At 43.4% G+C, this 72,089-nt stretch overlaps 1 protein-coding gene across 5 annotated transcripts; it reads left to right on the top strand.

The window, feature by feature from the left end:
- Window positions 1-14,002: 14,002 nt before the first annotated feature.
- On the top strand, window positions 14,003-39,603 carry Znf169 (zinc finger protein 169). 5 transcript variants are annotated; one of them, XM_021180124.3, is made up of 5 exons: window positions 14,003-14,061; window positions 20,472-20,558; window positions 28,028-28,154; window positions 28,514-28,609; window positions 36,420-39,603. In XM_021180124.3, the coding sequence occupies exons 2-5, from the start codon at window positions 20,526-20,528 to the stop codon at window positions 38,360-38,362; spliced, it is 2,199 nt and encodes a 732-aa protein (XP_021035783.1). In that variant the 5' UTR covers window positions 14,003-14,061; window positions 20,472-20,525; the 3' UTR covers window positions 38,363-39,603. The 5 variants fall into 5 exon arrangements, with proteins under 5 accessions (XP_021035783.1, XP_029324386.1, XP_029324385.1 ...); XM_029468526.2 differs by having other exon boundaries at window positions 36,423-39,603; XM_029468525.2 differs by having other exon boundaries at window positions 14,025-14,266.
- The last annotated feature ends 32,486 nt before the right edge of the window (window positions 39,604-72,089 follow it).

Here is a 72,089-nt window from a genome sequence, read left to right on the forward strand (position 1 = left end):
CCTTTTTTCCCCTTTTTTTCCTCCCTTTTCCTTTTTTTCTCCCTTTTCTTCCCTCCTTTTCTCCCCTCCTTTTGTCCTCCCCTTTTCTCCCCTTTTTTCTCCCCCTTCTTTTTATCCCCCTTTTTTCTCCTCCCTTCTTTTTTTATCCCCCCTTTTCTCCCCCTTCTTCTTTTTCTCCCCCTTCTTCTTTTTTCCCCTTCTTCTTTTTCCCCTTCTTCTTTTTTCTCTTTCTTCTTTTTCCCCCTTCTTCATTTCCCCCCCTTTCCCCCTTCCTCCTCCTTTCCCCCTTTTTTCCCTTTCCCCCCTTTTCCCCCTCCCCTTTTCCCCCTTTCCTTTTTCCCCCTTTCCCCTTCCCCCTTTTCCCCTTTTCCCCTCTCTTTCCCCCTCTTTTTTCCCTTCCCCCTTTTCCCCTTTTCCCCCTTCTCTTTCCCCTTTCTCTCTCTCTCTCCCCCCCTCTCTCTCTCCCTTCGCTCTCTCTTCCCCTTCTCTCTCCCCTTTCTCTCTCTCTCCCCTTCTCTCTCTCCCTTCTCTTTTCTCCCTTCCTTTCCCTCTTCCTTCCCCCTTTCCCCCTTCCTTCCCCCTCCTTCCCCCTTTTCCCCTCCTTCCCCCCTTTCCCCCTTCCCTTCTCCCTCCCTCCCTTCCTTCCTCCCTCCCTCCCTCCCTTCCTTCCTTCCTTCCTTCCTTCCTTCCTTCCTTCCTTCCTTCCTTCCTTTTTTTCTTCTCTTTCTTTTTGTTGAGCCAGGGTCTCAGCTCTGTAGCCCTGGCTGGCATGGCACTCACTTGGTGTACCAGGCTGGCTTCAAACTTCCAGAGATTGGTTGCTCTGCCTCTTGAGTGCTGGGGTTAAAGGTGTGCACTACCCTGCTCAGCAGATCTTTACTAGTTATGTGAGTGGGAACATCTCCTGGACAGGGGATTCTGGGTTGTGTACTAAATGGAGAAATAAAGTCAGCCCTAGTCTTGTATTCATCTTTCTTCATTTCTAATTGTATATGTAATGTGAGCAGCTGATTTGAGATTCCTGATCTTGACTTCCTACCATGGCAGCCTGTCCTTTGAATTGTGAGCTGACACAAATGCTTCCTCGCTTCAGTTGCTTTTGTCAGGGAAGGTTATCACAGGAAGAGGAAAGAAGTGAAGATGGAACCTCAGGACAGTAGCGGATTATCAGGGAAGCTCTGGAGGCAGGGTTGGGCATAGATGGCACCGAGAGGGATTTCAGAATTTATTAACCAGGGGTGGAACAGATTGTGACGTTCTTATCTTTAGAACATACGAGTTTTAGTGACGTTTTGTTCTGTTTGTGGTCTTAGAACTTGTGGTGGTTCAAATGAAAATGGCCCGTAGGGAGCAGCACTGTTAGGAGGTGTGGCCTTGTTGGAGGAAGTGTGTCACTAGTGGGTGGGCTTTGAGGTTTCAAATATTCCAGTCAGGCCCAGTATCACTCTTTCCCTGTGCCAGAGGATCAGGATGTAGACTTCTCAGCTACTTCTCTCCAGCACATCTTCCTGTGTGGTGCCATGCTTCCCATCAGGACAGTGAAATAAATCTCTGAACTGTAAACTAGCCCTGATTAGATGTTTTCTTTTATAAGAGTTACTATGGTCATGGTGTCTCTTCACAGCAGTAAACCCTAAGACAGAACTGTTGAGTAAAACATATATGACAGCCATTGGATTGGACTGAACCCCTGCATTCATCTTCAGTAAGCCAACCCCGAATGTATCCACTCATGCTAAAGTTCCTGTTCAAAACCAAGTCATTTGACCTTTTGAGAACTCAGGAGAGACTTTGTTGCAGACTCTTTCTGGAGAGACCAAGGAGAGTGGAAGAGATGTCACTGGTGGAAAGAAGCCAGGACAGAAGCCAGGACACTCCTGAAAGGCTCCAGTCTTGGGTCCAGTTTGCATATTCAGTTTATACTCTAAAACCACAGGGTGGGGCGGTCAAGCAAGTGAGATGTGTTAGAGTTGACAGAGGTCAGCGTTTGTGGTAAGTTGATGAGGGCAATGGTCATTGTGTTTTAGCTGTTTCTCCAGGTTTTAGTAGCAAAGTGAAATCCTGTTTGGAAATGGGAAGAGCTTTAAGTAAATCCAACAATTAGTCTCTTCTGTCTTATCCTGCTTCTACATGGCAGCCACCTCTACCCCAAGCTGGTTAGATCAGGCTTGAGGAAGTCCCTTCTGCTCTAACACTCAGAAGGAAAGTTACTGACATTCATCAACTACTTTTTGTGTTATTATGATTCCTTGTTCCTGTTAATGCAGCTTAATAAAAAAAAATGACAGTTCTGTTATGCCCAGCTCAACATGTCTCTATTTCTAGATGAAATGCTACCTGGTTCATGAATTGCAAATAAAGGCAAATTAGGTTATTTGACTGAACTTACTTTGAAAATTTGTCTTTTAAAAGAATATATGGTCTATCTATCTGAACAAATTTATGTTGAGCTTTTTGCCATTGGCTGTTGGGTTTTGCTTTTTTGGCTACGAGGCATGGTTTTAATTTGATTGCAGTTATCTATTTTATAAATCAGGTTATATTTTACAAGTGGTTTCATTTTTTTTTAACCTTTTATGTTACTCCTGTGAATTTGGTACAGAAATTGCAGTGTGATAAGTTAATATAGCTGTCCTAAGAGGCATGGTGGAAAGATCACAGGTTCAAGGCCAGCCTGAGCTATTTAGCATAAACATGTCTCAAAAACCAAGTGAGCAGTAACTAACAAATGGGGTAGCATGGTGAACATTGGAAAGGGCTATGAAGGGCTAAACCAGGAATGGAGGCTGCGTTTGCTGTAATGCTGCCTTTCATTTGGGCTTGATGCATATCTAAGAGCAGGGCAAAAGCCTGGCACCTTAGCTTCCCATCTTTCCTTTTTGTCATAGAGTTTGGGTCAGGTTCCTGCTCAGCTGTCCTTGAGGACATGCTAGTCATTTAAGGAGTATTCAGCTAGGACCCAGTGCGCCTTCCTTTAAGGCTAGGATACCAGGACAGGAGTAAGGTTCTTTCCAAGGATTGCCAACTGACAGCTCTTAAGACACCCTGTTCCAAACCCTTGAAACGGCACAGAGAGAAGCCTTTACTCATCCCCTACCTTTGTAGGAACAACGGAGGCTCGCGGCAGATAAGTCCATGACAGATGGACTGTCCCTTCCTCCCGCATGAATAAGTACTCACTGATTCCAAGCCAATGCCACCTTCCTGTGGCCAAGGTGTGTGGAGCCACTGCTAATGATCAGTCAGATCTTATTTGATGGAGACTGCTTGACTATACGTCCTCCTCGACCCCTTCTGAATGAAATTCTGGAGCCTATGTTAATACCCCAAAGACATCTTTCCAATACAGATATATTGATTATATTCCTTTCTTCTCTTTCATATTTACCTTTTCCATTTATTTTCTGGGATCCTGGCCAGATCTGATGTCTTGGGATCGGAGTTGAGACAAGAGCTGGTCTAAGATTGTTAGTAATTTACACATGGTGGTGCATGTCATAATCCTAGCCCTTGAGAGGCGGGTTCCAGGCCAGTCTGTTCAGAATAGTAAAACCTCTACAAAATAACAACAACAAACAAAAACAAAAGCATACAAAAAACAGAAAAGAAAAAATCTACTGGGAAAGGTGGAAGTTGGATGTTTATTTAGAAAGTAATGTTTTTGCATCTTTACCCTATTTATGATTCTACCATATAAGATAAACTAGAAATAATATATAAATATGCAAACTGGATCCAGGAACACCTCAAAAAGATCATCCATCATGATCAAGTAGGCTTCATCCCAGAGATGCAGGGATGGCTCAATATATGAAATTCAGTCAGTATAATTCACCATATAAACAAACGGAAAGAAAACAACACACATGATCATCTTATTAGATGCGGAAAAAACCTTTGACAAAATTCAACATGTCTCTGTGATAAAAGTCCTAGAGAGATTAGGGAGACAAGGGACATACATCAACATAACAAAGGCAATTCACAGCAAGCCTACATCAAATTAAATGGAGAGAAACTTAAATTCCACTAAAATCAGGAACAAGACATAGTTGTCCACTCTCTCCACATCTACTTGATATAGTACTTGAAGTCTTAGCTAGAGCAATAAGGGGACTGAAGGAGATCAAAAGGATACAAATTGGAAAGAAAGTCGTAAAAGTATCACTATTTGCAGATGATATGATACTGTACATAAGCTACTCTAAAAATTGCAGTAAGGAACTCCCACAGCTGAGTAACACTTACAGCAAAGTACCTGAATACATGATTAACTTAAAAACAATCTCTAGCCCTCCTATATACATATCACAAAAAGACTGAGAAAAAAAATCAGGGAAACGATACCCTTCACAATAGCCACAAATGATATAACTATATTGGTGTAACTCTAAGCAAGCAAGTAGAGAACTTGTATGATAAAAATGTCAAGTCTAGGCTGGGCAGTGCTGGCACACACCTTTAATCCCAGCACTTGGGAGGCAGAGGCAGGTGGATTTCTGAGTTCGAAGCCAGTCTGGTTCACAGAGTGAGTTCCAGGACAGCTAGGGCTATACAGAGAAACCCTGTCTCAAAAAACCAAAAAAGAAAAAAAAAGTCTCTGAAGAAGATATCAGAAGATGAAAATATCTCCCATGGTCATAGATCAGTAGGATTAACGTAGCAAAATTGGCCATTTTATCAAAAGCAATCTACAGATTAAATGCAATCACTATAAAAATTTCAACACAGTTCTTGACAATTCATAACTTTATATGGAAAAACAAAAACACAAGATAACTAAAAGAATCCTGTACAATAAAAGAACTTCTGGAGGTATCACCATCTCTGATTCCAAGCTGTACTACAGAGCAATAGTAAGAAAAACTGCATGATATTGGCATAAAAACAGATTGCTTGGTCAATGGGATCAAATAAAAGACCCAGCTATATATCTATAAACTTGTGGTAGATCTAAAATAGACCCATATTTATGGCCATGCATAACCTCCAGTCCAAGTGAACCACAGACCTCAACATAAAGCCAGACACAGAGAACCTGATAGAAAGTGGGGACTAGCCTTGAACCCATTGACACAGGACACAACTTCCTGAACAGAACACCAATAGCTCAGGCAGTAAGATCAATAATTGGTAAATGGGACCTCATGAAGCTGAAAAGCTTCTGTAAGGCAAAGGACTCCGTCAATCAGACAATGCAGCAGCCTATAGAATGGGAAAAAATTTTTACCACCTCCACATCCAATAGAAGATTAATAACCAAGATGTATAAAGAACTCAAGAAACTAGATATAAAAAAACCACAAATAATTCAATTTTAAAAAGAGGGTACAGAGCTAAACAGAGAACTCTTAAAAGTGGAATCTCAAGTGGCTGAGAAACACTTAAACACGTGTTCAACATCCTTAGCCATCAGGGAAATGCAAATCAAAGTTACCTTGAGATTCTATCTTATACCTGTCAGACTGGCTAAGATCAATCACACAAGTGACAGCTCATGCTGACAAGGCTGTGGAGCAAAGGGAGCACTCTGGTTCTGGTGGGAGTGCAAACTTTATAGCTACAATGGAAATCAGTATGGTATTTCCTCAGAAAGTTAGGAATTTATCTACCTCAAGACCCAGTTGTACCACTCTTGGGCAGATACTCAGAGGATGATCCAGCCTACCACCAGGATATTTGCTCAACCACGTTCACTGCAGCGTTATTATTCATTCATATATTTCATTATCTTATCATAGCCAGGAACAGAAAACAACCTCGATGACAGAAGAATGGATAAATAAAATGTGGTACATTTATTTACACAATGGAGTATTTATTACCTATCTGTTAAAAAAATGACATCATGAAATTTGCAGACGAATGGATGGAACTAGAAAAAAGTCACCCAGAGTGAGGTAACCCAAACCCAGAAAGGTAAATATGGCATGCAGTCACTTATAAGCAGATCTTACCTGTTAAGTAAGTGATGACCAAGCTACAATCCATAGACCTAGGGAGTTGGGTGAAGAGGAAGGATCTAGGGGAGATACATGCATCTCCCTGGAAGGGGGGGGGACACAGAGTAGATTTTACAGGTGAGGAGAGGAGGGAGAATCAGGTGAGGGGTGATGGGTAGAGGGAGGTAGTATGGGGGAAGGATGGGTAGAATTGGGTGGTCCTTGGAGGAATCTGTGGGAACCTACTGCAGTGGAAACATCCTGGAATCTATGAAGGTGATCCTGATGAGGACTCCCAGGCAGAGGAGAGATGGAGTCTCAACTGTCCATCACCTTGTTGCCAGGCAAGGCTTCCAGAGGCAGGAATAGGTTGAGTTCAATTGATCTGTTGGCTAAGGGGGCCCCATGGAAATCCCTAGATAACCAAGGCTGTTGCTAAGACAAATGGTTACTCTCTGCAAATGACAGCAGAGCTCCAGTTGCCAAGAACAACACCTACCCAACTCACTGAACATGGAGAGCGTGAGCTGGTTGACTACACGGAGCCTTCATCCCATGTTGTTTAAGTCTCTGTGTCGAGGAAAGGTACTCTGTAGGCTACTGAAAAAAGAAACTTGGAAAGCAACCCAGCCACAAACCCTTTGACATAAAATCTGTTCTGCCTGCAAAATATGCCACCCATGGGAGCACAGAATTTACAGGAGTAGCCAAGCAATGACTGATTTGACTTAAGGCCATTCTATAAGAAGGAACCGGTACCTGATATTTCTTGGGTAATCAAGAACCAGAAATTAGATAGCTCAGAGATCTAGGGTAAAACTAAACACTACTTGTCTAAAAAAATGTATCAATAAATTGATTCTTAATGATATGCTGCTATATAGATCAGCGCTTTATCCAGTCTTCACCAGAAGGCTTCCTCTGGCAGCAGATGGGATCAGATGCTAAGATCCACAGCCAGAGTCTAAATAGGAGATCTCCATCAAATCCTTCCTCTTAGAGCTCGGGGAATCCCGAGGAAGAGGAGATGGAAAGATGTTAGGAGTCAGACTGTGGAGAATACCATGAGAATAAGGCTGCCCTGACTCAAATAAGCAAGGCACATATGGATTCACAGAGACAGAAGCAGAGAGCAAACGGCCTGCATGGGTCTGCACCAGGTCCTCTGCATGTCTGTTATATCTACTGGCTTAGTATGTTTATGGGACTGTTAGAAGAAGGAGGTCTCCGACTCTTGTTCCTGCTCTTGGGAGTCTTTTCCTCCTGTCAGGTCACCAGCTTCAACTATGATAGTTTTTTTGCTTATTGTTGTTATATTTTATTTTGTCATGTTTGGTTGGTTCAAGGGTCTTGGAAGCCTGTCTCTTTCTAATGAGAGACAGAAAGGGAGTGGATCTGGGGGGGGGGGCAGAAGAGGAGGAGGGACTTGCAGGAGGGAAAACTATAACTAGGATCTATTGCATGAGGAAAGAATCTATTTTAAATAAAATGAAAAAACAAAAAAGCAAAAGATGTTGTACTGGCTGGATTTGTGTCAACTTGATACAGGCTGGAGTTATCACAGAGAAAGGAGCTTCAGTTGGGGAAATGACTCCATGAGATCCAGCTGTGGGGCATTTTCTTGGTTGGTGATCAAGGGGGAAAAGGCCCCTTGTGGGTGGTGTCATCTCTGGGCTGGTAGTCTTGGGTTCTATAAGAGAACAGGCTGAGCAAGTCAGGAGAAGCAAGCCAGTAAGAAACATCCCTCCATGGCCTCTGCATCAGCTCCTGCTTCCTGACCTGCTTGAGTTCCAGTCCTGACTTCTTTGGTGATGAACAGCAGTGTGGAAGTGTAAGCTGAATAAACCCTTTCCTCCCCAACTTGCTTCTTGGTCATGCTGTTTGTGCAGAAATAGAAACCCTGACTAAGACAGATGTCTAACTTGTATATAGCGATGAAGAAACCAGACAGGGCTTTGTACAATGTAGCTTAGTGTTTGAGTGCATGCTAAATATTCATGACGCCTAGGATAAAGAGCTCAGTATCACAACAGTCTCTCTCTCTCTCTCTCTCTCTCTCTCTCTCTCTCTCTCTCTCTCTCTCTCTCTCCCTCCCTCTCCCTCTCCCCTCCACCCCCTCTCTCTCACACACACCAGAGGAGGAAAAAAAAGAGAACAAAGAAACAAGACAAACAAATCAGAAGATGTTCTATAAAATGCTCAGTGGGTCATCCTCACCAGTGTGGAGGCCATGAATGTACAGAATTCAGGCATCACGGCACGTATCCAGCTCTTGGAGGTTAAGATAGTAAGTTCATGGCTCCCATGGGCAACATAGCAAGATCTTTTCTCAAAAACAAACCAACAAAAGCAGAACAATCTGATGTGGACTAAAGGGATGTGGCTAACGACGGCCCATGAATATAACTTTAATCAGATGTTAATAAAGGATCTTATTGGTACATTTTGTGAAACTTGAATAGAATGTGAAAATGTGTTAGAAATCGAAATTTATTGGTTTTGATGATTATGATGGTGTCTTAGAGTTCTACTTTTGTGAAGAGACACCATGACCAAGGCAACTGGCAACAACATTTAATTGGGGCTGGCTTGCAAGTTCAGAGGTGTAGTCCATTCTCATCAAGGCGGGAACATGGCAACATCCAAACAGACCTGGGGAAGGAGGAGCTGAAAGTTTTACATCTTCATCCGAAGGCTCCTATGAGACTACTGGCTTCCAAGCAGCTAGGATGAGGGTCTTAAAGCCCACACCCACAGTGACACACCCACTCCAACAAGGCCACACCTACTCCAGCAGGGCCACACCTTCTAATAGTGCCACTCCCTGGTTTAAGCATATACAAACCATAACAGATGGTTACCTTTGCTTGTGGAAAACTTGTGGGTAAAGTATTTCAATGTGATGTAAAGCCAGGTCTTTTTTTCCCCCTGAAAATTTACTATTTTTTTTGAGATGGGTATACACTTTATGGTACCCAGGCTGGTCTTGAACTTGTAGGTTCTATGATCCTCCTGCGTTGGCCTCCCAAGTAGCTTGAGATATCTCTGCCATAAATCGTCAGTTTGGCTTTTTTTTTTTTATGCACATAAACTTTTTCTTCAAGCATTTGATTGTTTAAAAATGTACAAAACATAGGAAAACATTTTAATACTTATTTTTTTAAATTATGAGTGTGTTTATGTCTTCATGTGAATGTATGTGAATACAGATATCCGCAGAAGTCAGAAGAACACATTGAAACTCCTTAGCTGCCATGAGATGCCGTTTTTGGACCCAAACTCCAGTCCTCTTGAAGAGTAAGCAGTCCATGCACTTAGCATCTGAGTCACCTCTCTAGCCCTACCTCCATTTCCCCACTGAAAACTGACTTTTAGAAACCAATGTATGGTCCTGGAGAGATGGCTTAGCAGTTAAGAGCACTGGTTGCTTTTCAGAGAACCTCGGTTCGAATCTCAGCACCCATATAGTGGCTTAAACCTAATATGACTCCACTTCTAAGGGGATCTAACACCCTCTTCTGGGCTCCAAGAGCACCATTAACACATGGTTTACAGACGTACATGCAGGTAAAACATTCATACACATAATATCAAATGAAAAAAATACCTCTGCAAATGCAGAAAAATACGTGAAAAGAGCTTTTTTGGTTTTGAGATAAGATCTTTAAAAAAAATTAGTTAGAGTTTATTCAGGGGAGGGGAGTTGAGAGGGTAGGAGAGAGAGAGAGAGAGAGAGAGAGAAGAGTATAGGTCATGAGCACGTGGAGAGAGATGGGGGACAAGAGTAAGAGAGCAAGAGTGTTATTTGGCATTCTTTCACTTAGGAGATTTGCATGTTTTCTCACATTCTTTGTTCATCTAATAATTTACACTAATATGGACTCGCTGGATATTTATACTGTGGGTTATGACCCAATGCTTTTTTAAAAAACAAATTGTGATGAACTTAGCCGTTGTGAGATTTTTTTCTGTTGGTTCCTGGATCTTTTTGAACAATATTATCGGTTTGTTTTTGAACACTGTGCTGGTTTGAGTATGCTTGGTTTAGGGAGTGGCACTATTAGAAAGTGTGGTCTTGTTGGAAGACGTGTATCATTGTGGGGGTAGGCAATGAGACCCTCCTCCTAACCACATGGGAGCTAGTCTTCTCCTAGAGGCCTTCAGATGAAGATGTAGAACTCTCAGTTCCTCCTGCACCATGCCTGCCTGGACACTGCCATGTTCCCACCTTGATGATAATGGACTGAACCTCTGAACCTGTAAGCCAGCCCCAATTAAATGTTGTCCTTATAAGAGTTGCCTTGGTCATGGTGTCTCTTCACACCAATGCAAACCCTAACTAAGACAAACACTTTTGGTAATATGAGATAATCTATATTATATAGATTCACAATGTATATTCTCTGTATATCCCATATAGGAAACTCTGATTCCTACATTATTACAGAGTGGTCTAGGAAGTAAATGTGGGAAGATGTGCTCACTACTATGGGGCTGTAATTGTTTCTGGATTCCTTCAGGTGACAGGGCTAGGAATCACCTGTGCGAGCATCTAAGCCATGCACACTAGATGGCTGTGTCTCAGTGTCTGAGTCAGGGCTTCTATTCCTGCACAAACATCATGACCAAGAAGCAAGTTGGGGAGGAAAGGGTTTATTCAGCTTACACTTCCATACTGCTGTTCATCACCAAGGAAGTCAGGACTGGAACTCAAGCAGGTCAGGAAGCAGGAGCTGATGCAGAGGCCATGGAGGGATGTTCTTTACTGGCTTGCTTCCCCTGGCTTGCTCAGCCTGCTCTCTTATAGAACCAAGACTACCATCCCAGAGATGGCACCACCCACAAGGGGACCTCCCCCCTTGATCACTAATTGAGAAAATGCCTTGCAGCTGGATCTCAGGGAGGCACTTCCCCAACTGAAGCTCCTTTATCTGTGATAACTCCAGCCTGTGTCAATTTGACACAAAACTAGCCAGTATACGCAGTATCCACCTGCATCTTTATTAGAATATACTGGGATGCATGATGATGTATCTCATCCTACTCTGGTACCACATCCTGACTGCATCTCCCCCCTCGCTTATAATGACCTTCTCTTTAACAGTGAAAAAGATCTCGTCTCTACCATGTGTCATACTGTCAGAACAAGGTCCAAGAATGGAGCAGTGTGAGAATTCTGAATGTTTGTGAGAAAACTAAAAACAAAACAAACCCCGAGAGTCTTGTGACCTGTTTCTTCAAAACACGAAACTACACCCAAGAACAAATTTCCTGTTTTGAATGCAGTTTCTTGTTCCACCCAGGTGGAGCAAATAGCAGAGCGCTTTCTTCAGGTGACTCATTATTACTCGTTATTGCTTGCTGGTGTTAGTCAATTAAATGTTTAACTTCTGTGAAAAAAACACGTTTGTCCTACATCTGGCTCCTCCTTGTGGTTGTTAACAGCTTGAACTCACAAGGACTTTGAGTTTTCTTAACTCTCAGTTATAAACTGGCTGATGCTCTGAATGAAGTTGGCTATTGCATAAGACGTTCTAGTCTGCTTCATTTATTGACTCCGTTCTCCCAGGTCTCACCTCCTCTAGAGCAGTAGACATCACGTTTTCATTTTTTTTTTCTGACCCAGTGTGCATACTCTTGTGAGAAAAAAAAAAATTGAACTGAAGGGCATTATAGGAATTTTGAGACAGAAAGTTCTCAGTGTCTGAGGAGATGGATTTAAGAAGACCTTAGAAACCTAGCTTATCTTAGATAACGGCTTTTGGAAGTGTTTCGGATTTATGAGCAGGGTTTGCTCCTGAGCTGGGTCCCAACTGCTGAGGTCTGTTCTGGGCCCAGTCCCTTTATCTCTCTCTATCTTTTTACACTCGAGGATGCTGATGAGTGTGTGTGTGTGTGTGTGTGTGTGGTGTGGGTACATATATGTTTGCACATGTGCATGTGTGTGGAGGTTAGAGGCTGACATCAGGTGTCTTTTTCTGCCACTCTAGTCATACAAATTGCATGGTGGCACACGCCTTTAATCACAGGACTTGGTAGGTAGGGGCAGATGAACCTTTGTGAGTTTGAGGCCAGCAGGGGCTACAAAGTGATTTATAGAGAGACCCTATCTCAAAATGCAAAACAACAACAACAACAACAACAAAATTGAAGCAAGGTGTTGAGCATCCAAACCGAAATCTTCATGCTTGAGCGCCATGGCATGCACATTATCCACTGAGACCATCTCCACATGATACTTATTTTTACTTAATGTATTTTTATTTAATGCATTTTTATTTATTTTTATATGTATTAATGTGTTTTGCCTGCAGGTAAGTGCACTGTGTGCATGCAGTTGTCTGTAGAGGCCAGAAGAGGGCATCTGAATTTTGGAAGTGGAATTCTAAGCAGTTGTGAGCCATCTTATAGATGCTGGGAACTGAACTGGGTCCTCTGCAAGATTCACAAGTGCTCTTAACAGTCGGTAGCCACCTTTCCAGCACCTCTCCTTATCTCCTAGTATTATTCTTACTGATTTTATTTTTTCTTTATCTGAACAATATAGACCCATTTTACTGGCATGACATCTTTTAATTGAAAACTTGACATTCTAAGTTTTGCCTTACCAAGTGTGGCGTGTATCCTAAGTATGCTAGAACTTTAAAAATAAAATAAAATGAAGTTACTTGTAAACAATTTGATCTTTTCTAGGCTTAGTTTTGCATTTTCTTAGGTGAAACAAGAAAGGCTCAGGGGCCCCATCTTGTCTTCCTATCTAGATGAAACCATTTCCAGATATTATGTACAACTCTGAAGGCTTTATGGCCTCATAGGAAGAGGTGTTGTTCCTCACCCCCTTTATTCCCACTGACATTTTCCCCGGGACTTTTTCCCTGAGATGGCGCAGCGGTGTGTCCTGTGCTGTCAGTGTTCGGTGAACGCCCAAGGAAGGGGCCACTGCACCTCTGTGGATTTCTCTGGTCCTTCGTACTGTCCTTTGAACTTAAGCTGCCTTGGTTTCCCCAGGGCCCCGGCTTGGTCTCAGGTTGACCTCCAGGTCTTGCTCGGCTCTCCCTTCTCTGTTTTGTGCCAGAACGGTTTCTCACCAGGGGAGTTCGCTGCTCACTTCATTTATTGTCCACATCACTGATATTCCTCCATTGTTTCCGTGTGCAGTGCTTCCCCATCGATGTCTTAGTCCATGTTGTCCTTTTAAAGCTTGTTTTATGTGGAAGCCTGAATCTGGTCCCTGTTGACTTCTGCTGTTTGCCACCTCACTTTAAGAAAAGAATGGGAAATAATTTGAAAATACGGCTCACATCAAATACTAGACATACAATTGAAAATTCAAATTCAATTAAATTGAGTTCCGCTCAAATTCCTAGTCTTTTCACAAAGATTTTTGTCTTTCTGTTACAACCAAGAAGTGTTTTCTTGTATGAGCAAAATAGTTTAAAACATTACAGTATGAATATCTTCAAACTTAGCTTGCCCTTGTCTTTTTGTAATCATTAAAAAAAATATTATTTTCAAGAAACAACACCCACAACATTTTTGGCATTTAAAAGTGCATCCATACATGCTGCAGTTTAAAACACACGACTCACAGGCACGTAAAAAAAACAAAACAAGATTGAATTGGCAGGAGGAAGGCATCTAGATAACACATCTTTTTTTTTTTTTAAAAGAATTGATTAATGAGCTTCCTTAGTTCTCACATGGCCCCCTCCCCATCCGAGGGTCTTCCCCGAGACCCTCCTCTGGGATGGGCAGAGAAGCTGATTCCACTCCCAAAGACTCCACGTATCGAGGATGGAGCAGCGGCAGACACCTGAACCTTGTGGGTGGCCCACGCCAGCTCTCCGGACTCAGTTTGGCTTTTCTGATTTTTTTCTGTTTCTCCAAGATCTTACCCTGTTGTCTTGTTGGTAGGGAGCACCTCCTGTAGTCTGAAGCTTCGGGTTGCAGCCACCAAGTCAGCATGGGGTGTCCTGCAGCACGCGGCATTCTGGGTATTGTAGTTCCCCCATCTCTAGCGCTGCGTGGGTAGTGAAGTGCGCGCGCGTCACCCCGGTCGGTGTACTTCCGCATCCTGCAGTCGTCACCTGTGCCTGTGGACGATCCTACCGCGGTTCTGGTGAGCGAAAGTGCAGACGTCTTCGGCTCCTGCAGATCCCTCCAGGCGGGGAAGAGTCTGGAGAGCTGGCGTGGGCCACCCACAAGGTTCAGGTGTCTGCCGCTGCTCCATCCTCGATGCGTGGAGTCTTTGGGAGTGGAATCAGCTTCTCTGCCCATCCCAGAGGAGGGTCTCGGTGAAGACCCTCGGATGGGGAGGGGGCCATGTGAGAACGGGATTTGGGGTCCACTATCTTGTCCTAGACAAGCTACAGGTCAGTCTGGCCTGCTTCCCAGGCTATGACGCTGTAGGTGTGTCCCCTGTGTTAGTGCCAGGTCAGGGAGATTGGACCTGGGGCATCTAGATGTCACCTTTCCACCCCCGTTCTCCGTTGAGGTTTGTGAGGGATAGGAGCAAATGTCTGAATTGGTGAGGACAGAAGTCTTGGGGAGCTGCGCTCATCATAAATTTGGAAATACAGCTTGGTCGCTAGGACCAGTGTTCGAGCAGGAGGCTTGCCTTACGGGGAAAACATACAGAATTGCCTGGCTGAATGCAACGGCAAAGACCAGGAGACTGGAGCTAGCCTTGAAGTTTGGAGTCTTGGTGTATGGCAAGGCTTGTGTGGTGTGTGTGTGTGTGTGCGCGCGCGCGTGTGCCTGTGTGTATATGTGGGTAGGGGGGAGTGGGGGTGGCCTTTTTACACGTTGTGGGCTAATGACCTTGTGTGGCTCTCTTGAGCTCTGGGACCTTCCAAGAGCCTGGAGTGATGTAATGGGAAGGGACATTTCCCCCATGACCCAGGGCTTGTTGGCTCCCTGAATTTCTGGAGGTGTAGCCTGGTCTCTCTTTTTCTCTTTAGTTCTCTGATCTATATATAAAACTCATTTTGATTATATTCACCACTGAAAATTCTGCCCCCAGTCCACCTATCTTTGTGACCTATCTTTCTTTTTTGTTTCAAAACCCTTTAAGACTAACTTATGCTGAATTCAATATTCTTGAATATTTCACTGGATTGTGATTGGCTTACCTCGGGCTATATACTCTTAGAGAAACCCTTCTACTCTCCCAGCAGCTAATAATTGCCCGTAGCTTGGTACTAGGTATTTGGTGCTGAACTCCTGTCTCTGTGCTGAAATTTGTTCTGGTTTGGGCTTGCACGGGTCATGTGCATGGTGTTGAAACTGCTGTGAGCTTGTATTTACAGTTGCCCTATTGTGGTCTGTACTGGCTGGTTTTGTGTGTCAACTTGACACAGGCTGGAGTTATCACAGATAAAGGAGCTTCAGTTGGGGAAGTGCCTCCATGAGATCCAGCTGTGGGGACTTTTCTTGGTTGGTGATCAAGGGGGGAGGGCCTATTGTGGGTGGTGCCATCTCTGTGCTGGTAGTCTTGGGTTCTATAAGAAAGCAAGCTGAGCAAGCCAGGGGAAGCAAGCCAGTAAGGAACATCCCTCCATGGCCTCTGCATCAGCTCCTGCTTCCTGACCTGCTTGAGTTCCAGTCCTGACTTCCTTTGGTGATGAACAGCAATGTGGAAAGTGTAAGCTGAATAAACCTTTTCCTCTCCAACTTGCTTATTGGTCATGATATTTGTGCAGGAATACAAACCCTGACTAAGACAAATTGGTACCAGGAATGGGGTATTCTTGTGACAACCTGATGATGTTTTGGGGAGGACTGTGGAAGTACTTTGGAACTTTGGGCTAGAAGATCCATTCGGTGCTAAGAGCTCTGTGGGATGTTGTGTAGGAGCTTGGAAGATAATGTTGAGAACAGTGCACAAGATGGAGGCCTGGCTTGTGAAATTTCAGAGGGAAGACTAAAGACTCTTAGCAGTGCCGCTGCTATTTTTATTGTGAAGATTCTGTGGTTTTGGTTAGCTGGGGCTGAAGAATCTGCTGCAATTAACAAGATACCAGAACTACTAAAGTGAAAACTTTGCATTACTGGGACTATTGATGCTAGTGAGCTGGAGCTAAGAAATTAGCAGATTGAGTTGGTAAGATGGCTCAGGGGGTAAGAGCACTGACTGCTCTTCTGAGTTCAAATCCCAGCAACCACATGGTGGCTTACAACCACCCTTAATGAGATCGGACACCCTCTTCTGGTGTGTCTGAAGACAGCTACAGTGTACTTATTTATAATAATAAATAAATCTTTGGCCAGATCGAGTGGGCTTGACCTGAGTGAGCAGAGGTCCTAAATTCAATTCCCAACAACCAGATGAAGGCTCACAACTATCTGTACAGCTACAGTGTGTACTCATACACATAAAATAAATAAATAAATCTTAAAAAAAAGAGAAAAAGAAATTATCGGTGATAAGAAGAGACCAGCATCACTGAGGTGAAATCTTCTGGGAAGTGTTTTCTGAGAGCACAGAGGCTGTGTTCCAGAGATAGCCAAGGTTGTACCTTGTGCTGTGGCTGGACTTTGTAATGTGTAAGAGTCACTCAGGTTTTGAAGGCATGGAAGGGGTCATGAAGAGCACTGTGAGAGACCATAGAAGGCCATTGATGAAGGTGTAGCCTAAGTTGCAATTGATGGCCCAGGACTGAAGGGGTCATGCAAAGAAGTTGAGGCTTGGCACCATGAAGAGAGCCTATGAGAGACTATTTGTGAAGCCTAGTTCCAGTGGGAGATAGCAGTGTTTTGGAGATGTCAGTACCATGAGATGACCACCAAGGACAGCAGCAGCAGTGTAGTACAGGCAGCTGGAGTCTAGAAGACAAGGTGTGTGCTACAAAGGGCAGAACTGGAGAAGTGACCCAAGCCCTTGGAGGAGCCCAGAACATCATGAGTTGGGTCCCAGACATTGGACAGTTGGAGTTTAATTTTGCTTTTGATTGTGACTGTGCCCGATATTTTTCCTTCTTGAAGTAGTTATTTTAGTGGAGCCCACAGTTAAGAGATTTTGAATTTTAAAAGATATTTGATATTTTAAAGGGATTGAACTTTTAATATGTAAAGACTGTGGGACTTTTAATGTTATTTAGATCTTGGGGATGAATAAGAAATTAAGGGTTGAGGCTTAATAGTGATGTGTTTATGTGTCAAGTTGACAAGGGGACAATTGTACTGACTTGACAGTTTTGTGTGTCAACTTGACACAGCTGGAGTTATCACAGATAAAGGAGCTTCAGTTGGGGAAGTGCCTCCATGAGATCCAGCTGAGGGGCATTTTTTTTTTTTTGGTTGATGATCAAGGGGGGAGGGCCCCTTGTGGGTGGTGCCATCTCTGTGCTGGTAGTCTTGGGTTCTATAAGAAAGCAAGCTGAGCAAGCCAGGGGAAGCAAGCCAGTAAGGAACATCCCTCCATGGCTTCTGCATCAGCTCCTGCTTCCTGACCTGCTTGAGTTCCAGTCCTGACTTCCTTTGGTGATGAACAGCAATGTGGAAATGTAAGCTGAATAAACCCTTTCCTCCCCAACTTGCTTCTTGGTCGTGATGTTTGTGCAGGAATAGAAACCTAACTAAGATATGGTCTGAAGATATTGTTTCCTTGGAGTTATCCACCACCTCTGGCTCTTACAACCTCTTTGCTACCTGAGCCTTGGCTGGGGTTTTGTGGTATATATGTTCCCGTTATGGCTGAGATGTCTGCAGTTTTTTGTTCTCTACACCTTGGGCAGCTGTGGGTCTCTGTGTTTAATCATCATCTATGCAAAATGGAAGTGTCACAAATGAGGATGGAGAGAGAGGCATTAATCTATGGGTAAACCAAGAAATCATTACAGATTGGCTTAATACTATATCCATTTATCCGTGTAGTGGTAGTAGGCTCTTCTCCAGGAGCTATTGCATGTCTAGATAGGTTCTGACCTATCTGTATATCTTGCTAGGCTAGTCATTGTTATAGTTTGCAGGGCTCATAGCCAGGTCCAATTGGTGACTATTTTTTTTTTTTTTACCCCGGTAGCAAGCACAGCACCTTTTAGCAGTTGGAAGCTAGCCAGAAGTGACGAAGCTTCCAAGCCAGTACCAGCTTGATCCCCTCATGTCCTTTGGCTCAAATATGTGGTGTCCTCAGCAAATAGGGTCTTATTGTCAAGTTTTGGAGAGTAACAAGAGCATGGACAATAGTTTGTAATGTTTGGGGTGGGTCTTCTGGGCCTCGGTGGCCAACAACTCCAAAAGAGGTTAAACCCGTTCCTAGCAATGGACTTTTAAATTATTAGTCTCTGGTGTCTAGCGTGTGGGGGTGTTATTGTTACAGGGTAACTGCATTTTAACGCCCCTCTCTTTCTGTGTATGTTGGGGCTTCTATGGTAGTAGGTTTCCACATATCCCTTTCAGAAAGGTCTTTAGTGTTATGTATCCCTCTCTCAGGACTTAGAATTTTGAACTTTACCGTGAGAAAACATTGCAGTCATTCCCAGAAGTATAACAGCTCTGAATTTCTATGGATCCACAACCTCGATTTATCACTTGCAAGTGGGTGAACTGCCTTGCACCCAGTCCTCGCCGTGAAGTGTGGGTTTCTTGGGAGTCGGCTCCTTTCTGGGGGCCTATGCCAGAGCCTGTCTGTGAGTGAATCCAGCTGCCCCGCACCTCCGGGGCAGGACCAGTCTGGTTTGTGTCTTCACTGGGTCAGTTTGAGCTGGGCTATTGCAGAATACTATGTCCTGACAGAAAAGTCACCATCTTCATCAGGACCGTTCAGACTACTTGGGACAGGGTTCATTTGACTCCGTTTATGTGGCTATGTTTCTAAGTTTGCTCTCCATCGTCACTCCCCAGCCCCAATACTCCATGACCTTGATTACTGCTGCTTTGTAAGTTGTGCTCTCTGGCAGCATCTGGGTTTGTTCTTCAGGACTGTAGTAACTCTCTTGTGTCCTTTGTCCTTTCATATGGATTGGTGATTTTTAAAAAAATATCTATAAAGTAATTCCCTGAAATTTTGATGGGAAGGCGTTTGTATCTGGAACCCAGGAGAAGTGGCACCTTCACAGTGCTGTCTCCTCCTTCTCCTCCTCTTCTTCTTCCTCCTCCTTCTTCTGTATATATCCTTGCTGATTTAGACCTTTCATTTCTGTGAGTACACTGTCACTGTTTTCAGACACACCAGAAGAGGGCATCGAATTCCATTACAGATGGTTGTGAGCCATCATGTGGTTGCTGGGAATTGAACTCAGGACCTCTGGAGGAGCAGGCAGTGCTCTTGGCCACTGAGTCATCTCTCCAGACTAGACCTTTCTTTTCTTTCAACAAGGTTTTCTAGTTTTCCTTATAGCCATCTCATGATTAAATTATACTTAGTATTTCTTTGTTTGGATGTTATTGTATTGAACTGGTTTGATCACAAATTCTAGTGGTTCATTGCTAATGTATAGAAAGTAATATTTTATGATTAACTTTGTATCTACTAGTTTAAATAACTTGCTTTAGGAGTTTTTGTTGATTTTGTGGGGTTTCTCTCCAAAGTCATGCCATCTATAGACCAAGCCAGAGTTCTTTCTTTCACTGACTTCTTACAGTATGTCTCTATAAGGTTTACATGTTACGTTTGATTGACATGCGTTTAAGTACCTTTTCATTCCACGAGAGCTTCCATCCCTATATATTTTAACACTTTTATCTGTCACAGGCATCATATTTAACAATATTTATTAGTATCAATTCATCATTCAGTACTTTTGCTTTGCTTTTTAATAATGATTGTCATTTTCCTCCATATCCCCAAAGGACATGATTACAGCTAATGATAGTTACAATTTTCTAACATTGTCTCATGCCCCATTCATGTTTAATTCTCTTTAGTGGTCTTCTCTCATTCATGTGTGTAAGCCAGGATCCAGGCCAGGTCACATCTAGCATGTGAGCAATGATTTTCTCCTATCTGTAATTAAGAGAAGATCTCCCTCTACTTCTTCCTTAAACAAACTGTTTATGAGGCTGACTCTGTATAGAATGGGGCAAGCGCTGCCGATGACCTAAATTCCAAGTGACATTTCAACCCCTGGGAACCTCATCTTGGCTTTGTGAGTGGGTGTAGCCAGGGTCACGTGGGAAGAGACCAGGCCTCTTCTCAGCTCCAGTTCTCCCCCTGTGTGATCTTCACTTTGGAATTCTCCTGCGCTGTCCTTTAGCCTCCAAGCTGGTATGGATGGGATTCTTCTGTCTGCAGGGCGCCAGGGAGCTTTCTCTTTCCCTGTGAGTGCGTGCTTGCTGGTGGACACTCTGAGTTTTACCCAGCTGTTGGAGAATGGAGGCTCTGTTACTCAGCCAGAGATGAGGCTTGACCTGGTGACTGGCTCAGATCTGCGGGTTCTCCTTACTGGTTACATGGGCTGTAGAGATGCTTGCTCTCTTTCAACCTACTTACCTCACCTCTACCATGTCCCTAACTTTCTGCTCAGTCAGGAGACTGGGGCATGTCCAGTCTCCTTTCTAAGTGTTCTTGCTTTTCTTCTTGTTCCTCAGATTGGACTCTGAAAGCAGACTCCTCTCCAGGGAGAATATTCTGGAACGTGGGAAATGGCCCCAGGGCTCCTGACAACCAGAGACAAGGTGAGTCCTGACATTTCTCATACTCCTTTGCCCTTTTTCCTGTCTGCAGTTTTCCTTGAGGGTGTAAGGCAGTGCCTACCTCCATCTAGGAGGTTTAACCCATCTTACCTGGAGCTTTTTATAAGATTTCTTTGCTTTATTCATGACAAAAACATTTTCCAGAATAGTTAACTATGATTATCACACAGCTAACATGAAAACACAGGTTATCCAGGCTTAGGTATCCTGTGATTCCCAAGGCCTAATAAGAGATGTATAAGAAGGCCATCCCTCCCCATGTGTGTGCATAGGCACACTAGGGCATGGAAGCCAGAAGCCAGCCCTGGTGCCGATCTTCAGGAGTCATCTGTATTGTTCTTTTTGTTGTTGTTTTTGCTTTGTTTGTGTTTTTTTGAGACAGGGTTTCTCTGTATAGCCCTGGCTGTCCTGGAACTCACTCTGTAGACCAGGCTGGCCTCGAACTCAGAAATCCACCTGCCTCTGCCTCCCAAGTGCTGGGATTAAAGGTGTGTGCCACCACAGCCGGCATCTGTGTTGTTCTTTTGAGACAGAGGCTCACTGACTAAGCTAGGCTGACATAGCGAGCTCCAGGGATCCTGTCTCCACCTCTCAGCACTGGCGTTTCAGCACCTGGATTTCTGCATGGGTGCTGGGGATCAAACTTGGTGCTTATGATTTCCAGGCACACATTTTCTCAGTAGCTGCCTTCCCAGCCTCTAGGATGGATTTTGGAGGATTTTGCAAGCTGGAGAGTTGGAATGTCTCAGAACTTGTGACTGCATGCTGTCATTTACTATGTCAGAAGCTTGCCCTGGCCAGCAGTCTCTGATACTTTAGTTTTCTTGGAGAGGTCAGATGGTATGCGTGGTGTACACACAGTGCATGGATGGCTCTGGTGTTGTGACCCACCATGCTTTGTGTTTGAGCTTTCTTATATATGTGTTCCTTCACTGATGATGTCCTGAAAGCCCATTGTAACTTTACACTGTAAGTAGAAAGTGGATTTAATACACCCAGTGTATCCCATGTAAGAACTTGGCCTCAGAGGGCACCATAGAGCACCAGTTACTTGCCCTCACGATCACATGGCTCACTAGGAGCTGCACCTTGTCGCTACTGACTAGCTCTATACAAATGGCACACTGAGACCAGCCTCTACCGAGTGAACATATATAACTTTGTACTGCTGTAGAACGGAGAGTATATGTTGAACCATTTTAAATTGAAGAGGCATCCATGTTTAAAAGATTGGAAGGTGGTGCTTAACAGTCTGGACTGGGCTGCGTGATAGGGCAGCTGATGAAGTTCTTGTCCTGTGAGTTTGAGGACCTGAGCTTGATTCCCGGGGAACCCATATATTTTTTTTTTTTTTAAAGAAAGGGTCAGGGGACACTGGAGGACCACTCAGCAGGTAAGAGCGTTCTGGGTGTGATGGCGCACGCCTTTAATCCTAGCACTCAGGAGGCAGAGGCTGGTGAATCTCTGAGTTGAAGGCTAGTCTGGTCAACAGATCAAGTTCCAGGGCAGCTGGAGCTACACAGAGAAACCTTGTCTGCCTTGAAACAAACAAGCAAGCAAGCTCTGTGGAGAGCTGGAGTTTGGTTTCTGTCACTCACATTGGTTGGCTCACTACCACCTGTAACTCCAGCTCTAGGGAACCTCGAACCCTCTTCCTGGCCTCCCTGGGGCAGCCGCATTCATGTTCACATACATACATACATACATACATACATACATACATAATAGACATACACATACACATACATATACATACACGAAGTCAGGGGATGGCAAGATGGCCCAGTGGGTAAAAGTGTCTGCTGCCAGTGACCTGAGTTTGATCCCTGTGGACTCACGTGGTAGAAGGGGAGAACCAAGTCCTGCGCGTTGTCCTCTGACCTCTACACATGTGCTGTGCTATACATACATGTTACCCACCCCCCCAACACAAGTAAATGTTAAAACATGTCAAAACAACTCAAGTGGTGGTGCATGCTTGTAACCCCAGTGCTGAGGAGGCAGAGAGAGGCAGATCTCTGGGGTTCACTGCCAAGGTAGCCCAGCATGTTTAATGAGTCTTAGGCCAATGACAGGTCTTGTCTCAAAAAACAAGGTAGACACCACTTGAGAAATGACAGCTGAGCTTCTTCTCTGGCTGCATATGTGTGATCATAGGTGTGTCCCACCACATCTGGCTCCTAGAGAAGTGTTCTTCATCAACAGCGGTTATTAAAATTGTATTTTCAGTTACCATATTGTGTACCAGATCTGAATTGCATAGAAATATCTGACACATCCGACACACACACAGACTATATATATATAATATATCTGTATTATATATGCATATCTATATATCATATATATGACATATATCATATATATGAAGGAACTTGAATTATAACATTAAAGATCTGGTAGGTACAGGATAATAGCTGATTAGAAACCATTTAACAGACCTTCATTGAATCTTAAGGTTGTTTTTCAAAGTCTGCTACAAACCATAATATGTTTTACAAAAAAAAAAAAAAAAAAAAAAATCACCACACTTCAAGCTCCATTACTGCAGAGACCCTCATTGGATGACAAGACCTATCATTGGAATTTTAAATGTTAAAAATGGGGGGCTGCTGAGATGGCTCAGTGGTTAAGAGCACTCGTTGCTCTTGCAGAGGACCTAGCATGGTGATTCATGACTATTATAACTTCTGTTCCTGGGGATCCAATCTCCTCTTTTGAACGTTGCACCCGGCATGCATGTTGTGCAGAGATACACATATGGGCAAAACACTCATATACATGAAAAAAAATCACTATGAAGTTCACCCATAAGAAATATGTAATTCAGTGGATTTTTGTATACTATCAACTAGTGTATGTTAAATTGTACAGCCTTCACCACCATAATGTTTTTGTTACTTCCAAAAGGAATCTTGCACTTGCAGAGTTATTTTACTCCATACTCGCGTCTTCCAGCTTCTGTTAGCCACTGTGGTGGTTTGAATAGGGACGGCTCCCATGGGCTCGTAGACTTGGATGCTTGATCATTATTAGGTAGTGGTGGTGTTACCTGACAGGGATAGGGGTTATCAGTTTGTTGGAATAGGTGTGGCTTTGCTGGAGGAAGTGTGTCACTGTGGGTGGACTTTGAGGTTTCAAATGTTCAAGCCAGGCCCAGTTTCTCTCTCTCTTCCTGCTGTCTGCTGATCTGGATGGAGGTCTGGCTATCTCTCCAGCACCATGCCTATCTGTGGGCCACCATGCTTCCCATGATGACTACAAGGGGCTGAACTGTGACCCTGTAAGTCAGCCACAATTAAATGTTCTTCTTAGTAAGAGTTGCCGCGGTTGTGGCGTCTCTTTACCACCATAGAACAATAACTAAGACAACTGATGTAATTTGTATTGTGTGGATTTAACTGTGGCTATCTTATATGAATATAACCATAAAAAAGAGTATGTAATGAAAATGCCATAAAAGAGAAATGCAGGTCTTCCCATCAAGAAAGCAATGAGCTGACCGAGGCAGTCAGAACCAGTGTCTGAAGAATGATGGAGTCTAGTCGGAACTGGAAGACACTGTTGAAAGAAGCAGCCGATGCTCAGTGGCTAGAGACCGCGGTGATATTTTCAGCTGCCGACCTACCCTTAAGTTGTCTGTCTGCTAAGCGACCTGGAGGAAGGAAATGCAGCATAAAGAGCTTAGGGAACTTCGGACTTGGAACCAAAAAGAGTTCAAGTCAACGGTGTTTCAACAAATAGAGAATTCAATAAAGAAAAATTATAAAAAGAAACAATCCACAAATTATAGAGTTATAAAGCATATTGACTGGAGTGAAACTTTCAGCAAAGGCGTTCAACAGCCTATTGGGTAGACCGACTGAAGACTGGAGATGGTTCAGTCGTGTGTTCATTCTAAGGAGCAAACAAAGAATGCAAGAGAAAGTAAATAAAACCAGAGCTTGAGAGAGCTCTGGGCATCAGTCGCTATCCTGATGTTCACAGTGGGAATGGAGGAAAAGATCCAGGGAGGAGGTGAAGAAGCAACTTCTATAAAGTCTGTGAACAATGATCTGTGCTTGTAAGAAGCCCACAGACACCAAGTAAGATAAACAGTAACCAACCAAACCAAACACCACACCATGATTTTAATAACCAAAGACAGAACTTTCGGAAGCAGTTAATCGAGAGGTGACTCATTTCCCATACGAGATCCCCTGTGTGATTAAGCTGATTTCTTATCTGAAAGCCAGCACCAGTCATTGAGATAGCAAATTGGTAAGAAAGAGTGAAATGATCTCTTTACTCGGAACCTGAGCCAATACCTTAAAGCTGTCGAGGACTTTTCCTTCGTCTGTGTATTTGCCCCAAGAGTTTTATGTTGAAACAAGAGAGGATCTGGGGGAAGAGATTAAGCCATAGGGGCAGAACTTACTGACTTATAAAGGGCCTAAAGAGAACGAATTTGGCCCCTTGTGTCTCCTTTGTCCCTCCCTTCCCTATGAGATTGGTGTGTGTCCCCTGTGGAGTTCACAAGCCGCTGTCTTGAGAATAGACGAGGCCCTGCATTAACACTTCCAGTTGACTTCTAGCACTGTGAGAAAGAAAAATTTCAGGCATTTGATTAGGCCATCATGAGTTGAATAACATTTCCAGAGAAAAAAGATGGTTAGAGTTAGCAAATTCATCAGAATAATAAAATCTGCAGTATATATAACCAACTCACACTATCTATCTTACCACTGATCTGTTTGTGAATAAAGAAGAAACAATTCTTTCAAAATAGCTCCCCAAAATTCCTAGAAATAAATTTACCAAGGAAGCCAAAGATTTGTTGACAAAAGCATTTCGGGGGGGGGGGAAGACTTCAAGAAGTAGACAGGCTTTTGCTTACAGTCTTGGCATCCTGAATGACTGGGGGAAGCTAAGCGGGGTCAGGCCTGCATGGGAGAAAGGCTTCCCATGCTTGTGACTGGATGACAGTACCACCTGTGATCAAAAGATTCAACTTCAGTTCGTACCAAAGTGCCAGTGACTTGAGTGTAGAATTCTACCGCACATTAAAGGCTTAGCATCAACGCTGCACTTTCCTCCCAAAACTAGAAGAGGAGGGAACACCTTTAAAATTTCCTTTATGGAGAAATATCATCTTGATATCCAGACCAGACAAGTGGGGTTCAGGAGAAGGTTAGACCATCATGCCCTGAAACCTACCCCTGACTCGGCTTGTCAAGCTGTGAGAATAAATCCATGCCATCTTACCATAAAGTTTATCATTTCCTATTTTAAATGGACAATTCAGCGTCATCAGGTACATTCACAGCTGGGTTAACGTCACTGCCATCCTTCTGCTAAAAGAAGTGCAGCCTTTCTCCCCTTGTGATGGGCATAATTTACTTGATGTAATAGTTTCAAGGCCTATTCTAGAAAATGCAGGTAGGATTTCCTTTTTGGTGTCGATGTGTGCTACTGTTCATGTCATCATTTGTCACCATTTGTTAGCCACCTGGGTGGTTTCCACCTTCAAGCAGCTGTGAAGGATGCAGCTGTGGACATTGTCCTACAGTGTTCTGGGTTTGTGCTTTTAATGTTAGGGAATTACTGTTGTATTACTATGAAACTTTCCTCTAGAAATGCCCCGTTTTATGTTCCTGCCAGGAGTGTGGAAAGTTTCAATTTCTCTGTATACTTTAATTTAATTTATTTATTATTTATTTATTTTTGAGACAGAGTTTTTCTGTGCATCCTCGGATGTCCTGGACATTTCTCTGTAGCCCAGGCTGGCCTCGAACTCACAGAGATCCACTTGCCTTTGCCTTCTGAGGGCTAGGATTAAGGGTGTGAGCCACTGCCTGGTTCTCTGTATTTTTCGATGACCTGTTGCCTTGATTTTTTGATAATAGCTATCCTAATGTTTGCATGTTAATGATGAAGAACTGAATTCATTTTGTAAGACTGAGGATAAGCATAGGATGTCTGTTTTCTCCGTTCACTCCATGTAATGCTAAAAGTTCTAGCTAGAGCGAAAAAGTAAGGAAAGAGTAAAAAAACTAAGAACTAAAACTGTTCTTATTTCTATGTGACATGATTGTCCCTGTAGAAAAATCTCAGGGAACTTAGCAGAAAAACTTCTTAGGGCTTATGAGAGAGTTCAGCTAGGTTTTAATCAAATAGCGATATCACACGCCCTGTATATTGCAGCAGTGAATATGCATTCAAACTCCAGGCCATCAAAGTCACACATATAACACACATAGAAATTCTGAAGTGTAGTATAATAAAAATCCTTGTAGGATCTTAGTGCTGGAAATTACATTTAGCAAAAGAAATCCTCTCTCTCTCTCTCTCTCTCTCTCTCTTTCTCTCTCTTTCTCTCATTTCTGTCTCTGTCTCTTTGTCTCTGTTTCTCTGTCTCTGTCATACACACACACACACACTGTAAAGGCAGGAAGATGTTGACATAATAAAGATGTCAATTCTCTCTGGATGGAAATACATGGTGTGCTAGCTAGGTTTGTGTCCACTTGACACAATCTGTAGTCACCTGGGAAGAGGAAACCTCAACAGAAAATGCCTTCAGGAGTGGGCCAGACTGTGGAACATTTTCTTGGTTGGTGATGGTTGGGGAAGGCCCAGCCCATTTTGGGTGGTGCCATCCCTCAGCTGGTGGTTCTAGATTCTATAAGAAAGCAGGCTGAGCGAGCCAGAGGGAGCACCCTTCCATGGCTTCTGCATCAGTTCCTGCCTCCAGGGTCCTGCCCTGTTTGAGTTCCCATCCTGACTCCCTTCAGTGATGGACTATGATGTAGAAGTGTAAGCCAAATTAACCTTTTCCTTCCCAACTTGCTTTTTGGACATGGTGTTTAATCGCAGCAATAGAAACCCTAACTAAGACCCATGGTAAACAAATTCTGGTAAAGTCATACCAGTTTCTCTTGTTTGTAGGTATATACAGGGTAGCTTTAGAACTTGTATAGGAAGGCCCAGCTAAAATAACTTTTAAGTGATATTTATCAACTGTGTATGGTGGTACATATCAAATCCCAGCTACCCAGGATGCTATGGTAGCAGAGTTGGGAGTTGAATTAACATGGACAATATAGCAAGAACCACTACAGGTAAAGTAAATGAAATGAAGAGTAAAGTGGAAGGATTTAGTCTTCCTGGTTTCAAGCCCTGCTATATAGCCACACTAGTTAAAACTGTGGCTTTTGAAGGTCTTGTATATGCCTAGAGCAAAACAGGAAACCCGTCATCTCTGGTTTCAATGTATAGAACTGGTGTCCATACAAGGGAGTTGCTTTCAACATACAACAATAAGGTTCAGGGTAGGAAGCAGGGCCGGTCCACCGCATGCTCTTGCTGCAGTCACCGCATTCTTACTGCCTTGGTTCCGGATAGTGACAGGCTGGTTACTGGTTTTAGCCAGACTGCTGCTTTCACGAGCAGGAATGTGTTTTTTGTTACAGGCATTAATGGCCTTCCATGACGTGGCTGTGGCCTTCAGCCAGATGGAGTGGGAGCTGCTGAGTCCTGCCCAGAGGATTCTGTACAGGGAAGTAATGCTGGAGAACTATAGCCACCTGGTCTCCCTGGGTAAGGCCGCCCTGTTTTACGTCTTGGACGTGATCTGTGGGCAGGTTAAACGCCTGTGTAGCAGCCAACACACTCTGTTCTTCTTTAGTGTCCATGTTTTGCAGTGAACTGTGTGCACGCCTGCATACGTGTGTGCTTGTGCATGCAGTGACTGACAGTGTATTTCTCGGGGCGATTGACCCTGCTTTTGACCTAGGATCCTCTGCCCCCGTTCATTCTTTCTTAGTATTCTGATATTATTTCCCCACCTCTCCACTCCCCTTCTGGGTGTCTGACATCTCCTACGTTGGCCCGGAGTTCTGTTGAAGCCTCTTGAGCCACTAGCCTAAGGTCACTTGGGGTTTGTTTCTTGTGACTAGGAATTGCATTTTCCAAACCAAAACTCATCACGCAGCTGGAACAAGGGGCGGAACCCTGGAGAGATGGCAGCGGATGCTTTCTGGACCTTTGTCCAGGTAAGAGGGAGACTTTGGGCAGGCGAGGATACAAGGCATTGCGCGGGGGGTGGGGGGGTGTCCCTCGGATAAGGGATCCACTCTGACATGCTAAGGGTAGTTCTGTAGGCCTCCCGGGGCTCCACGTAAGGCTGGGTAGCACTGCCTCTCTCACTCTCCCCCGCTTCCCCCCTCACAGTTGCTAGGAGACGGTCCAGCCCCGCAGAGGGCACCTGATTGGCTCCCTCTCATAGTTGCTAGGAGACGGTCCAGCCCCACAGAGGGCACCTGATTGGCTCCTGCAGCTTATTTAGGATTTCCTCCCATGTCCTTGCCGGTCTTGTGTTTGATCTTAAAAACAGTGCCACCCTTCTAGACCGACTAGTCCGTTCCTGCTGAACGCTCTTCATTTTCTGTACTTGATCCAGAAGCTGCCGCACATCTCAGCCAGCCTGTAAATCCTCACAGCTTTGCTTTCTTTATGATGGTTTAATTCATGTGAAGAAGTACGTTAATCTGACAGCCCCTAGGGGTTAGGAGCCCATTGTTCACCAGGGGGCAGGCTTGTTCATCCTCAGACTGTTCAGCTTCCCCACCGCCTTCTGTGTTCACATTCTATGGCTACCTTTGCCCTTTTATCTGACCCCGTGGGTCCTTCAGCATACCACATTATTTTGCACCTTTGTAAACTTCTCCACGCATAGTATGCAGCCCCCAACGCCTGGCAATTAGGTAGTGTTACTCTACATTTGTGTGACACTGTGGAAGGATGCAGGAACCATTGGTAGGACTGAAATAGCTGGCCCACATACAGGCGTGGCTTTGAATGGCTAGGCTATGCCAAACTGAAGCAGGTAAGAGCACGTGCCCCAGGGCAGTGTGAGAATTCTTCTAACACATCCTTACCAATATGGGTACTGTCTGACCCCATTCCCCATCTTCTTGGAATCTCACGGGGTCTTAGGTGGCTAATGTGAATATCTTATCACGTGATCTGTCCCCTTCTGAGAGTGATGGACTGCTTTAGACATCTGCCCAGATTGTAGTTAAGTTTTCTTCTGTTATTGATCACAGTTGTAGACTTTCCCCCAAATACTTAGGTCTTTAATTCAACTTACACTAATTTTTATGATTATTAGAATGTACAGATAAATTTCTTCCTGGCTTATCTTTTTCTTATTAATGAATTTGTCTTTACTGTGTAGCTCTGGCTGGCCTGGGACTCCCTATGTCGGTCAGGTTAACTTTCCACTCCCAGAGCTGTGCCTGCCTCTGCCTCTCGAGTGCTGCTGAGATTAAATGTGTGTGGCACCACATTCTTATTTTTATTTTATTTATTTTCCTTCTAAGTAAACCATATGGGGGATTTTATGCTTTATATCAAACATAGACTTTATAAAAAAGAATATTACATGAGTATATTAACATAACAATATAAAATGTTATTTAGGTATGTGGTATTAAGAAAATTATGAGGGATGGTTTTAAGGTAGAATAAACTGTGTTAAAAGTGAAAACCAGTAAGTTTTGTTATAACGGAAACAGTGAGCATATCAAGATCCCCGAACTTTGCATATTTTACCACAGCTTCTACCTTCTGACTTCCTGCTCTCTTTTCTTTCTTTAAAAAGTAGAATATTTTATTCATTTTGGAAAAAATAAAATTAATTTTATTAATCCCCTTTGAGAATTTCATGTATACATACAATGTATTTTGATCATATTTACACTTCTTTCCTCCACCACACAGTTCCCAAAGTCATGTCTTCTTTTTCTTTCTTTTTAAAAATAGCCCAGCGAGTCTTTTATTTTGCCCATGTATTCATGGATATGAGGCCATTCACTAGGTGTAGTAGACCTACCAGGGCCTTACCTTAAAGGAAACCGATTTACCCTTCCCAAAAATCCATCAACTGTCAATAATATCTCCTCCTTTCTAATCCATTTTTCCTGATTATAGATGTGTCTAAATTACCTAGAACATATGTAAATTGATTCACACAGGATATAATTGTTTTCTCTATTTAGCATAATTACTTAGAATTTTATCCATGGGCTATACATCAATAATTCATTTTTGTTGGCGAGTAGAATTACATCATATTGATAAATTATGATGTGCTTAACTCCTGACTTGTATCTGAGTGTTGGGCATAAATAGGGTGTGTATTTATTTATTTATTTGTTTATTTATTTATTTTTAAGAATTATTTAGTTAATATACACGAGTACACTGTAGCTGTCCTCAGACACACACCAGAAGAGGGCATGAGATCCCATTACAGATGGTTGTGAGCCACCATGTGGTTGCTGGGAATTGAACTCAGGACCTCTGGAAGAGCAGTCCGTCTCTTAACCACTGAGCCATCTCTCCAGCCCTGGGTGTATATTTCTTATAGGGCTCAGAGTCTCTTAGCATGAAAGCCAATTCAGCATAGAATAAAAAAACCACCACCCTTCATACCAAGAACCAGGAAATTACAACTTGAAGGTGATGGTAACATACAGCTGAGGTGGTAGTGGTGGTATCAGAGATTAGAATTACCTTTCAGGGCCTGGTGGATGCAGGACTGTGAATTTAGCACTTGGCTGAGGTAGGAGAACAGCAAGAATGGCAGCCTGGTTATAGAATGAGTTCAAGGTCAACCTGAACAACTGTGAGACCTTCAAAATAAAAGGGATAGAGCATTTGCCTAGCATGAACAAGACCTTAGGTTCAGTCCAGGATTTTCAACCTATTATATATACTCTTGAAACAAATAAAAGAGTATATAAAAATATCAGCAAAGAAATATTTTATATAAAAATTAGCCTGCAGTTGTGTTACTGAAATATACAATAGAAAATGTGAGCTCATTGGATGGGCTTAGCCAAAGAGTTGGAATGATAGGTTGGAATCAGTGAGTTTGTTTATGTTTTAAGACAGAGTTGCACTCTGTAGCCCTGTCTGGCCTTGATCTCATAGGGATCCACTTGCTCTGCCTTCTGAGTGGTGAGATTAAATATGTGCAAAACTACATCTGAGTGGAATCAGTGAACTTAATTCCAGAACAATAAAATATCATAAATGTGAACAAAGAAAGAAAATAGCCTGAAAAAAAAATGGTTTCAGAGACTTGTGGGAAAAGAAAAAGAAACAGTACTTATATCATCAGAACCCCAAAAGGATAATGAAAAATATGGTAAATTGTGGTTGAAAACTTATTAAAAGATAAACATATAGATACAAGAAGTCATAGAAACATTAAATAAACATATATGCATAAACATGAAGACACACGATAACTACAATTCTGGAAACTAAAAAGAGGGGAAAGACCTGGAAAGCAGCCAGTGGGGATAAATGCCTTGCCTATAGAGGATTTTTCATGTGAACTAACTAGGCCAATGAAGACATGGCAGGGATTTTTCTTAAGCACTGAAAGGACTGTAAATTTTATACCTAGCAAAACTATCCCTGAGAAATGAAAGTGATTCATGATACTAATAGAAATAAAGAATTTGTGACATATGTTAAACTATAGGTAAGGAAATTATTCAAAGAAATAGAAATGGTGAAAGAGGTAATCTTGCTCTTATACCCAGTATCAAAAACCAACCAACCAACCCCCCAAATCACAACAACATCAACAACAACCAACCAAACCCCTAAATCACCACCACCACCACCACAACAAACCATTAAAAAAAAGAAGTTGTAGAGCAAGAGCATTAGAAAGAAAAAAAAATGATTTTAAGAGTACAAATATGGCTCTACAGTAGAATGTCCTTTACGTCTAAGATTTTTGCAGTCATATTGATGATTAAATCAAGTTTTTAACCTTAGCTACAATTTCTTTAAAAAGTATGACGAATGCCTGGCGGTGGTGGCACACGCCTTTAATCCCAGCACTTGGGAAGCAGAGGCAGGTGGATTTCTGAGTTCAAGGCCAGCCTGGTCTACAAAGTGAGACAGTACTGTCCAGGACAGCCAGGTCTACACAGAGAAACCCTGTCTCAAAGAACCCCCCCCCCCCAAAAAAAAAAGTATGACGAATAAGAATATAGAAGATAATAAAACCTTAAGAAAGGTAACATTTTCTGTACTTCAGGTAGTAAAATATCAATAGGTATACTGGGTACCTCCCCTCTGTGGGCTTTTCTTTGTGCCTTGCATGTTAGGTTTAGAGTATTTCTATTCTACCATTAACAGAAGGAAGAGAAGGGGGTAATGTGCACCCCTTCACAACTAAGAAGACAAAAACCATTAATTCTTGAGGCTCACAAATAATCCTCTTGGACTTGCTCTGCTCTTAGGCTCACGGGGCCAATGGCCAGGTCCCCCACCAACTTGTAGCAGGGATTCCATTCCCAGAAGTCTGTCAAGCCCCATCCCATGCCCTCAGCCAGAAGGAGAATACCTTCTCATAACCACTGTGGTCCCCTTGCTCCCATGGTTTGTGGGCTCTGCCTCTGTGGTGGAAGTGACATTGATTTGATTTGGGCCATTCTTCACTTTTTTGAAGCATGGTGCATGTTTACATCAAAGCAGCTCTACTAAAAAAGAAGGGAACTACTGAACCACAAGAGTAAGTGAATAGACCATTCTTAAGAGATACAAGTGAGCAGTAAATGTGTGAGGAAGTGCTCAACATCTGTAGCCACCAGGAAGCTGCCAATTAAAGCTGCTGTGAGATTCCATCGCACCCCCATCAGAGAGTGGTTATCATCAGAAAAACAAACAAACAAACCCCCTGCAAATTCTAGTGCAGATTCAGGGAAAAGGAGCCCCTCCACCCTGCCAGCGAGGCTATAACACATACAGTCTCTATGGGAATCAGCATGACAGGTACTCAAGAAACTAAAAATAGAACTGCTAAATGACTCAGCTATGTCCCTCCTAGGCGTATACTGAAGGGATTTGCAGGCAGCTGGGTGCAACTGGAGATCATCCTTGTTAAGCAAAACAAGGCAGAGTCAGAAAGACAGATAGTGCATGTTTTCTTCTCATATATGGAACCTAGATTTCTCTCTCTCTCTCTCTCTCTCTCTCTCTCTCTCTCTCTCTCTCTCCCTCCCCCTCCCTCCCTCCCTCCCTCCCTGCCTCCCTCCTTCCCCCCTCTGTTTTGTTGCAGGTCAAAAAAGCTTAAAGGGATGGGTTGTAAAGGTGGGGAATACCCTTACAGGAAGGTAAAGAATGGATGGATAAGGAAGCAGAAGTTGTAAGGAAGAACCAGCTAGAGGGGGTTGGGGGAGTGGGGGAGTGGGGGGGGGTGAGCAGAGTGGGTATAATGCCATACACATCTGAAGGTGCCACGGTGAAAAACCCCAGCTTAAAAATCCTGCACTATTAAAAAACCCAAGTTTTTCTCTCCAGAGCTTTAGCGTCCGAGAACTGCGGCAGCCTTTCCTCACTCTGTCCCAGTTTCCTGGTCTCTCTTGGTCCCAGCTGGCCGTGTTTCTGGTGCCCTAATCAGTCCCACGTGTGTTGCAGGCTTCTGCAGTTAGGGGTGATTATATGGCCACAAAAGGCTGTGTAGTGACACCCTGAGTGTTCGCCTCAAAACAAGCTTCCCCATCATTCTGATGTGCATAAGCCGAGAAGTTTCCTTAACCATTCAATGAACTTCTTGCATTTTCAAGTGGTAAGGTCAGTTGAGCTGCAGCTGTGCTGATTTGCTTAAGAAATCTCAGCTAAGCATTTCACCGTGCATGAGTGCTACTCTTCCACAAAAACTGGAGTACAGTTCAGAAACTTGTTTTGCATGTTTCCTACCAACACTCCCTTTCATGACAATCTAGGCCCTCTTTAGCGTGTATATCACAACTCTCCAGTTCTGAAGCAACTGTCACGTTTTTTCACGTGACCAAAACATCTACTTTGTTGGTACCAAAAATCTGTTCTTCTTCAGAAGGAGAGCGGCAGTACCGGTAGGGTGGAGGTGTTCCTAACATAGTGAGGAATTCATTCACACGGTTTCGGAGGCTGACAATCCTCATGACTTGCAGCCAGCAAGGTGGAGCTCTGCAGGGACTGACGCAGGTCCAACCCAGAGGCTTGTGGGCCAAAGCTTTTGCTTGAGTTGGGGAACTGAGGAACTATTTCTAAGTGGGAAGGTCCTAAGAAGGGTTCCCTTACTGGGGGAAGACCAGTCGTTAGTCCTATTCAGGCCTGTGCCTGATGGCATGAGAGCCACTGAGGTTAAAGAAGACAAGCTCAGTTGCTTTCAGTTTAAATTTGCCACACTACTACCACTCTGCCAAGTGAACTATACAGGCAGACATCTTTATTAGAAGCCATGCCTCCCATAAGGGCAGTGGTCACTGTGCTTAGGTCAGTCACCACATTAACACAAGACACAACAACAGTTCCCCTGCTGCTGAAGACACATACAAAGATGCCTGGTAAATGTGATTCGTTCTTATGAACAAGTGGGAATACTGATAAGACAAAGCCTGGGTATCTATTTCTTCCTTTCAAATCATAGGCAGGGAGTTGGCAGTGCATACTCAAACTTCAGCTGTTAAAAACTCCAGAATTACAGAAAGTGTGTGTGTGTGGTGTATGTGTATTGTTTGATGGCTAAATATTGAACCCAGGGCCTTGTTTATGCCAGGCGTGTGCTCTGCTACTGAGCTGTAAATAGCTGATAGCTAGAAATGCTAACAACTGCCAAGAGTCATGTTAATACCGGCAAACTAGCTTACCAGAGCAAATCAGAGTCTAGTGAGCCAGTTTAGAACACATTTCCTGATGAGAAGCTGACCACAGTAGGACCTTTGGTGTCCAGCTCTGGGTACCAAAGCTTTGGGCAGCCACGAGGAACAGCATTAGTAATTGTCAAGAAGTCCATTCAACGAGCAGGGGCACCCAGAAAGCAAGTGTATTGATTAGTTTTCTTAGGAGAAAAAAACAGTGGGACTCAGGAGTTAGGAAGGGGGGCTTTCATGGTAGTTATTCATAAAAGGTTCTACAGTGTGTACTTTAGACTTCAAGGATATCTTTGTTGTAATGACTTCTCTTCTGTGTGAAAGTAGTAGTAAGTGGTACACTAATAATTGACGGTGGTTCAGCAACCATCTATATAAACAGTTGGCATACCTATTGAAGATGCTTCATGAAATATGTCTCCTCTGTATTGATCAGCAAGAATCAAGTAGGTCTAGAAAGGCTGGACATGCTGAGTCCTCAGTCAGAGCTCATCAGATTTCTTTATAATCAACTCTAAGAACCAATTGCCTGAACAGGTATATTGATTTGATATCTCCTTGGCAAGTCCAGATATTAAAGGGGGACATTTAAGAAAATCCAAGAGGCTCTTGGATTAATTAGGTCACGAGAATCAGATTTCTTTAAGGGCTTGTAGGTGGAGGCCATGAAATCCTGCTTCATTGCCGAATCCCCATTTTCTGACAAGAGAATCACAGCTTATTTTCTTGGTTTGCTTTCTGGGTGAGGGAGCATTCAGTTGAATACCACTGATGGACCTCTTGACATTATTTGGTACTGCCTCTCCCATTTGGGGGATGACTTGAAACTTAGTCACTTCCTTATAGAAGAAAGAAAATCACTGAAGAAACTTGTAATTCCTGATGGAGTAAAAGCGAGTATTCATGGACGTTCACGCCATGATTAGCAGTTCTAATTGTAATAGCTTACAGAGTATACATTACCCATAAGGCTTTTCAGTGTTTCAGTTTTCCTTTCAGAGCTGTGGGAAGGCTGTTTGCAGTAGAGTGTGGAAGATAGACCTGTAAAGGGAGTATTTATGAACATCTGAGGAATCACTGTTGGGGAAATGTTCCTATCTACAAGGCACCTCTGTGATTCTGATCATTGCTTTCTTTCTAGCAGAACCCAGGACAGAATTAGAGCCCTGTCTCTCGTCCCCGGTATCCTTTGCTAGTCCAGAAGTCCTCAGAGTGTGTGTGCTGAATGGACCTCCCTCTCAGACTTTCCCAAGCCCACCAGCAGGGAGCAACATCCAGTCAGAAGCTCCAGGCTGTTCCAGCAATGAAGGAGGTGAAGAGAGAGACAGCAGCGATGCTCTGTTGCAGAGGACAAGTCCAACGAGAATTCTGAAGACGTTCTTTAGCCCATGTCAAGGTCAGGCAGCATACTGGGTAGAAGGCGACAGTAAACAAACAGACCTTGACCTGGCCCCTGAGGAGGCAGTCACAGTGTTGAAGGGACCCGACGAGTCAGCATCTGGGGCCGTCCTACATGGAGCATTTCCACTAGGGCTTGATGAAGTCACAAACCTGTTCAGCCCTCAGAAGCACCACGTGTTTCCTGACTGCGGAGGGGGCTTTGGTCAGAGTTCAGACCTCATGAAGCTCCAGAGAATGGACGGAGTGGAGAAGCCTTATTCGTGTTCAGAGTGCGGGCACCAGTTCGCTCAGAAGGCTTCTCTCACGGTCCATCAGAGGAAACACTCTGGAGAGAAGCCGCACGTGTGTGAGGAGTGTGGGCGAGGCTTCATGTACGTATCCTCCCTCAACAGCCACAAGAAGATTATCCACTCTGGAGAGAGCCCCCTTGTTTGTCCCGAGTGTGGGCGTGGCTTCCGCCAGAAGATAGACCTCGTCCTCCACCAGCGGACTCACCTGGATAAAAAGCCCTTCGTGTGTCCCGAGTGTGGGAGGGGCTTTTGCCGGAAGGCCTCGCTGCTACAGCACAGCTGGTCACACTCGGGTGACAACCCCTTCATCTGCTCGGTGTGTGGGCGTGGCTTCAGGCTGCTCTCCCGGCTCCTCACTCACCAGGTCACACACTCTGGGGAGAAGCCTCATGTCTGCCCCGACTGCGGGCAACGCTTTGGCCAAAAGGGTACGCTCATGAGACATCAGAAGACACATACCGGGGAGAAGCCTTTCGTGTGTCGCCAGTGTGGCTGGAGTTTCACCCAGAAGGTTAACCTCATTAGGCACCAGAGGATTCACACAGAGGTAAAACCTTTCCTATGCCCTGAGTGTGGACGAGCCTTTGAGTTTAAGTCGCTCCTCACCAGACACCGTAAAACGCACATGGGGGAGAAGCCCTACGTGTGCCCCCAGTGTGGTAGGGGGTTTAGCCAGAAGTTCAACCTCATCGGGCACCAGAGGATTCATACAGGGGAGTTACCTTTTCTGTGCCCTGAGTGTGGGCGTGCATTTGTAAAGCAGTCCATGCTCATCAGACACCAGAGGACCCACGCAGGGTGGGAGAAACCTTACCAGTGTCCCGAGTGTGGACGCACCTTTGAGTTTAAGTCACTCCTCACCAGACACCAGAAGATACACACGGGGGAGAAGCCTTATGTGTGTCCTCAGTGTGGCAGAGGGTTTAGCCAGAAGTTCAACCTCATTGGGCACCAGAAGACGCACACGGGGGAAAAGCCCTATGCCTGTCCCCAGTGTGGCCAGCGCTTCAGGCAGAAGTTCAACCTCGCTAGGCACCAGAGGATTCACACAGGGGAGAAGCCATTCCTGTGTGCTGAGTGTGGGCGAGCATTCGGAAAGAAGGTCTCTCTCATTAGACACCAGAGGACCCACGGAGAGGAGAAGCCTTACCAGTGTACTGAGTGTGGTCGAGCCTTTGAGTTTAAGTCTCTCTTCATCAGACACCAGAAGACACATACGGGGGAGAAGCCCTACGTGTGCCCTGAGTGTGGCAAGGCGTTTAGCCAAAAGTTCAACCTCATAGGGCACCAGAGGAGCCATACAGGGGAGAAGCCTTACCTGTGCCCCCAGTGTGGGCGTGCCTTTGCTTTTAAGTCACTTCTTACTAGACACCAGAGGACACACTCCAAGTAGAAGTATTTTGTTAACAGTGTATGTGGGTAGGGACTGGATGGGATGACACCTCACCTCTGACTAGAGGACCCAGTCCACTCCGAAGAGAAGCCATTGGTTTGGGCACAGCTTTGGCTTTAACTCTGCCCTCATCAGACATCAGCAGACTTACTCGGGCAAGAAGCCCTAAGAGCAGGCATTGTGGGCATGGCTTCAGCTGGAAGTTTCACCTCCATAGACATAGGAAGGCTAAGTATGGCCATCAACTTCTAAGCCTGAGAGGTGTTTGCCCGACTCGTTTCTTCCTTTTTTCGGGAGCATGAAACTGACAGAAATCACTAGAGAATGTTTCTGGAAATGGGGTAGGGGAAAGCCCTTACTTGTTCATGAAATCATTGGTTTATAGTTTACTATCTTCAGTTAGCAGTATGCGTTAGTTTTCTAGGGTTTCCTAACAAAATACCCCAAACTGTAGAGCTCAGGCAAAAGAAGTTTACTTCGCCATATATATGAGCCTAGAAGTCCTCTATCAGACCGGCTCAGGTGTTGCTGTGACTACACCTCCCCTTAGTGGGTGGATGGCTTCCTGATGTGCTGTGCACCTACAGGTCCAGCCCTCCTGTATATATTTTTCCTGGTGCCTCGAATTCTGGATAGGACCACATCCAGATGACCTTGTTTAACCTTTATTAAATGTCCTGCCTCCAAGTCATGCCACACTAGAGGTAAGGTATCGGTATTTATGTTGTGGGGCTAGGATTCCCAGCATCCTCAGCACCTGATATCCTTAACTCATTTCAGCGTCAACTCTAAATTGAAAATCTCTTAATACAAATATCTAATTCATGTATTGGTGAGGATATAATTCCAGTTCACCTGTAAGCCGTATTTCTATCCGCAATCCTGTGAAGTTAAACATGGAACTTGCTTCCAAAATCCAATGACTAGACAGATACAGGTTAGATATTCCTATTCCAAAAGGGAAACATCAGAAAGACCTGAGCAGTGATGGGTCCCAGGGTCCAGCACAAACCTAGCAGGCAAATTCAATGGGACCTTAAGTCTCAAGAGTAATATTGACTCAGTGTTCTGTCCCCTGGCTCACAGGACTGGCAGGCAGTATTGTTTTCCCAGCCCTGAACATCAGTTTCACACGTTTGACCTCGCTCCAGACCTGACCAGGGTTTGGAACCACATTTTCCTTTTTTCTATTCTTTTCTCTCTTCTCTTTTTCTTTTCTTTTCTTTTTTCTTTTCCCTCCCCTCCCCTCCCCTCCCCTCCCCTCCCCTCCCCTCCCCTCCCCTCCCCTCCCCTCCCTCCCTCCCTCCCTTCCTTCCTTTTTCTTTCTCTTTTTCCTTTTTCTCTTATTCTTCTTTTTCCTTTTGGTGTTCTGTTACATAGCCCTGGCTATCTTGGAACTCAATGTGTAGACCAGGCTGGCCTTAGACTCAGAGATCCACTTGAATGTGTGCACTGAGTGCTGGGGTTAAAGGGGTGAGCAGCCCGAGAGCTCTTCCCTTTTCCTGGAGATGAACAACAAACTTCTTGGAGCTCCGCTGGTCTTCTCTTTAGAATCTCTGAAGTCAAAAAGTCTCTCTTCATTTTACCCCAGTCTCTTTAAAGCTCTCCCAGGACTAGAGGAGATGGCTAATTAACTCTGGTTCACACTCATGCTAATCTCTGTTGAAAATAATTTCCAGCCATCTACTATTCCCTCCAAACACACACATTTTTGTGTGTGTGTATATATATATATATTTTACAATATGAATAAGGGGAGAATTTTCCAAAATTTTCCTCAACAATTCCATCAGTTTATCGCTGTCGTCCCATTTTGCTAGATTCAGCAAGAGCAAATAAGGGCACACTTTGATCATCTGTGTAGAAATCTCATCTGGGTATTTTTAACTTAACATTTCTTAAAATACCTCCATTTGGGGGTAGCAAGACAGCACAGAAATCCGAAGACCTGAGGTCCATTCCCAGAATCCACATAGAAGAGACCCAACACTATCTTCTGACTTCTACATGAGCCGTGGCACGTGTACCCTCAATACACTCCAGACCTGATCCATAACAATGACAAACACTCCATCCTACGAGAAACACTAGAATTCAGTTCAGCCAAGTTCCTTGTCACTGCATATCAAGGATACTGTAGCTGGGCTTTTCTGCTTTGGGGTTTCCTTTCCTATCTTTTATCACACCCCTCCCCCAATCAGGAGAGAAAGAAGGATGGGATGGGGGTAGATATAGAGATCCTCGAATCTAATTTCTTGTTTCTTTGCTAATAGCCGATCTTTGCTACTTTGTGAGTTCTTTTTCCAAACCTTTATTGCCAGGTTTCACCTCCTATCACTAGATAGGAGAGAAAGAAGGATGGGGCGGGGGAGAGAGAGAGAGAGAGAGAGATATCTGTCTCTAATTTCTTATTTCTTTAAGTACAACTACTGTAGCCAGTCCCCCTGAATGATCACCAACCCCACCTAACATTTATGTATCCTCTGAAAAATTTTCAGAATTCCAAATATCGCACAACTGCAGAAACTATCCGCTGCTGGCAAAGCCATGCCTCTGCTAGAATAGGAGGGAAATCATAGCTGCTGTGAAGCAGTCCCATATCCCACACCTGGGATTAAAATGAAAACATATATTTCTGTGTTTGTTAAAGACACCAAGATTCCAGAATTCTCACTACAGGATACTGGTTTTTAAGTTAGGCATACCCGATTGCTGCCAGAGACCTCATCAGAATTATCTTACACGTGCACCTCAAATGGGGTCTAGCCTCTATATATTATACAGCTCCAAACCACTAACACATTTTGAGGTTTGTTATAACACCTCAAGCTTGGTTCTAAAATCTGTATTAGCTAGGGTTGCCATAGTATTTTGATGGTTCCTTCTTTACCCATTCTTCCCCACAATCCCATATTTTCTGATTTTTTTTTTTTTTTGAGACAAGAGTCTCATGTAGCACAGGAAGGCCCTGACCTGACCATGTAGCCAAGACTGGCTTTGAACCTGGCTCTTACCTGTTCTCCCCAATGCTGGGTTTACAAGCATGTGTGACTGTACCCAACCTTTCCAGTCTTATAAAGACAGTTCATGTTGGATTAGGCCCAGAGCTTATACATTTCTGGACAGTCACATCATCAGAGCCCTAACACACAAATTGAGCTTGGAGCAGCACACAGTTCACTACGATAGCATTATTGCTACGTCCCTAAAGTTGTGCCAGCCACCAGCTCCTCCCAAAAGAGGCGTTCTGAGCCATTCATTTCCTTTCTCCACAGTGGTAAAGTGACAGAAACCACTAACTAGCAAATGCCCTGCTTCTCTGATGGGGAGGAAGGGAAGTTTCGTTCTCATCCATCACGAGGTCATTGATAGATAGCAGTACTCTGTACTCTATCTTTCCTTTAAATAAACTGGTTCTCTGCAAAGCTGCACACCCAGGGATGGACTGCGTTGTGATCTACTGTGGAGGATTCCAGGGTGTTTAACTTCTTGGGAGCCATGGAGGATTTTATACTGCACGTTTATTCTGGATTTTGTCTCTTTAAAGTGAGTAATGCTGTCGTTTTTAACCTACTTGCTCAGAAGGTTCTCCAGTGTCCAAGACGAGAGGGCCACATGCCACATACTCTGAGTCCCCATACTCAGACCGAAGGGCTTTTGTCCTTTGTGTTTGTTTTTCTTTGAGATGGGGTTTTTCTGTGTGGTCCCGACTGTCCTGGAACCCACTAGGTAGACCAGGCTGTCCTTGAACTTTGGAACCCACTAGGTAGACCAGGCTGTCCTTGAACTTGGAGGTCTGCCTGCCTTTCTCTCCCCAGTGTTGGGATTAAAGGCATGCACTACCAGCACCCGACCTGGCAGTTGTTTTTACCCTGTGTGCACCCCAAAGGCTTATCTTGTTTAGCTGTGCCCACATGCCAGGGGTCCAGCCCATGGTGTCCCCCTCACCCCCACCCCAGTCACAGCCTTCCTTAGTCCTCCAGCCAGGAGTTGAGGAACTGAGGTCACTCAACTTTGCATCTAGCCTAAGACAATGCTTCTTTAGCCCATTTTCTCTGATGTTCAGAGCTTAAATGCTTCTAATCGTGGCAAATATATGCTCTAGGGTTGGCCCTAGCCTGGTCCCATTGATGTCACATATTCACTGCAGGATCAGTTTCCCCAGGACTTGGAACATTTTTCCTGGCTCTGGAGACGTTTCCCCAAAATGAAACAAAAGGGATTTTGGTTTGGAGGAGTCAGAGTCTTGGGAATGGGTGAAAGAACGGTAAACAGGTATCACTGACCCTACCGTGTACCCAGAGATCCCCAGACTTGAGTGATAATCTGGTCACCTGAACAGGGGTGGCTAAGACACCTGGGGATGGGGCCACCTTAACACATTTACTTCAAAGCTCCTTCACCCTCAGCTGCTGAAGTGGCCTCACCTGAAAGTGACATGTGTATACATGTATGCTTGTGGTGTGGAGTCATCTCACATCAAGAGCTTAAAGAATTTCGCTCGAGAAACAGACACCAGCGTATGTGTCTGTCACTTACCTCATCCGTTTTGATCAAATCCACCCCCCACCTGCTCCCCTCTAGTTCCCCCCCTATCTGGTAAACTTTCCTTCCCAACTTTCTGTGCTTTCTGCCTCAGAATTTAACCAAAGCTCTGGTTACTTTTCTGTTGCTGTTGTAAGACCCCACTGTTGAAGGGAACCTAAGAAAGTTTGCTTTGTGGCTCCAGAGGGATTAAGACTTGATGATGGTGGGGTGGAGGCATGGTAATGAGGAAAGCATGGCGCTGGGGCAGGATGCTGAGAGCACGCGCATCATTTTAAGCATGGAGTATACGGCACAAGAAAGAGGCTCTTTACTCTCAAAGCTCACCCTCGGTTACATACTTCCTCTAGCAAGGCTGGACCTCACGAACCTCCCCAATAGTACTACAAAATAGGGACCAAGTGTTCAAATGCCTGGGATAATGGGGTACACTTCTCATTCAAACCATCACACCCATTGAATCCATTTAGTGCTGCTTGCATGTGCGTGAATGTGGGACCATTGACTGGAGCAAGAGTAGCCTCCCAGGACCCACTCCCTCTCTCAGTAGCCAGCAGTTGCCAGTAACTCCTCAGAAGTGGGCTTTTTTTTTTTTTTTTTTAAGCCCTTCATCCATTCTGGATTTAGGCCAGCCTTGTTTAAAGTCTTGTGCATACAGGTTCCATAGCTGTGAGTTTATGTGTGCAGCTGTATTGTCATGTCTGGCAAATATTATTTTGCTCCAGATGCATCCTCCCTCTGGCTCTTATAATCTCTATTGCCGTCTTTTATGCGGGTCTCCATATTATTTTTCCACCTACTTGCAAAAAAAAAGATTCTCTGATGAGGGTTGAGAAACACACTAATACATGGGTATAAAGATAAGAAATCAGAGCCTAAAGTTTATCACTAGGTCCATTTAGAAGCTTAGTGGTAGATTTTTCCCCTAGGGCCAACGACTTAGCCAATGACACGTTTTTTGACTCAGCTAATGGTACCAGGCACAGGTCCCATCTTGTAGAGTGGGCTTTAAGTAGTTGGTTACTTCCATGACATTCATGTCACACTTGCATATCTTGCCAAGTCAGTGCATATGGCAGCTTACAGGGTTCACACCTAGCTAAGGCTGTTGGTGGTTTTCCTCCCCCCGATAGTGTGGATAGAACTTTCTAGCATTATGAAACCTATCCAGTAGGGGAGAAACTTCCATATCGGTACCAGCCTAATTCCTCCCTGTTCTGTGACATAGGTAGATGGTGTCTTTAGCAGTAGGGTCTTACTGCCAAGTTGTGAGTAGCCAAGAACAATGTCAATAACCGTATGTTTTTGTCAGGGTGGTGTCTATGCTACCTCACGAACCAACAACTCCAGGTAACCCATACCTGGCACTGAACTTTTTGAAAACCAATGGTATACCTTAGGAAGCTTCTACAGTAGCAAGTTTCCATATGGCCTTTTCAAAAGTCTTTAGTATTAGTTATCCTTCACCACACTGCTGTACGCGCCTCTGTTTTTCTAAGATCTCTCTGTCTCCTCTCTGTGCGCTCTCTCTCTCTCTCTCTGTGTGTTGTGTGAGTATTCATGGAGGACTGAAGAGGACATTGGATTGCCTAGAGTGACTGTTGAGAAATGGACTCGATTCTTTTGGAAGAGCAGTGCGTGCTCTTAAACTGCCCTGATTTACCTCAGGGCCATATCATAAATGCAAGCTGGGTTTTTTTTTTTTTATCATTTTTTTTGTTTTGTTTGTTTTTGTCCATTCAATGAAAATGGAGATAATAAAAACAGAAAAAAAAACCAAAATCTGGTTTGTGTTTGATTTTGTTATAATACCCTATGACTATGAAACCACACGAACTTGCTTGGGTTGATAGGAAACCACACATAAAATAAACACTAGGGGGTCGTGGAAAGAGGAAGGCAGCAACAGCTACTCCACTATGGAAAAGAAAAAAAAAACAAACCAAAACATATATTCATTAGCATTAGCTGTGTCAGAACTGGAGTTTAATAAGCCTGGCTCCCAACACCTCCGAACACAAGATGACGTTTTGTTTGCTCACTTTGTTTTGCAGTGCTGGGGACTGAAGCCACCATCTCATGTATGCTGGCAAACAGCTCCACAGTTGAGCTACCACCCCAGCACCCCAAATAACTGTTATTAACTGGATGTGTGGTAATTTTCACCATGCTACCCAATTGATTGGTTTCTCCAATTTTAGTAACACCAGACTAACACAAAATACTTAAGAGTAGTATTAATACAGAATGTTCTAGGCCAGTAAGAAAACCCCTACAAAACACATATAGGAACAAAGAGGTCAACAAATGAAAAGGTATCTTGCCTCCTTGGTTAGAATATCTCAGGGTAGTGGACATATCTCACAAACTAATAATATTCAATCTGACAAGAGTTCCGTGTGTATGTGGTTTTTGTGTGTGTGTGTTGATACAGACTACAAATTAATCTTATAATTCATATGGAAAGATTTAACAGGTAACATACAAATTGCTACAGAGTTACTGCTCAGAGATACTTCAGGAGGACTCTCCTGTCTCAATATGGAAATACCCTCTAAGCCTCGATCCTATGGATAGCTCATGTAACACAGTAAAACTAGACTCAATTTTATAAAGTATATCCCATAAAGGTGAAATTTCAAATTCTACTGTGGTAAAGATTTCTAAATAGGACCTGGCTAGCCATTTGCAGTCACTCCTCATATCACACATGGGGATTTCAAATGGATTAGTGCGCTAAGTATGGAAAAGTATCTTCCTCAGTATTTTCTAAAATTAAATATACGCTCGAATGACAATGGAAACAGACACATCAGAGCCCGTGGGATGCAATGGAAGTGCTTCTGGAAAGGAAGTTTATAGCTGTGGAGACTGACATTAATAAGTCAGAGAGGGCCATCTCATCAGCTGGTAAAGGTACCTGCCAGCAAGACTGATAACGTGCTTGATCCCCAGGATTCACAGCGTGGAAGGAAAGAACCCATGTCTACAACGGTCTTCTGACTTCCACATGTGCACCATGGTAGAAGCCAAGCCTACACAAATAAACATATAAATGTTAAAAAAAAATTAGATCTCAAAAAAAAAAGCAAACAAAACAAAACAAAACGAAAAACCCTCAACAATACCTGAAGTCCTTGGAGAAACAAGAGGAAGCCAATCTCAAAAATTAATAGAAGATAAAGATCAAAAATGAAATTAATGAAGTGGAAACATAAATGAACAATGTAACAGATCAATGAAGCAAAGGGTTCTCTTTTGAAAGGATATATAAAATTGACCTTCTTTTCACAAAACTAGCAAAAAAAAAAAAAAAAGGAAAGGGACATTAATAAACTAACCAACTTAGTGGCCAAAAAGCGATATTATAGCAGGTAACACTGAAACCCAGCTCAGTAGGATTCTTTCCAACATCATGCTCTAATGAATTTGAAAACGTAGGAGGAATCGCTATATTCCTAGACAATTCTATCCACAATTGACTTAGGAAGATGCAAAAACCCCTGAGCAGAATGATGATGATCAATAAGACAGAGACTGATAAAACAGCCCCCAAGTTCACAGCCAGAAAGATCCACTGATGAATTCTCCCAGACCTGTAAAGAACAAATACCGATGCCAGTGAGGCTATTCCAAGAAAAACAGGGACTAAACATCTCCAAACCCATAAGGAGATCACCTGGTACCGAAACCAGATGAGAAAAGGGGAGGAGGCAGCTAAAGGCCAAGTTCCTTGATGAACACAGATGTGAAAGATTTCAATAAGAATAATATGCTTTGCAAGCTGAGTTCAACACATCTAAGTGATCAGACCTTATGATAGACTTGCATTTATCCCAGGGTGGCTTAGCATGTACAAATGCTAAGCACAGTACAGCATTTAAACAGAATCAAGGGAAAGAACTACAGAAGCATTCAGCAGATGGAGAAGCAGCCCTGACAAAACCCAGCATCTCTTCACAATAAAAACCCTATAGACACTTAGACTAGAAGGACCACACCTCAGGATAATTAGGACTAGAGACTAGACACCTATAGCCAGCATTTATACTGACTGAAAAAAAAACCCCAAAGCATCTCCCCTAAAATCAGAAATGAGACAAGGTATCTATTTGACAATATAGTGTGTGAAATTATGCCTGGAGCAAGAGAGAAATACGATGGGCAGAAATAAGAAAGGGAAACGTCACATTATCCCTGTTTGAAGATGACGTGATTCTATCCTTAAAGGACCCTAACGTCTCTACCAGAAATGGCTGCGATATGATAAATACTTTCAACAAAATAACAGGATACAAAATCAATATATAAGAAACCAGTAGCTTTTCTATACACAAACAACATATTCATTGGGAAAAAAAATCACATTTGCAATAACTTTACAGAAGGAAATGCTTAGGCATAAAACAAAATGCCAAAGACTTTTACAATGAAAACTATAAATCACCAAGTAAACTGAGAAGCTAGAAAATGGGAAAGACAAACAATCAAACAATCCCCAAACTCTCCCATGTTCTTGTTTGGGCAGAGAAGTATTATTAAAATGCTCATGTGGCAAAAAATGGTAACTCATTCACAGGGACATTCAAACGGCATTCTTTACACAAATAGAAAAATCCTAAAAGTCATAGGAAAACAAGAGGCTGAATATCCAAAACAATATCGAGTACCCAAGATTTAACTCTAGAAGTATCACAACACCTGACTCTGAACTCCACAGCAGAGCCATATGGACCAAAACAGCCCAGACTCAATACAAAAGACAGGAAGCCCAAAGGATGAGAATGAGAGTCTCAGGAATAAACTCACACATCTTCAGCTCTCTGCTAATTGAACGAAGGACAACAGGATACTGTGGAAAACATTCACAGTCTTAAGCAGGCAGTGCTGGAAACCTGGATGCTCACACACAGAAATCTGAAGACCTCCAGAGCTCTCTCATCCTTCAGAAAAGTCAACTCAGCAATCAAAGACTTTGATGTAAGATTTGAAATTGAAATTACCGGGAGAAATACTTTTTTTTTTTTTGAGAAATACTTTTTTTAAAAAAACCTTCTGCAATTATTAGCATACTAGTATCATCCAGGATTCATGTTCAGTAGTCCTCCTCAAATTACATAAGCAAACACAAATGGAAAAGTACCAAGTCAAAATTAAATGAAAAGCAGCCTTCTTGTCACACAAGTGTGTAAAGTGAGAAGGACGCTATTTTACAACACTGGCACTTTAAGAGAACAATAATCTAAAAAAACCCACGACATCTCCAAGTTGTTCCCTAAACCACCAAGCTGATTCACGTGACTCTAACGAACTAGTTTGGGTTTTGTAAAGAAAAAGCAAATGCACTGGACAGTGGTTCTAAGATGCAAAGTTTATCTTTCCTTACATCTGCTTTATAAAAGACAGATCATAATACGGGAAGATATACCTTTATCTTAATTTTAAAAGTGGCATAACTTAATAAAAGCTGGCTCAAGTAATTAAAAATGCCTGTAAACTGCCAAGTTCCTGAGTGGTCCATATTTAGATAATGGGGCAAAGGCACTACAGCCAACACTCTTATGGCTCTCACAGCCATGGCGCAGATGTCAACAGAATGTAAGGTAGTCTTGGATGTTAAGATCATGCTCTTGGGGATGGAGTTTCAGGCTTTCTCTAATAGGGAATTGCAGAACATAACATAGTAGTGATAGTTAAAGAATACAGAGTCCTCATTAGGACACAAGTCTCTGTTCTTTCTTCTGGGACAGTATGATGGCTTAGAGAAACACCATTTCATGGTAGGCATCCATCTTGGTATGCACTAGGTGTTTGTCTCTGACTCCAAACCCCAGAAGATAAGTTCCCAGTAACTCTGACTCGGTGACCCTCACCCAAAAATGTACAGACATGCCCACCTGCTTGATCTGATATGATGGGCTGCTTTTTGGCTTCTGCAACCTTCTTATACAGACAGTCAAGGGCTATTTCAAACTTGCCTTGACTATCTAACCTTGGCAGAACAGAGAAACTCTTGGCTTGCTTGTGCAGATACTGAAGATCTTATGGTTCTGCCTTTAAAGACCCTCCACTCTCCCCCACTTTGCACAGAAATCTCTAATTTGGTTCAGAGATTGCCGTCCTGCTAACGGCTTAATAAATTCAACCAATTATAGTCTGGGTCAAGCCTATGGTGTTTACACAGGGGTCATGAACTCAGTAACTCAGATTTCCAGGTTATTTGATTCTAATAACTGCATGGTCATGGTATGATACAATTGATCATCTTTAGTTTTGCACGTGGGTTATGTGCAGTTTCTAATCCAATCCATTATGATTTTGGAATTTCAACTGTGGATGAAAACGTTCTAGTTCTTATTATCGCCATCACAATACGGAGGGCATGGAGGCAGAAGCTTTTCTTCTGCTCCAAAGATGCAAAGACAAACACTGAAAAAATTCATGTGTCTCAAAACCGGCAAAAGCAAAGCTAGCTCCCCTTTAGAGGGAAAATTCAGACCTATGAAAAGGACAGCAATACTAATTATAGGAAAAAAACGTATTTACTTAGAAGCATTCAACAAACAGCTGCTTTTTTTTTCAACTGCAGAGTGGTATTCAGTTAACAACAATAATTATTTTCCTATAAGATACGCCAGAAACAACTCAAGATGAAAAACAAAAACAAAACTACCTACTGTCCCCATAGAAACTAATTTATATTGTGTACCTACAAGAACCTGCTTTAAATTTCCGTGATGGTTTACAACCCCCAGAAGGTAGCAGGCAGGGTTAGTGGCTATTGAAGATCCCATGGGGAATGGGCTATCTACAGGCATATTCGGTAGTGTATTAACGATACAAAAAAATGATACCGTACAGTTTAAAAACAAATCTTGCATAGCTTTACATTTCTTCTTCTTTTTTTTAAAGGAGTGAGTTGTGTTCAGGGGGGTTAAATACATGGAAACATGTCCAACCTGTGTAGCCATTAGGGAAATGCCAATCAAAGCTACATTAGATTCCAGTTCATCCCAGTCAGAACAAGTATCATCAAGAAAACAACAACAGGGGCTGGAGAGATGGCTCAGCGGTTAAGAGCACTGGCTGTTCTTCCAGAGGTCCTGAGTTCAATTCCCAGAAACCACATGGTGGCTTACAACCATCTGTAATGGGATCTAATACCCTGTTCTGGTGTGTTCTGAAGACAGTGATAGTGTTCTCATATGCATAAAAATATAAAAATAATTCTTAAAAGAGAAAACAACAACAAATCCTGGTGAGGATGTGGGGGACAAGGTACCCTATTCATGGATGGTGGGAATGCAAATTAGTTTGACATGTGCGGAAAGGACCGTGGAAGCTTCTTAGAAAATAAGATGTCAGTATTATAGAGATAATCTGCATACGCATGTTTATTGTGGCCCTATATATATATGATGGCTAAATTATGGAATCAGCCTAGGTGTCCATCAACATATACATGGATAAACAAAGCGTGGCATTTTATATACACAGTGGAGTCTTACTTGGTTATAAGGAAGAATAAAATAATGTTGTTTGCAGGAAAGCAGATGGCGCCGGGGATCATACTGAGGGAAGTAAGCCTGTTGCACTAAAAGGTTTTGCAAGTGTTCCTTCATAAGTGGAAGCTGGGGAGGGGGAGGAGGGACATGCTAAAGGAGACACGTGAAGGATGTACAAAGGGAAAAGGAGCAGGGCCTGATGAGCCGTCTAGGGGTGGATGTGATCAAAGCACATTCTTCACACAGACCGATGTGTACTCCTTTGTATTGTGCAATTAATGCACGTGAATAGAAGTATAAGATAAAATGTGCTAGAAGAAAACATTCATGGACTGAGCTTCAAAAGTCTCGTTATAACTTAAGATTCAGAGCTCATCAATGACTAACAACTGCTATGTATATATACGTACAGAAATATACGATGAAACAATACCATCGACATTATTAAAAGGAAAATGACTACAAAAAGCATAGGAGCATATAAATAAAAATATTTCACTGCTCAGTGGTTAACCCTTATTATAAAATACTTCAAATGAAAGGCTTCACAATATTCTGTTTGTAGACTGTGGGGAAACAGCTTATTTTTTTTTTTTATTTTTACCTTGTATATACACATATATTTTCTAGGTATCTATACTGAAAAGATCAAGAACACAAGATGGGGCCACCCTAGAAGAGGTGAATGCATGTACCATTTAAGTCTCTGCCTGTAATCCTGTTCTCCATGAACAGAAACAGAACTTCTTGGTTTGATGACCCTAGGGTATCTTGTTATACCCCAAGTAAGAAAATGCTTTGAGCATCCATGGAGCATGCCAGTAATACCAAGTGCAGTTTGAAGGGCTATCACTCAGTGGGAAAATCTGGGAGAAGTAAGCACTATTGTTAGGGTTTATACGGCTGCAAGAAAACACCACGACCAAAAAGCAAGTTGAAAAGGAAACGAGGATGTGGAGAAAGAGGAACACTCCTCCATTGTTGGTGGGATTGCAAGCTTGTACAACCACTCTGGAAATCAGTCTGGCGGTTCCTCAGAAAATTGGACATAGTACTACCGGAGGATCCAGCAATACCTCTCCTGGGCATATATACAGAAGATGTCCCAACCGGTAAGAAGGACACATGCTCCACTATGTTCATAGCAGCCTTATTTATAATAGCCAGAAGCTGGAAAGAACCCAGATGCCCCTCAACAGAGGAATGGATACAGAAAATATGGTACATTTACACAATGGAGTACTACTCAGCTATTAAAAAGAATGAATTTATGAAATTCCTAGCTAAATGGATGGACCTGGAGGGCATCATCTTGAGTGAGGTAACACAATCACAAAGGAACTCACACAATATGTATTCACTGATAAGTGGATATTAGCCCAAAACTTAGGATACCCAAGATATAAGATACAATTTGCTAAACGCATGAAACTCAAGAAGAATGAAGACTAAAGTGTGGACACTGTGCCCCTTATTAGAATTGGGAACAAAACACCCATGGAAGGAGTTACAGAGACAAAGTTTGGAGCTGTGATGAAAGGATGGACCATCTAGAGACTGCCATATCCAGGGATCCATCCCATAATCAGCTTCCAAACGCTGACACCATTGCATATACTAGCAAGCTTTTGCTGAAAGGACCCAGATATAGCTCTCTCTTGTGAAACTATGCCGGGGCCAAACAAACACAGAAGTGGATGCTCACTGTCAGCTATTGGATGTATCACAGGGCTCCCAATGGAGAAGCTAGAGAAAGTACCCAAGGAGCTAAAGGGATCTGCAACCCTATAGTTGGAACAACATGATGAACTAACCAGTACCCCGGAGCTCTTGTCTCTAGCTGCATATGTATCGAAAGATGGCCTAGTCGGCCATCACTGGAAAGAGAGGCCCATTGGACTTGCAAACTTTATATGCCCCAATAGAGGGGAATGCCAGGGCCAAAAGAATGGGAATGGGTGGGTAGGGAAGTGGGGAGGGGGTATGGGGGACTTTTGGGATAGCACTGGAAATGTAATTGAGGAAAATACGTAATAAAAAATAAATAAATAGGTTATTGAATCCAATTGCGCAGGACCTGAGACTGCATTAGTTAGGGAAGCAGAAACCGGCCTGAGTAGGGCCACAGGCCTCACCCGGCCGGATCAGCGCCAGGGTAGCGGGAGCGCAGGGTTGCCTGACACCCGCCAGCTACCCACGACCCCCGCCGCAGGATTTTGGGACTGCTGGATCTTAAGACTTCTGGAGAGTGGAACACAGCTTCTGCTCCAATCCAATTGCACGCGGGACCAGAGACTACATTAGTTAGGGAAGCAGAAAAACGGCCTGAGTAGGACCACAGGCCTCTTCCGGCTGGACCAGCACCGGGGTACCGTCAGCTACCCACGACCCCCGCCGCAGGATTTAGAGACTGCTGGTGAGTGGAACACAGCTTCTGCTCCAATCTTTAAATAGTGACAACGATAACAACTAACCCCAGAGATTACCAGATGGCGAAAGGTAAACGTAATAATCTTACTAACAGGAACCAAGACCACTCACCATCATCAGAACCCAGCACCCCCACTTCGCCCAGTCCAGGGCACCCCAACACACCGGAAAAGCTAGACACGGATTTAAAAGCATACCTCCTGATGATGATAGAGGACTTCAAGAAGGACTTTAATAACACACTTAAAGAAATGCAGGAGAACACTGATAAAAAGGCAGAAGACAATAAAGAGGAAGCACAAAAATCCCTTAAAGAATTGCAGGAGAACACTGCTAAAGAGTTACAAATCCTTAAAGAAAAACATGATAACATAATCAAACAGGTAGAAGTCCTTACAGAAAAACAGGAAAACACATCCAAACAGATGATGGAAATGAACAAAACCATACTAGACCTAAAAAGGGAAGTAGACACAATAAAGAAAACCCAAAATGAGGCAACACTGGAGATAGAAACCCTAGGAAAGAAATCTGGAACCATAGATACGAGCATCAGCAACAGAATACAAGAGATGGAAGAGAGAATCTCAGGTGCAGAAGATTCCATAGAGAACATCGGCACAACAATCAAGGAAAATGGAAAATGCAAAAAGATCCTAACTCAAAACATCCAAGAAATACAGGACATAATGAGAAGACCAAACCTACGGATAATAGGAGTGGATGAGAATGAAGATTTTCAACTCAAAGGACCAGCAAACATCTTCAACAAAATTATAGAAGAAAACTTCCCAAATCTAAAGAAAGAGATGCCCATGAACATACAAGAAGCCTACAGAACTCCAAATAGACTGGACCAGAAAAGAAATACCTCCCGACACATAATAATCAGAGCAACAAATGCTCTAAATAAAGATAGAATACTAAAAGCAGTAAGAGAAAAAGGCCAAGTAACATATAAAGGCAAGCCTATCAGAATTACACCAGACTTTTCACCAGAGACTATGAAAGCCAGAAGATCCTGGACGGATGTTATACAGACACTAAAAGAACACAAATTCCAGCCCAGGCTACTATACCCAGCCAAACTCTCAATTAACATAGATGGAGAAACCAAAGTATTCCACGACAAAACCAAATTCACACATTATCTCTCCACGAATCCAGCCCTTCAAAGGATAATAACAGAAAAAAACCAATACAAGGACAGGAACCACGCCCTAGAAACAACAAGAAGGTAATCCCTCAACAAACCTAAAAGAAGACAGCCACAAGAACAAAATGCCAACTTTAACATCAAAAATAACAGGAAACAACAATTACTTTTCCTTAATATCTCTTAATATCAATGGACTCAACTCCCCGATAAAAAGACATAGACTAACAAACTGGCTACACAAACAAGACCCAACATTTTGCTGCTTACAGGAAACTCATCTCAGAGAAAAGGATAGACACTACCTCAGAATGAAAGGCTGGAAAACAATTTTCCAAGCAAATGGCATGAAGAAACAAGCTGGAGTAGCCATTCTAATATCTGATAAGATTGACTTCCAACCCAAAGTCATTAAAAAAGACAGGGAGGGACACTTCATACTCATCAAAGGTAAAATCCTCCAAGAGGAACTATCAATCCTGAATATCTATGCTCCAAATACAAAGGCAGCCACATTCATTAAAGAAACTTTAGTAAATCTCAAAGCACACATTGCACCTCATACAATAATAGTGGGAGACTTCAACACACCACTTTCACCAATGGACAGATCATGGAAACAGAAACTAAACAGGGACACAGTGAAACTAACAGAAATTATGAATCAAATGGATCTGGCAGATATCTACAGAACATTCTATCCTAAAACAAAAGGATATACCTTCTTCTCAGCACCTCATGGTACCTTCTCCAAAATTGACCACATAATTGGTCACAAAACAGGCCTCAACAGATATAAAAATATTGAAATTGTCCCATGCATCCTATCAGATCACCATGGACTAAGGCTGATCTTCAATAACAAAATAAATAATAGAAAGCCAACCTTCACGTGGAAACTGAACAACACTCTTCTCAATGATACCTTGGTCAAGGAAGGAATAAAGAAAGAAATTAAGGACTTTTTAGAGTTCAATGAAAATGAAGCCACAACATACCCAAACTTATGGGACGCAATGAAAGCATTTTTAAGAGGAAAACTCATAGCTCTGAGTGCCTCCAAAAGGAAACTAGAGAGAGCACACATTAGCAGCTTGACAACACACCTAAAAGCACTAGAACAAAAGGAAGCAAATTCACCCAAGAGGAGTAGACGGCAGGAAATAATCAAACTCAGGGGTGAAATCAACCAAGTGGAAACAAGAAAAACTATTCAAAGAATCAACCAATCAAGGAGCTGGTTCTTTGAGAAAATCAACAAGATAGATAAACCCTTAGCCAGACTCACTAGAGGGCACAGGGAAAGCATCCTAATTAACAAAATCAGAAATGAAAAAGGAGACATAACAACAGATCCTGAAGACATCCAAAACACCATCAGATCCTTCTACCAAAGGCTATACTCAACAAAACTGGAGAACCTGGATGAAATGGACAAGTTCCTAGACAGATACCAGGTACCAAAGCTGAATCAAGATCAGGTTAATGATCTAAACAGCCCTATATCCCCCAAAGAAATAGAAGCAGTCATTAATAGTCTCCCAACTAAAAAAAGCCCAGGACCAGATGGGTTTAGTGCAGAGTTCTATCAGACCTTCAAAGAAGATCTAATCCCAGTTCTTCACAAACTATTCCACAAAATAGAAACAGAAGGTACTCTACCCAACTCATTCTATGAAGCCACAATTACTCTGATACCTAAACCACAAAAAGACCCAACAAAGATAGAAAACTTCAGACCAATATCCCTTATGAATATTGATGCAAAAATCCTCAATAAAGTTCTTGCTAACCGAATCCAAGAACACATCAAAACAATCATCCATCCTGACCAAGTAGGTTTCATCCCAGGGATGCAGGGATGGTTCAATATACGGAAATCCATCAACGTAATCCAGTATATAAACAAACTCAAAGACAAAAACCACATGGTCATCTCCTTAGATGCGGAAAAAGCATTTGACAAGATCCAACACCCATTCATGATAAAAGTCTTGGAAAGATCAGGAATTCAAGGCCCATACCTAAACATGATAAAAGCAATCTACAGCAAACCAGTAGCCAACATCAAAGTAAATGGTGAGAAGCTTGAAGCAATCCCTCTAAAATCAGGGACTAGACAAGGCTGTCCACTTTCTCCATACCTATTCAACATTGTACTTGAAGTCCTAGCCAGAGCAATTCGACAACAAAAGGAGATCAAAGGGATACAAATTGGAAAAGATGAAGTCAAAATATCACTTTTTGCAGATGATATGATAGTATATATAAGTGACCCTAAAAATTCCACCAGAGAACTCCTAAGCCTGATAAACAGCTTCGGTGAAGTAGCTGGATATAAAATTAACTCAAACAAATCAATGGCCTTTCTCTACACAAAGAATAAACAGGCTGAGAAAGAAATTAGGGAAACAACACCCTTCTCAATAGTCACAAATAATATAAAATATCTTGGCGTGACTCTAACTAAGGAAGTGAAAGATCTGTATAATAAAAACTTCAAGTCTCTGAAGAAAGAAATTATAGAAGATCTCAGAAGATGGAAAGATCTCCCATGCTCATGGATTGGCAGGATCAACATTGTAAAAATCGCTATCTTGCCAAAAGCAATCTACAGATTCAATGCAATCCCCATCAAAATTCCAAATCAATTCTTCAACGAATTAGAAAGTGCAATCTGCAAATTCATCTGGAATAACAAAAAACCTAGGATAGCAAAAACTCTCCTCAAGGATAAAAGAACCTCTGGTGGAATCACCATGCCGGACCTAAAGCTCTACTACAGAGCAATTGTGATAAAAACTGCATGGTACTGGTATAGTGACAGACAAATAGACCAATGGAATAGAATTGAAGACCCAGAAATGAATCCACACACCTATGGTCACTTGATCTTCGACAAGGGAGCTAAAAACATCCAGTGGAAGAAAGACAGCATTTTCAACAAATGGTGCTGGCACAACTGGTTGTTAACATGTAGAAGAATGCGAATCGATCCATTCCTATCTCCTTGTACTAAGGTCAAGTCTAAGTGGATCAAGGAACTTCACATAAAACCAGAGACACTGAAACTTATAGAGGAGAAAGTGGGGAAAAGCCTTGAAGATATGGGCACAGGGGAAAAATTCCTGAATAGAACAGTAATGGCTTGTGCTGTAAGATCGAGAATTGACAAGTGGGACCTCATGAAACTACAAAGCTTCTGCAAGGCTAAAGACACCATCAATAAGACAAAAAAACCAGCAACAGATTGGGAAAGGATCTTCACCTATCCTAAATCAGATAAGGGACTAATATCCAATATATATAAAGAACTCAAGAAGGGGGACTCCAGAAAGTCAAATAACCCCATTAAAAAATGGGGCTCAGAACTGAACAAAGAATTCTCACCTGAGGAATACCGAATGGCAGAGAAGCACCTGAAAAAATGTTCAACATCCTTAATCATCAGGGAAATGCAAATCAAAACAACCCTGAGATTCCACCTCACACCAGTCAGAATGGCTAAGATCAAAAATTCAGGTGACAGCAGATGCTGGCGAGGATGTGGAGAAAGTGGAACACTCCTCCATTGTTGGTGGGATTGCAAGCTTGTACAACCACTCTGGAAATCAGTCTGGCGGTTCCTCAGAAAATTGGACATAGTACTACCGGAGGATCCAGCAATACCTCTCCTGGGCATATATCCAGAAGATGTCCCAACCGGTAAAAAGGACACATGCTCCACTATGTTCATAGCAGCCCTATTTATAATAGCCAGAAGCTGGAAAGAACCCAGATGTCCCTCAACAGAGGAATGGATACAGAAATTATGGTACATTTACACAATGGAGTACTACTCAGCTATTAAAAAGAATGAATTTATGAAATTCCTAGCCAAATGGATGGACCTGGAGGGCATCATCTTGAGTGAAGTAACACAATCACAAAAGATCTCACACAATATGTATTCATTGATAAGTGGATATTAGCCCAAAACTTAGGATACCCAAGATATAAGATACAATTTGATAAACGCATGAAACTCAAGAAGAATGAAGACCAAAGTGTGGACATTGTGCACCTTCTTAGAATTGGGAACAAAACACCCAGGGAAGGAGTTACAGAGACAAAGTTCGTAGCTGTGATGAAAGGATGGACCATTTAGAGACTGCTGTATCCAGGGATCCGTCCCATAATCAGCTTCTAAACGCTGGCACCATTGCATACACTAGTAAGATCTTGCTGAAAGGACCCAAATATAGCTGTCTCTTGTGAGACGATGCCGGGGCCTAGCAAACACAGGAGTGGATGTTCACAGTCAGCTATTGGATGTATCACAGGGCTCCCAATGGAGAAGCTAGAGAAAGTACCCAAGGAGGTAAAGGGATCTGCAACCCTATTGTTGGAACAACATGATGTACTAACCAGAACCCTGGAGCTCTTGTCTCTAGCTGCATATGTATCGAAAGATGGCCTAGTCGGCCATCACTGGAAAGAGAGGCCCATTGGACTTGCAAACTTTATATGCCCCAATATAGGGGAATGCCAGGGCCAAAAGAATGGGAATGGGTGGGTAGGGAAGCGGGGGGCGCTATGGGGGACTTTTGGGATAGTATTGGAAATGTAATTGAGGAAAATATGTAATAAAAATATTTAAAAAAAAATAAATAAATATAAAAAAAAAAAGAAAAGAAAAGGAAAGGGAATTTATTTACACTTCCATGTCACAGTCCATCACTGGAGGGAGTCAGGGCAGGAATTCAAGCAGAGCTGGAACCTGGGGGCAGGAGCTGATGCAGAGGCCACGGAGGGATGCTGCTTACTGGCTTGCTCCCCATAGCTTGCTTAGCCTGCTTTGTTATAGAACCCAGGACCACCTGCCCAGGGATGGCACCACCCACAAGTGGGTCGGGCCCTCCCCAATCAGTCACTACTTAGGAAAATGCCTTGCAGGTGGATCTTATGGAGGTATTTTCTCAATTGAGGTTCCCTTCTTTCAAATGACTGTCAAGTTGACATAAGACTAGCCAGCACATGCATCAAGCTTAGAAACCAGAAATTCCTCACCAGAATAATTTCCTTCCTACCCTCTGGTAGAAGTAATAGTTAAGAGTAGCCAGCATGTTAAGGAAGAGGGATTAAGCTTTGTTTGTTGGAAAAAAGATTGTCAAAGAATGTATGCACAAATGATGTTTTATTTTGAAATCTGTATTTTAAACTGATGTTTAAAAGAAAAATTGTGCATATTTATGGGATAGTGTGATGTTCAGTATATATATGCACACACACATATATATATACATATGCACTATAATGTTTAAATCAGTGTGAAAGTCTGTCTTCTATAGGTGAAAACATCACAAATCCTTTCTTTCAGCCTTCCACAAAAAGATAATCTGTCCTTCCACAAGCTTGGAAACATTGTCCTCCGGACACACCGGAGATGCCAAAGATGCAATCCCATTCCTAACTCATTGCCATTCCTAACTCATTGCCAGTTGTTAATCACTCCCTGGCTTCTCATAGCCACTTTTCTACTCCCAACTACTATGAGATCAACTTTTAAAAAGGGTTTAAAGTCTAGTCTTTGAGAATTTCTTACACAAATAGAACTTATTTGGTTCATACCCACGCCCCTGCTCCTCTTCTCAAGGCCTGCTCATTCTTTTCCTTCCAGCTTAACGCTCCTTCTCACTCTTTATTTCTCCTCCCTTTGCCCTCCCCCAACAACAGAGTCCAACTAGTGCTTCTAGGATGTGGGTGGCTACGGGGACATCTTTTACACTCTTCACGTAAATGGCATTGTGTGGTACTGTCTTTCTGTGTCACACCTACTTTAATAAATTATAATTGTTTCACTGTAAACCCACAATAGTTAATATACATTTGAGGGATAATATTTTGAGGATAACACCTTTTTTTAGTTATTTTTATTTTTTACTAAACTAATACAATTTATTTTAAAATATATAACTCAGCATTGACATTTTTAAAAGTCATCAAAATAATTTATAATAGTTAAATGTCTCTTAAATATACATGATATCTTCTGAAGCTAAAAGTAATATGCACTCAACCGGTTTTTAAAATCTATTTGGAACATTAAACATGATAGAAGTAGAAAAAAAATCTCTTGTGAAGTCCTCGATGAAAGGAAATTGTGACAAGTTCCTGATTAGACAGAAGCCATTCCATCTCCAAGGGAGAATACGCAGCATAACTGTGGCTTCCTAGAATGAATTGGTTCGTGTTCCTTCTGTTTCTATTTTGTGGAATAGTTTGAAGAGTATTGGTATTAGGTCTTCTTTGAAGGTCTGATAGAACTCTGCACTAAACCTATCTGGTCCTGGTCATTTTTTGGTTGGGAGACTATTAATGACTGCTTCTATTTCTTTAGGGGGTATGGGACTGTTTAGATGGTTTATCTGATCCTGATATAACTTTGGTATTTGGTATCTGCCTAGAAAATTGTTTATTTCATCCAGATTTTCCAGTTTTGTTGAATATAGGCTTTTGTAGTAGGATCTGATAAGTTTTTTAATTTCTTTAGTTTCTGTTGTTATATCTCCCTTTTCATTTATGATGTTGTTAATTTGGGTACTGTCACTGTGCCCTCTGGTTAGTCTGACTGAGAGTCTATCTTGTTGATCTTCTCAAAGAACCAGATCCTGATTTTGTTAATCCTTTGTATAGTTCTTTTTGTTTCTGCTTGGTTGATTTCAGCCCTGAGTTTGACTATTTTCTGCCATCTACTCCTCTTGGGTGTATTTGCTTCTGTTTGTTCTAGAGCTTTCTGGTGAGCTGTCAAGCTGCTAGTGTATGCTCTCTCCAGTTTCTTTTTGGAGGCACTCAGAGCAGAGTTTGAGGATAACACCTTTTAATTTAACATTCCTTTCAGTGCTGACACTTAACAGGTTGTTGCTGACACTTACTTACGGGTTGTCCAATCTCTTAACACTGTGACACAAGTCCATAGACTACAGATGCGTTGGGCTGCATGCAGCCACAGGTTGGATAAGCCCGACAGTGTGACATTCCAATACACGTATATAGTGCATGGCATTTCCTGCCTTTGACACCCTAAACTGCCATGTTAGTTCCCTATTAAATATCTATTAAATTGTTGCAGCTGGGTATGGTGGCACATATCTATAATCTTAGCACTTTGGAGGCAAAGGCAGCAGAATTCAGGGTCTGGTAGACTGATCAGCAAATCCGTTAGTGCTGGGTTCTTCTTTGTTGGGAGCAATTCTTATTACTAGTACAATGCTGTTGCTTGTTATTGGTCTGCTTAGGTGTTTTATTTCATGTCATTATCGTTGGTCATTTGCCGCAAAAGTGGTCCAAGGCTAGAATTACATGTAGGCCACCACACCTACCTAGGATTTATGTCAGCACTGAGGATCTGAACCCTGGCCCTTATGCTTGTGTGGCAAGCACTTGGCCACTGAGCGATCTTCTCAGACCCTAGCGGCGGTTTTTAAAGGAAACCATGTAGTTCCAGGTTACACCATACCAGGTTAACAGCATCTGCACACTTTTGTGCTATATCTCAAATGTTCTTAAAGGGAATAGAAAGGAAGCTGCATCAATAGGTGGAGAAAATGAATAGACAATAGTTTCCACCGCGGAAGCTTGTGGAAGGACAAACTATCTTTCTTTAAACTTTCTGATAGCACCATCTCCCAAATGCCAAAATGCATTAATTGTAGGCATTTGTAAATGATAAAAAATCCAGACAGCAACCCACACTTGTACAAAAAGGGAGGAGCTGGGCACAGTGGCACCCAGGACTTAGGAAATGGAGGCAGGATGAACAGGGATCATCTCCAGTGTGAGATATATCGTCGTCTCAAGGATGTAACAACGGCAGGGAGGAGGGATGCAAAGTTTCCTTCCCATCAGTTTTGAGTCAGGTGAGTTGAGTTTATTTGCAGGAGTGGTTGAGAAGTATCAGCTGAGTTTGTATTGTGAGGAAAAGGATTCCTTTGTTTACCCGTTATTGTTGTTGGAAAAAAATAACCAGTGAATCCGGGCATGATGGTGCAAGCCTGTAATCTCAGCCCCTGCTGGTCCAAGCATGTGTTTTTCTTGATAAGGGTTTCCACATGGCCTGTGTATCTGTATGTGTAGCAGCTCCTTGGTTCATAGCTGAGACTGGATATTTGATCATAAGCAACTTAAGGACGGAAGGACTTATTTCGGCTCGTGCTTTGAGGCACAGCGTGCCGTGGTGAGTAGGAACAGCAGAAGTAGCAGCTCTGGGCTGCGGCTGCAGTGGTGCGAGGTAGTCCACCCACATCCGGGAAGATCAGGGAGCAGAGATGGACCGGGAAGAGGGGCTGAGTCATAAGCCTCGGGGAATGGCCCTCCAATAACACTTTTCCTCCTGGCCAGGCCACACCTCTGAAACCAGATGGAGAGCAAGTGTTTAGACACATAAGCTCATGGGGAGACATTTTACATCTAAACTGTAGTAGTCCCTTAAGTTGGCTTCTCATGACTTTAGGTTCCACATCCAGTCTGGACTGAAGATGCTGTTAGACCTGCCATGGTTGTGTCTGAATATAATGTGTAGACTTTTCTCTAAGTACATTGTATTAGATATTACAAGCCACACGCAGACATTTAAAGCATCTAGGCTATGGGTAGGTTATGTACAAACACTATGCTATTCTTTACGAGATACTGGAGGATCTGTGGACTTTGATATTTTGGGAATCCTGCAGTCACTGGGGAATGACTAAATGACTTTGCTCATGCTTCTTCGCCTACCATGGTGCCAGGTATATTAACTATCTTTAATAAATTAGTACTGAGTATCTCCAAATAACACACACTTATCTACTGGAGCTTCCATCGGTCAGAAACACACCTCTGCTGGGCATGGTGGTACACCCCTTAATCCCAGCACTGCAGAGGCAGAGACAGATGAAGTTCAAGGCCAGCCTGGAACTACATAGCGAGTTCCAAGATAGCCAGAGCTATATACATAATAGACCCTGCCTCAAGAAACAAAACAAAGCAAAGCAAACAAAGAACTGTCTCTCTGCTCCGTGGTTCTGGTTCAGGGTTTCTCCTGAGGCTGCAACCAGGGCCACAGTGAGCTGACTGTTGGCGAGGTGGAGGCTTTACTTCTGAGCTCACCCCTAAGGCCTATGGCCGTATGGATGTCTTCATGACACAGCGGCTGGCTCTAGCTTGAGAGTAAAATGGCCTTTTATAATTTTATCTTAAAACGACATATTCCTGGCACACTCTCTAGCGTGTGCCAAGTGCCCCTGTGCCCCTCCCCGACTTGGGATTAGGCAACCTCACAAGTCTTCTCACGACATCCTCGTCCCCCTTCTTCCTACAACGAGCACTTTGCTGTGATCTCATCACCGTGCCGATGCTCCTGTCCCTGCTTCTTCAGCCTAGGGGTCTGATGTGTTCTCCATGGATTAGTGCCGGTGCGTTTGTGTGTGTGTGTGACAGACACCATGACCACACAGCAACTCTTATAAAAGAAAGCATTTAAAGGGAGCTGCCTTATAGATTCAGTAGTTTAGTCCAGTGTCATCATGGAGGGAAGCGTGGTGGCACACAGGTAGATATATGGTACTGGAGATGTAGCTGAGAGTTCTGTAACTGGGTAGGGAGGAACCAGGAAGAGAGAGCGAGAGACACTGGGCCTGGCTTGAGCATCTGAAACCTCAAAACTCACCCCCCAGTGACACACTTCCTCCAGCAAGGCCACACCTCCCAACAGTGTCACTCCCTATGAGCTGATGGGGGCTATCACATCCCACTCCCTGGTCCCCATGGGCTTGTAAACAGATCATAAATGCAGAAATGCATTCAGTCCAACTTCAAAAGTCCCCATAGTCTGTAACAGTATTTACCCTCTTTAAAAGCCCAAAGTCTTTTCTGAGACTCATGGCAATCTCTCAACTGTAATTTCCTGTAAAATCAAAATTAAAAAAAGCAGATTTCGGGCTGGAGAGATGGCTCAGAGGTTAAGAGAATTGACTGCTCTTCCAGAGGTCCCGAGTTCAATTCCTAGCAACCACATGGTGGCTCACAACCATCTGAAATGGGATCTGATGCCTTCTTCTGGTGTGTCTGAAGACAGCTACAATACAGTCCTATACATAAAATAAATATTTTTAAAAAAACTTTCAAAAAAAGCAGATTTCATACTTCTAATACACAATGGTATACAGCAGAATATACATCACTGTTCTAAAAGAGAGCATAATGAAGACAGACTGGATCAAAGCGAGACTGAAAACCAGCGAGACCTGCTCAGAACTCTGTATCTCCACACATAATGTTAAAGCCCTCTTCAGATCGCCAGCTCCTTTCAGCTTTGTTGACTACAACATAGTTCTTTCTCTCAGGCTGGTTCTCCTCGCGGTTAGTAACTTTCCTCTGGAGGTTTATCATGACTCTGGCACCTCCAAATCCTTAAAGTCTCCAAGGAAATCCAGAGTTCACCTTCACAGCATCACAAAATGGCTTCTCTGGGCCTCCATGCAGGAACATACCTGGCCTAGGTGGCTTTCCTTAGCTGTGGAGAGAGATCTCATAAGACCTTTCTTCTATTCTTGACTCCAAAGACAGAACCACATGGCTTAAGTTGTCATGTTCTGCTGCTTGCTGGGCCGGACCATGACCCCTCTTAATAACATCTTCACCAGCTTTCTGTTTTTGATACTCTCCTTCACTGCCTAAGCCTGGTTGTCCTGGAACTCACTCTGTAGCGAGTGGCCTCAAACTCAGAGATCCGCCATCCTCTGCCTTCTGAGGGCTGGGATTAAAGGTGTACACCACCATGCCTGGCCCAAAGGCTTTCTTTAATTCCTTTCCACAAGTTGGCAGCAGAGCTGGGCGGGGTCTTGCTCTGAGGTCACCATTCCCTTTATTGGCATCAGGTTTGTCTTTAATCTGTTTACATTTCCCGGTGCCCCTTTCTCCTCAAAGTCGACATTTTGAATCTTCTCTTGCTCAGCTTGCTCCTTTTCGTTATGACTAAAAACCAAGCAACACAGGCAACGCTAGGCTGTGTGGAATCTCTTCAATCTAGCCTCAGGCAGAGTTTTTAAAAAAAATTTTGGACAAGAGCAGAATCATCTATATTCTTCACCAAAATATCACAAGAATGATCTGTAGGGCATATAGTATTCTTCTCTGAAACCGCTTGAGCCAGGCTCCCACAGTTCAAATCACCTTCAGCACCACTCTCTTCCATGCTGCTACTAGGATGGCTGCACCGCCTTGCTTAAAGCATCCCACTGATTTCCTAATCTGAAGTCTCTCAAAGTTCACATTCCTCCAACCAAAAGCATGGTCAGCAATACCCCAGTTCCTGGTACCAACTTCTGTCTTAGGGTGTCTCTTGCTGTGAAGAGACATGATGACTGCAGCAACTCTTATAAAGGAAAACATTTACCTGGGACTGGCTTACAGGGTTAGAGGTTTAGTCCATTTTCATTATGGTGGGAAGCATGGCAGGATGCAGCCAGACATGGTGCTAGAGAGGTAGCTGACAGGTCTACATCTGAATCAGTAGTCAGTCAGCAGGCAGAGAAAGAGAGACACACAGACAGTGGGCCTGACAGTGAGTATCAGAAACCTCAAAGCCCACTCCTTCAACCAGGCCACACCCACTTCGACAGGTCACACCCACCTCAACCCTGCCACACTCACCTCCACAACGTCACACCTCCTAATAAGTGCCACTCCCTATCAGCCTATGGGGATATTTTCATTGAAACCACCACATTGCGCCACAATTTTTATCGAATGAATCGATAAAAGTGAATGCATGGTGAAAGCAGCTACGCGAGCACTGGGAGCCCAGGGATTGACAGGTAAGACCCTTTCTCACTGCCACAGTGTACTGGCCTTCTCCTAACTCCATTCTCATCAGTACCGCACTCTCCAGTCGGGCTGTTCTGTTTTTCCTGTCTCCTCAGTGGGCTGCAGCGATCCAGAGCTCTGCTGTGTGAGTTCTTCCAGACCCAGAGTGTGCCAGCCAGCACTGCAATTGAGTTTTGTTTTCATTATGCAGGCATCCTGTGAAGTTACAAATTAATTTGAATCCTCTCCATACTTTTAAGGCCCCTCTATAAAGGGCTGTGTTCCTGCCTTTCTTGGTAAATGGGGGCCTATCCCACTTCCCTAGCATGGCTTACATCCTGGCAAGGGTTGTATGCCCCGCATCTCTTTGCCAGGGTAGTGAGCTTCCGCACTTCCGAGCTGTGGGTGGCTCTCCACCTGGGCTCTGGGGAAGCATGCCCAGGCCACCCTCACCATGCCAACACCCACCTGTGTCCGATGGACCCTTAGTTTTTCAAATTCACACCACACCACGGCACTATTTTCTGTTTTATCGTTTGCCTGCGTTTCCGTTAATGATAGGCAGCACGAAAACAATTTTCCTGCCGAGCCCTAAACATTTTAACTGTCTTCCCGAGACACTTGGGCTGAGGCTGGTTGTGGCATTGAGAAATATGCATAGCACACCCTATTGGAACGGATCAGATGCCAGACATTCGCTATCCTTCTGTAAAGGGATGCAGTATTTGTATGTAACTCACACACATCATCTTGTATATTTTAAACCACCCACAGATTGCTTCTAATACCCAGCACACCACAAACACTGCATAAACAGTCTCTGCTCTGGATTGTTTAGGTGATAACGTCAAGAGAATATGTCTACACTGGTTCATCGCAGACGCACATTTTTTTGCTGGTGTTTTCCATTGTGATTGGTTGAATTCTCAGCTGTGGAACCCACGAGTCCTGAAGGCCAGCTATGCTTTGTCTTCTTCTTTTCTAGTACCCCTTTTTGTTCTCTGGCTCAGGATCTTTGAACAGCATATAGGAACCCATTCCAGAAAAGTTCCGATGGAGAAGCCGAAGCTCCCGTAATAACTTGTGACCTTGCTATGTTAGTGCCTAGCTGAGCCTCTCCGAAATCGCTCTGCGGCCAACGTGATTGGCCTCACTTTGCAGAGGGTGCGGGTGGGGGACGCTGAGGGTTTCAGGCTCACGGAGCTGAGCACACTTACAGCTCCTCCTCTGCCTTCAGAGCATGAAGCTGGTTCAAGGCTTCCTGCCAAGCTTCTCCTGCTGAAACATTCACTCTGCATGAGTGGATTGTCTGAAGGTGATTTCTCTCTCTCTCTCTCTCTCTCTCTCTCTCTCTCTCTCTCTCTCTCTCTTTCTTTTTTTTCCTTCACCGAGAGTGAAGAGTTTATTGATCTCAAAATTTGGAGTAGATAAATGAGATGAGGTTCTGTCCTCGTCCTCATGCCGGGCTTTCGGAAGGGCTGAGAGGACATTTAGGCCTATGGAATCTGGAGCCTCACGCTTCCCAGCTGGCAGTGGCCAGAACATTTTTGGGCCTCGAAATGGAAAAAATCACGAGGGCAAGACCCAGATTCCCCCAACTCTTGGATTTCCCACCACCCATTAATTTTTTTTTTTCTACTAAGTGTCGGGCAGACTGATCCTACTAATTTTGTGAGCTACTAAGAGCCTCGGTTTCCCTAATTCGTGATCAGAAGGGTTTTTATTTATTCACCATTTTAAAGAATAGGAAGAAAAAAAAAAAGAATAGGAAGAGATTTGGTAGCCTTTCTAGTGGGAGCAATGGCCAGGTTCCCACTGTGAGAGCCACACATGAGAGTCCTATATTCATCTCAGGCTTGGCCTCCCGTGTGGCAGCTGAGCCATCAGGCTGGCTGTGAAATGCCTTATTTTATTTTCTGCCTAACATCAGGCTGCAAATGAAAATACCTTTTCAACCCTGGTATTATTACCCCTATGGATGGTACCTTTAATGCGCGCTATTCATTGTTATAATGGCCGCACCTGTGTAGCAAGCGCACATTAGAACCACAGCAGCTGTGGGCTGTAATTGCAAAACATTATTTTCTGTTTCTCCCTGAAAGCTTTTGTGTGTGTGTGTGTGTGTGTGTGTGTGTGTGCGCGCGCGCGTGCGCGTGTCCACGTGCGTTTCAGTGTCCACGTGTTTGTTTCATCTATAATGACTCAGGCCCAACGATTCTCTACCTCCCCCCTTTTATACAAGGGCTAAATGTAAATACGTTTGTTTGTTTCTCAATTCGGGTTTCAGGGAATGTCAGATGCTACCGCATCCTCCCGTGCGTGGGCACGGTCAGAAACGGCATTTCAGAGAGCTACTTGGGAGAGCATGTGGTCTGCAGAAAGGTTCCTGTGATCAACGCCACTGGGAGCAGCAGCCTTTATGTGCTTGGCACCCAGGCGCTGCCATGATTAATGCATTTGTTCCTTGATATTCAGCCCCTGGGTGTCTGCGGGACAGTGAATCAATTTAGCATTTGCAGATCCAGATAATCACTGGTACCAAAGATGTTTTCTTTGGCGTGAGGGGCTCCCTAGCTTCTTCACACAAGAGTTCTAAGAGAAAATAGCGCTCTCCTTGTTCCTCTCTCTTCATTTTCTTTGTATTCTTCTCTGAAGCCCTTCTTGGTGCAATGCTGTGGCAGTGGCCACTGGAAAGATGTTCATCTGTTAGCTTTGCAGATCCCGGCAGAAAGCCGCTGGCAGGCAGGCAGGCAGGCAGAGCTTTGCAGGATGGAAGGCAGCTCCAGCGTCCTCACCTGCCTCTACCCCATCTGTCATGCTACCTCTTTGGGAATCTTCGGTGACACAAAATGTGACACACTGGCATTGAAGTAGGTACTTATAGCTGTCTAAGCAACTGCTTGAGGGAGGACAAAAAAAAAGTGCCAGTTGATTAAAGAAATTGAGCTTCCTTCCTTATCCTGTGTTTACCTCATTTGCAAAGACATCCCTGACTTGGGCCCTCCCACAACCCAGCGCTTGGATACAAGGGGAGGAAACCGCCAGGCAGTGTTCTAAGCACAGATGTTAGTGGCTGACCAGTTTAGACTGGGGGACCAGGACAGCTCATCCCAAATACTGGGGAACAAATGATAGATCTATGAACAGCTTTGGGGATTTGTTGCAAGATAGGGATTCTCTGTAAAGTTTCTCCCCAGAGTGAGTGTAGACTAACCGTGAACAGGACTGTCAATCACAGCTAATCCAATCCTCACAGTGAAAATGATTCTCAGAGAAACTGTACCTGAAACCCTGTGAGCCTATAGGAAGAGGGGCCCGGATCAGTGCAGAGACTCTCACAGGGAGACAGGGCTGAGCAGAGCAAGTCATGCAGGTTTTCCGTCTCATTCCCATCCAGCAGTGTAGTATTTCTTTGCAGGCTTGCAGAATTTTTTTCACTCTGAACTCACAAACACAAGACTTACAGAGACGGGGCATTTTGTCGTGAGGTCAGGGTGTGAACCGACAACCATCGCTTCTGGCTTTCTCTTTGCTCTAGTTCTATTAATGCCAGGTTTACTTGCCTGATTTACTTAGAGAAAAATTATGGGGGTAACTGACCAATAGGAAGTGGGGCTCACTGCAGAGGCAGCAGGACACCAGCATTTTACAATCAGGAAGAGTGTACACCTCTCTCTCTCTCTCCCTCCTCCCTCTCCCTCTCCCTCTCTCAGGGCTTCCCCAACACTGAAATGTATCCCTCCTGCCTCTTCAGGCATCTTCTTGTTAAGTCTTAATTTTTATACCAGGTACGGTGGTTGTCACCAGTCGGGAGGCAGAGGCAGAAGAATCATCGCTTCAAGGCCACCTTGGCCTTCACAGCAAAACCCTTCTCAAAACACTAAAAATTGTGAAGTGCGGATGGCTTTTTATACTATTAAAATACACTGAAAAATGCAAGACTTGCTAGGCCAACTTGAACTTATTTATACAGTGAAACTGACAGCAGCAGCAACAGTGGAACTATAAAGGGAAAGAAACAAGTTGGCTTCTGCCAAGTTTATTTTTTTTTTAAATCAGGTCCTGTAAAAATTGCAGAGTGTGTGAGATTTTTTTTCTCTCATTTATTTTATTTTATTTTTTAATATTTTTATTAGGTATTTTCCTCATTTACATTTCCAATGCTATCCCAAAAGTCCCCCATACCCTCCCCCCAGTGTGTGAGATTTTTAAAAAGCTGGGTAAACTTGTTCACAGTGGCTTTCTTCCCTTGGAGAATTTGTTTATTGTTGAAATGGGCTTTCAGATCAATTTTGCATAAGAATTGTGTCTTTTTTTTTATAGTGACTCGATTCATTTAAAAAGAATATCAATGTCGTGTGGGATATCGCGGTAGGAAAGAGAAGGGGCAAAGCCCTTTTTTATTGCCCACGTAACTGAGGCTACACACAAGATGGGAAACAAGATCCTGGTGGCTATTCATCCCACTCCTGGCCAGGAGATGGCACTGTTTCCTTAAGAATTTTCCAGAGACGCTAGAGGAAAACCACAATTTATCTAAGGACATTGTGTTTTGTTCTCCTTTCAAAGGTACAGCATTAGAAAGCGTGGGTCCCCACAGCCATGGCACTACCCCGATATTCAAACAATTAATACACAGTACTGCCCTTCCCCCCCAAATTGTTAAAAGTTTTCAGTCGGAAATGAGAGTGGACAAATGAAGTGAACACGTTTATTATGAAGACACAATTTCAATCTGTCAGTCTCCTTAAATCATCCTATTCCCCAGATTATCTAATTCTTCTTGGAGAAGAGGGCTGGGTGAGGTTATAGCCTTAGCAGTTGATGCTCACCACGAACACAGGAACATGCTGCTTTGCAATGATCGTTTTTCTGTATTTGATGGCTTTCTTGCTCCGAGTGCGCGCGAGCACGTGTGTGTGTGTGTGTGTGTGTGTGTGTGTGTGTGTGTGTCTGTGTCTGTGTGTCTGTGTGTCTTCCTCATTCACCCACCTTATCATTCCATTCATTCACTCTTTGAGAGTATTCACTCATTCTTTGAGATAGGGTTTCTCTGTGCAGCACTGGCTGTCCTGGAACTCACTCTACTCTGTAGACCATGCTGACCTCGAACTCAGAGCGCTGGATAAAAGTTGTGCAGCACCATGCCTGGCCTTAAATGCATAGCTCAGGTGGATCCTCCTGTCTCTTTCTGTGAATCCTTACTGGTTACTGGTGAATATCACTACAACCAGCCTCAGCTTATACAACGTGGGACGGTCTCACAGTGAACTTGGAGCTTGCGGGTTCAGCAACACAAGCCGGCCAGCAAGCCCAGGAAGATCTGCCCAGCCTGGCTTTTTTTTTTTTTACAAAGGAGCTGGAGACCTGAACCCAGGTTCCTAGTGCTTTGTTGCAGGCCTTTCACCAACTCTGCTATCTCCTTAGCCCCAGGTGTCTTGTTCCGCAGTGTTTGCTCATGGTGTAGACATTCAGAAGCAAGGAGTCGGGGTGGGGGTGGGGGGTGAAGAGCCTTGTTTGGACTGAGGTAGTGAAAATAAAACATTGACAAAGTTTGGAGCTGTGATGAAAGGATGGACCATCTAGAGACTGCCATATCCAGGGATCCATCCCATAATCAGCTTCCAAACGCTGACACCATTGCATACACTAGCAAGCTTTTGCTGAAAGGACCCAGATATAGCTCTCCCTTGTGAAACTATGCCGGGGCCTAACAAACAGAGAAGTGGATGCTCACTGTCAGCGATTGGATGTATCACAGGGCTCCCAATGGAGAAGCTAGAGAAAGTACCCAAGGAGCTGGGGGGATCTGCAACCCTATAGTTGGAACAGCATGATGAACTGACCAGTACCCCGGAGCTCTTGTCTCTAGCTGCATATGTATTGAAAGATGGCCTAGTCGGCCATCACTGGAAAGAGAGGCCCATTGGATTTGCAAACTTTGTATGGCCCAATGCAGGGGAATGCCAGGGCCAAAAGAATGGGAATGGGTGGGTAGGGAAGTGGGGGGGGGTGTATGGGGGACTTTTGGGATAGCATTGGAAATGTAATTGAGGAAAATACGTAATAAAAGAATATTAAAAAAAAAAACAATGAACCTTTCAAAAAAAAAAAAAAAGAAAAGAAAACATTGGATCACTTTAGAAACGTACCTATGATCTAGTTCTCAGTGATAAGTTTGGGGAGCACTGTCCTAGGAGCCCAAAATTGTCGGCGTGTTTGTTTCCAGCCCACCTTACCACCATCCCATTTTCCAACTATTTAA

This window comes from Mus caroli, unplaced genomic scaffold (genome assembly GCF_978045245.1).
Source record: "Mus caroli unplaced genomic scaffold, Mus_caroli_1 scaffold_15, whole genome shotgun sequence".
In the NCBI taxonomy this organism is placed as follows: Eukaryota; Metazoa; Chordata; class Mammalia; order Rodentia; family Muridae; genus Mus; species Mus caroli.

What these genes read in the sequence shown, in the direction of transcription:
- Znf169 (XM_021180124.3), top strand. Translation starts at nt 20,526, where the DNA reads ATGGCCCCAGGGCTCCTGACAACCAGAGACAAG. An exon ending in TCCTGACAACCAGAGACAAG is followed by an intron (nt 20,559 to 28,027) that starts GTGAGTCCTGAC and finishes TTTTTGTTACAG; the next exon opens with GCATTAATGGCCTTCCATGA. An exon ending in TAGCCACCTGGTCTCCCTGG is followed by an intron (nt 28,155 to 28,513) that starts GTAAGGCCGCCC and finishes TCTTGTGACTAG; the next exon opens with GAATTGCATTTTCCAAACCA.